The sequence below is a fragment of the Triticum urartu genome, chromosome 4A (assembly GCF_056163025.1).
Source record: "Triticum urartu cultivar PI428250 chromosome 4A, HENAU_Tu73, whole genome shotgun sequence".
In the NCBI taxonomy this organism is placed as follows: domain Eukaryota; kingdom Viridiplantae; phylum Streptophyta; class Magnoliopsida; order Poales; family Poaceae; genus Triticum; species Triticum urartu.
Genome location: NC_141876.1, coordinates 585265928 through 585338016, shown reverse-complemented (window position 1 = coordinate 585338016; position 72089 = coordinate 585265928). Strand labels below are relative to the sequence as shown.

The 72089-nt window shown below is 45.3% G+C and overlaps 2 protein-coding genes and 2 pseudogenes across 4 annotated transcripts; all 4 read right to left on the bottom strand.

The window, feature by feature from the left end:
- Positions 1-27366: 27366 nt before the first annotated feature.
- GALK (Mevalonate/galactokinase family protein) lies at positions 27367-33646 on the bottom strand. 2 transcript variants are annotated; one of them, XM_048716703.2, is made up of 13 exons: positions 33314-33646; positions 33055-33227; positions 32071-32117; positions 31899-31993; positions 31726-31808; positions 31042-31110; positions 30379-30564; positions 29936-30070; positions 28724-28873; positions 28349-28419; positions 28119-28196; positions 27864-28005; positions 27367-27688 (listed from the first exon to the last, which is right to left on the bottom strand). In XM_048716703.2, the coding sequence occupies exons 1-13, from the start codon at positions 33519-33521 to the stop codon at positions 27578-27580; spliced, it is 1548 nt and encodes a 515-aa protein (XP_048572660.2). In that variant the 5' UTR covers positions 33522-33646; the 3' UTR covers positions 27367-27577. The 2 variants fall into 2 exon arrangements, with proteins under 2 accessions (XP_048572660.2, XP_048572661.2); XM_048716704.2 differs by having other exon boundaries at positions 28724-28858; positions 33314-33645.
- Positions 33647-39492: 5846 nt separating this feature from the next.
- On the bottom strand, positions 39493-43735 carry LOC125552980 (BTB/POZ domain-containing protein At2g46260-like; annotated as a pseudogene).
- A 3485-nt stretch (positions 43736-47220) lies between these two features.
- On the bottom strand, positions 47221-52478 carry LOC125554923 (BTB/POZ domain-containing protein POB1-like; annotated as a pseudogene).
- A 1347-nt stretch (positions 52479-53825) lies between these two features.
- On the bottom strand, positions 53826-58878 carry LOC125552982 (BTB/POZ domain-containing protein At2g46260-like). 2 transcript variants are annotated; one of them, XM_048716706.2, is made up of 5 exons: positions 58568-58878; positions 55922-56007; positions 55783-55846; positions 54961-55240; positions 53826-54842 (listed from the first exon to the last, which is right to left on the bottom strand). In XM_048716706.2, the coding sequence occupies exons 1-5, from the start codon at positions 58767-58769 to the stop codon at positions 54008-54010; spliced, it is 1467 nt and encodes a 488-aa protein (XP_048572663.2). In that variant the 5' UTR covers positions 58770-58878; the 3' UTR covers positions 53826-54007. The 2 variants fall into 2 exon arrangements, with proteins under 2 accessions (XP_048572663.2, XP_048572664.2); XM_048716707.2 differs by having other exon boundaries at positions 55922-55998.
- Between the last annotated feature and the right edge of the window lie 13211 nt (positions 58879-72089).

Genomic DNA, 72089 nt, shown 5'->3' with positions numbered 1-72089 from the left:
GTGGAGCATGTGGGAGCCAACATGGGTATCCAGATCCTGCTGTTGGTTATTGACCGGAGAGTCGTCTCGGTCATGTCTGCTTGTCTCCTGAACCCGTAGGGTCTACACACTTAAGGTTCGGTGACGCTAGGATTGTGAAGATATGTATATGCAGTAACCCGAATGTTGTTCGGAGTCCCGGATGAGATCCCGGACGTCACGAGGAGTTCCGGAATGGTCCGGAGGTAAAGAATTATATATAGGAAGTGCTGTTTCGGCCATCGGGACAAGTTTCGGGGTCGCCGGTATTGTACCGGGACCACCGGAAGGGTCCCGGGGGTCCACCGGGTGGGGCCACCTATCCCGGAGGGCCCCATGGGCTGAAGTGGGAGGGAACCCAGCCCATAGTGGGCTGGGGCGCCACCCCCCCCCCTAGGGCCCATGCGGCTAGGGTTGAGGGGAAACCCTAAAGGGGGCGCCCCCTTGCTTGGGGGGCAAGCCCCCCACCCTAGGCCGCCGCCCCCCCTAGTAGATTCCATCTACTAGGACCGGCGCCCCCCCCCTAGCACCCCTATATATAGTGGGGGAGAGGAGGGACTTCAGACCCGAGCCCCTAGCGCCTCCCTCTCTCCCCGTTACGTCTCTCTCTCGTAGTATAGGCGAAGCCCTGCTACTGTGACGCCCTGCATCCACCACCACGCCGTCGTGCTGCTGGATCTTCATCGACCTCTCCTTCCCCTTGCTGGATCAAGAAGGAGGAGACGTTCCCCGTCCCGTACGTGTGTTGAACGCGGAGGTGCCGTCCGTTCGGCGCTTGGTCATCGGTGATTTGGATCACGTCGTGTTCGACTACATCATCACCGTTCTTTGAACGCTTCCGTGCGCGATCTACAAAGGTATGTAGATGCATCCGATGACCTGTTGCTAGATGAACTCCTAGATGGATCTTGGTGAGACGAGTAGGAAATTTTTGTTTTCTGCAACGTTCCCCAACAGTTCTCCCTTGGGGCTGAGGGTATGTACCAGTAGCTATGTGTTTGATCTCTCTCTCTCGTGTTCTTGATTGGGCACGATCTTGATGTATCACGAGCTTTGCTATTATAGTTGGATCTTATGTTTCTCCTCCCCCTCTTCTCTCTTGTAATGAATTGAGTTTCCCCTTTGAAGTAATCTTCTCGGATTGAGTCTTTAAAGACTTGAGAACACTTGATGTATGTCTTGCCGTGGATATCTGTGGTGACAATGGGATACCACGTGCCACTTGATGTATGTTTTGGTGACCAACTTGCGGCTTTCGTGACATTGGGAACCTATTCATAGGGGTTGGCACACGTTTTCGTCGTGATTCTTCGGTAGAACTTTGGGGCACTCTTTGGAGTGACTCTTTGTTGCATGTTGAGGGATAGTTATGTGATCCAATTATGTTAGTATTGTTGAGGGAACTTACACTAGCGAAAGTATGAACCCTAGGCCTTGTTTCCACACATTACAATACCGTTTATGCTCACTTTTATCACTTGTTACCTTGCTGTTTTTATAATTTCAGATTACAAATACTCCTATCTACTATCCATATACCACTTGTATCACCATCTCTTCGCCGAACTAGTGCACCTATACAATTTACCATTGTATTGGGTGTGTTGGGGACACAAGAGACTCTTTGTTATTTGGTTGCAGGGTTGCTTGAGAGAGACCATCTTCATCCTACGCCTCCTACGGATTGATAAACATTAGGTCATCCACTTGAGGGAAATTTGCTATTGTCCTACAAACCTCTGCACTTGGAGGCCCAACAACGTCTACAAGAAGAAGGTTGTGTAGTAGACATCAAGCACCGGCTCCTCCTCGTCTCCAGAGCTGCTGTCGGAGTGGCCACCAGTCTTGGATATGCTCGCCGGCGCTAGGGATTGGACAGATTGGAGAAATGGGAGCGTCGGGGAGCGGAGCGGAGGGAAGTAGAGGGGTTTCTTCTGGACGGGGGATTTTGTGGGGTCGGGGTGGGCTAGGGGTGGGTCGGGCTGACGTGGCGGACACGCCCGGGCTGCCTTATATCCGCCCTACATTTGGAACGGATATGAGGGGTGTCGGTCAACCTTGGGTTCCTTCACTGGAGCGGCAACTGGTTTGCCATCCATGAAGTTTCCCTTCTAGCCCTTGCCCTTCTTGAAACCAGTGGTCTTGTTAAACCATCAACACTTGATGCTCCTTCTTGATTTCTACCTTTTGCGGTCTTAAGCACCGCGAACAGCTCCGGGATCAACTCCACCCCTTGCATGTCATAGTTCATCACGAAGATCTAGTAGCTTAGTGATAGTGGCTAGAGAACTCTATCAATCACTATCTTATCTGGAAGTTTAACTCCCACTTGATATAAGTGATTGTAGCACCCAGACATTCTGAGCACATGCTCACTAGCTGAGCTATTCTCCTCCATCTTGTTGGCAAAAGAACTTGTCAGAGGTCTCACACCTCTCAACACGGGCATGAGCCTGAAATCCCAATTTTAGCTCTTGGAACATCTCATATGTTCTATGGCGTTCAAAACGTCATTGGAATCCCGATTCTAAGCCGTAAAGTATGGTGCACTAAACTATCAAGTAGTCATCAGGATGTGCCTGTCAGGTGTTCACAACATCCACAGATGACGTTGTAGGGGTTTGCACATCGAGCGGTGCATCAAAGACGTAAGCCTTCTGTGTAGCAGTGAGGACACTCCTCGGACTACGGACCTAGTCCGCATTAGTGCTTACAATATCTTTCAATTTGGTCTTTCTCTAGGAACGTATTGAAATAGGGAGCTACAACGTGAGCTATTCATCTACAACATATTTGCAAAGACAATTTAGACTATGTTCATGATAATTGAGTTCATCTAATCAAATTATTTAATGAACTCCCACTCAGATAGACATCCCTCTAGTCATCTAAGTGAAACATGATCCGAGTCAACTAGGCCGTGTCTGATCATCACGTGAGACGGACTAGTCAACATCAGTGAACATCTTCATGTTGATCGTATCTTCTATACGACTCATGCTCGACCTTTCGGTCTTCCGTGTTCCGAGGCCATGTCTGTACATGCAAGGCTCGTCAAGTCAACCTAAGTGTATTGCGTGTGTAAATCTGGCTTACACCCATTGTATTTGAACGTTAGAATCTATCACACCCGATCATCACGTGGTGCTTCGAAACGACGAACCTTCGCAACGGTGCACAGTTAGGGGGAACACTTTTCTTGAAATTTTAGTGAGGGATCATCTTATTTAAGCTACCGTCGTTCTAAGCAAATAAGATTTAAAACATGATAAACATCACATGCAATCAAATAGTGACATGATATGGCCAATATCATTTTGCTCCTTTTGATCTCCATCTTCGGGGCTCCATGATCATCGTTGTCACCGGCATGACACCACGATCTCCATCATCATGATCTCCATCATCGTGTCTTCTTGAAGTTGTCTTGTCATCTATTACTTCTACTACTATGGCTAACGCTTTAGCAATAAAGTAAAGTAATTACATGACGTTTATGTTGACACACAGGTCATAAATAAATTAAGACAACTCCTATGGCTCCTGCCGGTTGTCATACTCATCGACATGCAAGTCGTGATTCCTATTACAAGAACATGATCAATCTCATACATCACATCCTTTTGGCCATATCACATCACAAGGCATATGCTGCAAAAACAAGTTAGACGTCCTCTAATTGTTGTTGCAAGTTTTTACGTGGCTGCTATAGGTTTCTAGCAAGAACGTTTCTTACCTACGCGAAAACCACAACGTGATATGCCAATTTCCATTTACCCTTCATAAGGACCCTTTTCATCGAATCCGATCCGACTAAAGTGGGAGAGACAGACACCCGCTAGCCACCTTATGCAACTAGTGCATGTCAGTCGGTGGAACCAGTCTCACGTAAGCATACGTGTAAGGTCGGTCCGGGCCGCTTCATCCCACGATGCCGCCGAATCAAGATAAGACTAGTAACGGCAAGTAAATTGACAAAATCGACGCCCACAACTGCTTTGTGTTCTACTCGTGCATAGAAACTACGCATAGACCTAGCTCATGATGCCACTGCTGGGGAACGTAGCAGAAATTTAAAATTTTCTACGCATCACCAAGATTAATCTATGGAGTAATCTAGCAATGAGGGGAAGGAGAGTGCATCTACATACCCTTGTAGATCGCTAAGCGGAAGCGTTCAAGTGAACGGGGTTGATGGAGTCGTACTCGTCGTGATCCAAATCACCGATGATCCTACTGCCGAACGGACGGCACCTCCGCGTTCAACACACGTACAGCCCAGTGACGTCTCCTACGCCTTGATCCAGCAAGGGGAGAAGGAGAGGTTGGGGAAGACTCCATCCAGCAGCAGCACGACGGCGTGGTGGTGGTGGAGGAGCGCGGGACTCCAGCAGGGCTTCGCCAAGCACTACGAGAGACAAGGAGGGAGAGGGGTAGGGCTGCGCCAACAGGGGACGAACTTCATCTGTTGGGCTGCCCTTTTGCCTCCACTATATATAGGGGGAGAGGGAGGGCTGTGCCCCCACCTAGGGTTTCCTCCCTAGGGGTGGCGGCAGCCCTAGATCCCATCTAGGGTGGCGGCCACAAGGGGGAGAGGGGGAGGCGCACCTGAGGTGGGCCTTAGGGCCCATCTGCCCTAGGGTTTGCCCCCCTCCCCTCTTGGAGGCGCCTTGGGCCTTGGTGGGAGGCGCCCCAGCCCACCTAGGGGCTGGTCCCTTCCCACTATTGGCCCATGTAGGCCTCCGGGGCTGGTGGACCCGCGGACCCCTCCGATGGTCCCGGTACACTACCGGTGATGCCCGGAACACTTCCGATGGCCAAAACCATACTTCCTATATATTAATCTTTACTTACGGACCATTCCGGAACTTCTCGTGACGTCCGGGATCTCATCTGGGATTCCAAACAACATTCGGTAACCGCGTACATACTTTCCCTATAACCCGAGCGTCATCGAACCTTAAGTGTGTAGACCCTACGGGTTCGGGAGTAATGCAGACATGGCCGAGACAACTCTCCGGTCAATAACCAACAGCGGGATCTGGATACCCATGTTGGCTCCCACATGCTCCACGATGATCTCATCAGATGAACCATGATGTCAAGGATTTAATCAATCCCGTATACAATTCCCTTTGTCTAGTGGTACGATACTTGCCCGATATTCGATCGTCGGTATCCCGATACCTTGTTCAATCTCGTTACCGACAAGTCTCTTTACTCGTTCCGTAACACATCATCCCGTGATCAACTCCTTGGTCACATTGTGCACATTATGATGATGTCCTACCGAGTGGGCCCAGAGATACCTCTCCGTTTACACGGAGTGACAAATCCCAGTCTCGATTCGTGCCAACCCAACAGACACTTTCGGAGATACCTGTAGTGTACCTTTATAGCCACCCAGTTACGTTGTGACGTTTGGCACACCCAAAGCACTCCTACGGTATCCGAGAGTTGCACAATCTCATGGTCTAAGGAAATGATACTTGACATTAGAAAAGCTTTAGCAAACGAACTACACGATCTTGTGCTAGGCTTAGGATTGGGTCTTGTCCATCACATCATTCTCCTAATGATGTGATCCCGTTATCAACGACATCCAATGTCCATGGTCAGGAAACTGTAACCATCTATTGATCAACGAGCTAGTCAACTAGAGGCTTACTAGGGACATGGTGTTGTCTATGTATCCACACATGTATCTGAGTTTCCTATCAATACAATTCTAGCATGGGTAATAAACGATTATCATGAACGATGAAATATAATAATAATAATAATAATAATAATAATAATATCTAATTTATTATTGCCTCTAGGGCATATTTCCAACGGTCTCCCACTTGCACTAGAGTCAATAATCTAGTTCACATCGCCATGTGATTAACACTCACAGGTCACATCGCCATGTGACCAACATCCAAGAGTCTACTAGACTCAATGATCTAGTTCACATCACTATGTGATAAACACTCAAAGAGTTCTGGGTTTGATCATGTTATGCTTGTGAGAGAGGTTGTAGTCAACGGGTCTTGCCATATTCAGATCCCTATGTATTTCGCAAAACTTTATGTCATATCATAGATGCTGCTACCACGTTCCACTTGGAGCTATTCCAAATTATTGCTCCATTATACGTATCCTGTATCTCTACTCAGAGCTATCCGAATAGGTGTTAAGCTTGCATCGACGTAACTCTTTACGTCGAACTCTTTATCACCTCCATAACCGAGAAACATTTCCTTATTCCTCTAAGGACAATTTTGACCGCTATCTGGTGATCCAATCCAAGATCACCTTTGTACCCTCTTGCCAGACATGTGGCAAGGCACACATCAGGTGCGGTACTCAGCATGGCATACCGTATAGAGCCTATGACAAGAGCATAGGGGACGACCTTCGTCCTTCCTCTTTCTTCAGCCGTGGTCAAGCTTTGAGTCTTACTCAACTTCACACCTTACAACTCAGGTAAGAACCCCTTCTTTCACTGATCTATTTTGAACTCCTTCAAAAACATGTCAAGGTGTGCATTCTTTGAAAGTATCATCAGGCGTCTTGATCTATCTATATAGATCTTGATGCCCAATTTGTAAGCAGCTTTATCCAGGTCTTCCTTTGAAAAACACTTTTCAAACAACCGTTTATGCTTTCCAGAAATTCTACATTATTTCGAATCAGCAATATGTCATCCACATATACTTATCAAAAATGTTGTAGTGCTCCAACTCACTTACTTGTAAATACAAGTTTCTAGCAAACATTGTATAAACCTAAAAGCTTTGATCACTCCATCAAAACATATATTCTGATTCTGAGATGCTTGCTCTAGTCCATAGAAGGATTGCTGGAGCCAGCATACCTTTTAGCATCCTTAGGATCGACAAAACTTTGATTGTATCACATACAACTCTTTCTTACGAAAACTGGTAAGAAAACTTGCTTTGACATCCATCTGTTAGATTTCATAATCGAAAAATACAGCTAATGCTAACATGATTCTGACGGACTTAAGCATCGCTACGGGTGAGAAATTCTCATCGTAGTCAACTCCTTGAACTTGTGAAAAGACTCTTTCCCACAAGTCGAGCTTCATAGACGGTAACATTACCGCCCACGTCCGTCTTCTTCTTAAAGATCCATTTATCTCAATGGCTTGCCGATCATCGGGCAAGTCCACCAAAGTCCATACTTTGTTCTGATATATGGATCCTATCTCGGATTTCATGGCTTCTAACCATTTGTCGGAATACGGGCCCACCATCGCTTCTCCATAGCTCGTAGGTTCATTGTTGTCAAACAACATGATATCTAAGACAGGATTACCGTACCACTTAGGAGTAGTACATATCCTTGTCGACCTACGAGGTTCGATAGCAACTTGATCTGAAGCTTCATGATCACTATCATTAACTTCCTATTCAATAGACGTAGGTGCCACAGAAAACATCTTTCTGTGTTGCATCATTCTCTGGTTGAAATAAAGGTTCGACAACCTCATCAAGTTCTATCTTCCTCCCACTCAATTCTTTCGAGAGAAACTCCTTCTCGAGAAAGGACCCATTCTTAGCGACAAACAATTTGCCCTCGGATCTGAGATAGAAGGTATACCCACCTTTGGGTATCCTATGAAGATGTGTTTGTCCGTTTGGGTTCGAGCTTCTCTGGCTGAAGCCTTAAGCATCGCAGCCCCAAACATTAAGAAACGACAACTTTGGTTTCTTGCCAAACCAATGTGCATACGATGTCGTCTCAACGGACTTAGATGGTGTCCTATCTAAAGTGAATGCAGCTGTCTCTAACGCATAACCTCAAAATGAAAACGGTAGATCGGTAAGAGACATCATAGATCGCGCCATATCTCATAAGGTTCGATTACGACGTCCGGACACACCATTACTCTGTGGTGTTCCAGGTGGCTTCAACTGTGAAACAATTCCACAATGTCTTAAGTGATTGCCAAACTCATAACTCAAAAAATCCCCTTTTGATCAGATCGTAGGAACATGATCTTTTTGTTATGATGATTCTTAACTTCACTCTGAAATCGCTTGAACTTTTCAAACGTTTCAGACTTGTGCTTCATTAAGTAAATATACCTATATCTACCCAAATCGTCAGTGAAGATGAGAAAATAGCGATATCCACCGCACGCTTCAATTCTCATTGGATCACACGCATCAGCATGCATGATTTCCAACAAGTCACTTGTCCATTTCATTGTACCTGAAAATGGAGTCTTAGTCATCCTGCCCATGAGGCATGGCTCGCATGTGTCAAGTGATTCAAAATCAAGTGACTCCAAACATCCATCGACATGGAGTTTCTTCATGCATCTTACGCCAATATGACCTAAGCGGCAGTGCCACAAGAAAGTGGTACTATCATTATTAACTCTACATCTTTTGGCGTGAACATGTGTATTACCACGACCGAGATTCAATGAACCATTCACATAGGGTGCATGACCATGAAAGGTATTATTCATGTAATCAGAATAACCATTATTCCCTAACTTAAATGAATAACCGTATTGCAATGACCATGATCTAATCATATTCATGCTCAACGTAGACACCTGATAACATTTATCTAGGTTCAATACTAATCCCGAAGGCAGATGGAGCATGCGATGGTGATCTCATCAACTTTGGAAACACTTCCAACACACATCGTCACCTCGCCCTCAGCCAGTCTCCGTTTAGTCCATAGCTTTTGCTTCAAGTCACCAATAATAGTAACTGAACCGGTATCCAATACCCAGGTGCTACCAGGAGTACTAGTGAGGTACACATTAATGACACGTATAAATTTTGTTGAAGTTGCCAGCCTTCTTATCTACCATGCATTTGGGGTAATCCCGCTACCAGTGACCGTTCCCTTTACAATAGAAGCACTTAGTCTCGGGTTTGGGTTCGACCTTGGGTTCCTTCACTCGAGCGGCAACTGGTTTGCCATCCATGAAGTTTCCCTTCTAGCCCTTGCCCTTCTTGAAACCAGTGGTCTTGTTAAACCATCAACACTTGATGCTCCTTCTTGATTTCTACCTTTTGCGGTCTTAAGCTCCGCGAACAGCTCCAGGATCAACTCCATCCCTTGCATGTCATAGTTCATCACGAAGATCTAGTAGCTTAGTGATAGTGGCTAGAGAACTCTATCAATCACTATCTTATCTGGAAGTTTAACTCCCACTTGATTTAAGTGATTGTAGCACCCAGACATTCTGAGCACATGCTCACTAGCTGAGCTATTCTCCTCCATCTTGTTGGCAAAAGAACTTGTCAGAGGTCTCACACCTCTCAACACGAGCATGAGCCTGAAATCCCAATTTCAGCTCTTGGAACATCTCATATGTTCTATGGCGTTCAAAACATCATTGGAATCCCGATTCTAAGCCGTAAAGTATGGTGCACTAAACTATCAAGTAGTCATCAGGATGTGTCTGTCAGGTGTTCACAACATCCATAGATGACGTTGTAGGGGTTTGCACATCGAGCGGTGCATCAAAGATGTAAGCCTTCTGTGTAGCAGTGAGGACACTCCTCAGACTATGGACCTAGTCCGCATTAGTGCTTACAATATCTTTCAATTTGGTCTTTCTCTAGGAATGTATTGAAATAGGGAGCTACAACGTGAGCTATTCATCTACAACATATTTGCAAAGACAATTTAGACTATGTTCATGATAATTGAGTTCATCTAATCAAATTATTTAATGAACTCCCACTCAGATAGACATCCCTCTAGTCATCTAAGTGAAACATGATCCGAGTCAACTAGGCCGTGTCCGATCATCACGTGAGACGGACTAGTCAACATCGGTGAACATCTTCATGTTGATCGTATCTTCTATACGACTCATGCTCGACCTTTCGGTCTTCCGTGTTCTGAGGCCATGTCTGTACATGCTAGGCTCATCAAGTTAACCTAAGTGTATTGCGTGTGTAAATCTGGCTTACACCCGTTGTATTCGAACGTTAGAATCTATCACACCCGATCATCACGTGGTGCTTCGAAACGACGAACCTTCGCAACGGTGCATAGTTAGGGGGAACACTTTTCTTGAAATTTTAGTGAGGGATCATCTTATTTAAGCTACCATCGTTCTAAGAAAATAAGATGTAAAACATGATAAACATCATATGCAATCAAATAGTGACATGATATGGCCAATATCATTTTGCTCCTTTTGATCTCCATCTTCGGGGCTCCATGATCATCGTTGTCATCGGCATGGCACCATGATCTCCATCATCATGATGTCCATCATCGTGTCTTCTTGAAGTTGTCTCATCATCTATTACTTCTACTACTATGGCTAACGCTTTAGCAATAAAGTAAAGTAATTACATGACGTTTATGTTGACACGCAGGTCATAAATAAATTAAGACAACTCCTATGGCTCCTGCCGGTTGTCATACTCATCGACATGCAAGTCGTGATTCCTATTACAAGAACATGATCAATCTCATACATCACATATATCATTCATCACATCCTTTTGGCCATATCACATCACAAGGCATATGCTGCAAAAACAAGTTAGACGTCCTCTAATTGTTGTTGCAAGTTTTTACGTGGCTGCTATAGGTTTCTAGCAAGAACGTTTCTTACCTACGCGAAAACCACAACGTGATATGCCAATTTCCATTTACCCTTCATAAGGACCCTTTTCATCGAATCCGATCCGACTAAAGTGGGAGAGACAGACACCCGCTAGCCACCTTATGCAACTAGTGCATGTCAGTCGGTGGAACCAGTCTCACGTAAGCATACGTGTAAGGTCGGTCCGGGCCGCTTCATCCCACGATGCCGCCGAATCAAGATAAGACTAGTAACGGCAAGTAAATTGACAAAATCGATGCCCACAACTGCTTTGTGTTCTACTCATGCATAGAAACTACGCATAGACCTAGCTCATGATGCCACTGTTGGGGAACGTAGCAGAAATTTAAAATTTTCTACGCATCACCAAGATCAATCTATGGAGTAATCTAGCAACGAGGGGAAGGAGAGTGCATCTACATACCCTTGTAGATCGCTAAGCGGAAGCGTTCAAGTGAACGGGGTTGATGGAGTCGTACTCGTCGTGATCCAAATCACCGATGATCCTAGTGCCGAACTGACGGCACCTCCGCGTTCAACACACGTACAGCCCGATGACGTCTCCTACGCCTTGATCCAGCAAGGGGAGAAGGAGAGGTTGGGGAAGACTCCATCCAGCAGCAGCACGACGGCGTGGTGGTGGTGGAGGAGCGCGGGACTCCAGCAGGGCTTCGCCAAGCACTACGAGAGACGAGGAGGGAGAGGGGTAGGGCTGCGCCAACAGGGGAGGAACTTCATCTGTTGGGCTTCCCCTTTGCCTCCACTATATATAGGGGGAGAGGGAGGGCTGCGCCCCCACCTAGGGTTTCCTCGCTAGGGGTGGCGCCAGCCCTAGATCCCATCTAGGGTGGCGGCCACAAGGGGGAGAGGGGGAGGCGCACCTGAGGTGGGCCTTAGGGCCCATCTGCCCTAGGGTTTGCCCCCCTCCCCTCTTGGAGGTGCCTTGGGCCTTGGTGGGAGGCGCCCCAGCCCACCTAGGGGCTGGTCCCTTCCCACTATTGGCCCATGTAGGCCTCCGGGGCTGGTGGCCCCACCTGGTGGACCCCCGGACCCCTCCGGTGGTCCCGGTACACTACCGGTGATGCCCGTATCACTTCCGGTGGCCAAAACCATACTTCCTATATATTAATCTTTACTTCCGGACCATTCCGGAACTTCTCGTGACGTCCAGCATCTCATCCGGGACTCCGAAAAACATTCAGTAACCGCGTACATACTTTCCCTATAACCCTAGCGTCATTGAACCTTAAGTATGTAGACCCTACGGGTTCGGGAGTCATGCAGACATGGCCGAGACAACTCTCCGATCAATAACCAACAGTGGGATCTGGATACCCATGTTGGCTCCCACATGCTCCACGATGATCTCATCGGATGAACCACGATGTCAAGGATTTAATCAATCCCGTATACAATTCCCTTTGTCTAGCGGTACGATACTTGCCCGAGATTCGATCGTCGGTATCCCGATACCTTGTTCAATCTCGTTACCGGCAAGTCTCTTTACTTGTTCCGTAACACATCATCCCGTGATCAACTCCTTGGTCACATTGTGCACATTATGATGATGTCCTACCGAGTGGGCCCAGAGATACCTCTCCGTTTACACGGAGTGACAAATCCCAGTCTCGATTCGTGCCAACCCAACAGACACTTTCGGAGATACCTGTAGTGTACCTTTATAACCACCCAGTTACGTTGTGACGTTTGGCACACCCAAAGCACTCCTACGGTATCCGGGAGTTGCACAATCTCATGGTCTAAGGAAATGATACTTGACATTAGAAAAGCTTTAGCAAACGAACTACATGATCTTGTGCTAGGCTTAGGATTGGGTCTTGTCCATCACATCATTCTCCTAATGATGTGATCCCGTTATCAACGACATCCAATGTCCATGGTCAGGAAACTGTAACCATCTATTGATCAACGAGCTAGTCAACTAGAGGCTTACTAGGGACATGGTGTTGTCTATGTATCCACACATGTATCTGAGTTTCCTATCAATACAATTCTAGCATGGATAATAAACGATTATCATGAACAATGAAATATAATAATAATAACTAATTTATTATTGCCTCTAGGGCATATTTCCAACACTAAGCGAGTGGGCGATGCCGCTTCAATGTAGACACGGTGACCAAGAAACCTACTCTAGTCTCTGCACCACATTGAAGCCAACTTCCCATCCTTTTGGGTAGTCGTCGCACCTATTTAACTTGTGCTTTGGCACCGTCCACATTGCACCCCTCTAAACTCCTATTCGCTCCCAGCCACCTCTCTACTTCCGACCCATGATCCACCATGCCCAAGTCGTGGTTCTCCGAGCCCGTAGGTGGTGCCAGCTCCAGATCTTGACGCCGCTACCGTTGATCCTCGGGGCTCTTGAGATCCACACTCACCGACTCCTCCGACAAGGAGATCGTCATCCCCTCTGGCATTGAGGAGAACCAGGCGCCGCTGCAGAAACCGCGCCTCCTCTAGGAGGGCACGGTCAGGATGACGAGTTCTTGCGGCAGACTCAACTGCTGACGGAGGGTCGCCCCGGACCATGGTCCGACGTCGCCACCAACACACGTGAAGAAGGAGCCGGTGGCACCTCCTCTCCAATGTGTGAAGGCAGAGCTGCAATCCTATTGCCCCGCAACCACATCGTCCAAATCGGACACCGCGAAGGACAAGTCGTCATCGCCATGACATAGCTTCATCAGCCAGCAATCACGAAGGTGCGCGACCACCTCCTCGACTACCTCGGTGGTCATGGCGGCGGCTCCTCGTCATCATGGGCCATCGTGTTGGCCGATGATAGGGCGACAAGACATGAGTTGTGCTCTGCTCCACATTTGCCAAATCAGAGGCCCTGGACTGGGTCTGCGAGGGCCCCGACCTTGCGGAGGCCTGGGCCCATGACCGTTCGCTCACAATCGGAGAGATGGCCACACAGTGGCGCCGGCAGGGGCAAGGACGCAGCCAGGGAACCACGGCCAAGGTCGACATTGGCTGCAGCGGCCCTTCGCACGGTGCAGGAGGAAACGGAGAAGCTCCTTCGTGAGGGCCACACAGCAGCCGGGCAGGGCTGCTACTCCCCCGTGCCTCTCCGCCACTGGAAGGACTACTCTAACAACGACGGTGGCGACACGGATAGCGATGGCAATGCAGTCGGCCAGGACGGGCAAATAGCTCCCATGCGACGTCGTTGGTGTGAACTGTCTCTCATGCGACGTCGTTGGCTGTAATAGCTCTCATGCGACATCTGCGTTGGAAAAAATAGCTCCCATGCGACACTGCTGCCTAATCCAAAGACACATGTTTAAAACTCGAATCAGGTGAGCGGGACCCACAGCGTGGGACCCACTAACTTATCCAACTCAGCATTGGTCAGGTGAGCAGGACCCACTGCGTGGGACCCACTAACTTATCCAGGTCAGCATTGCTACAAGAGGACACCGAGTCGTGGCCCGAGCCGTGCAGCACCCGAGCCCATCCTCCCCCCCCCCTCCCCCCTCCCCGACCGATGTTGTTCTTCTTCTCTGGCGACGACACGCAGCAACGCCGTTCCGGGCCGCGGCCTAGCAATGTCGAGCTCCGCTTCAGCCTCCCGCCGCTCATGGCTGCGCTATGGCGCAGTGCCCATGACAAGGTGCCCTACATGCCCATGTATCGCACCCCTGAAGCGGCTAGTCACAACGACCGACAAGAATGGCAACCTTGGGCGGGAATTCATGAAATGCGAGAGCAAACCAGAGCAGGGAAAGGTGAGATTTTACTTCTCAATATGCCAATTTTGGTTTTTGTCTCCTAATTTCATATTTGCCCAATTTTTCCCCATTTTTCATCGGATTTGGGATTTAGGGTTCATCTTTCCAATTTCAGAAATTGAAGCAATGCACCCATTTTGAGTGGCTAGATGAGTGCATAGAGCGGATTCAACTGGAGGGTGCATCAGGGGAGCTCGATTTACCGTTGGAGGCAGAGAAGTTGGCAAGTTTGGACCGGGCGCGTCTGGATCTGGGACCCCTGGATCTGCCCATTCCATTGGGGCTACTGTGGGGGATGCAGTAGTGACGGCAGAGCTGAAGAAGCTGAACAAGCAGATGAAGAAACTCATCGAATTGCAGAAGCAGGGCAATTTGATGGGGCTGATGGCCGGACTTTTTTATGTTTGTTTAATTGCTCTCGCATTTGTTTATGTGATGATAATTAGTCGTAAGTGAATAGATTGGGCATCATTTGTAATCGTAATGATATGTATATTTGAATAAAAAGTGTTGTGATGTACGAATTCAGCATGTCCTCTCCACTCTGTTTCGGCCCCGTATTTTTAGTTCTTCAGTTCGTCATCAGTTTCAGTTTCAGTGGTAGAGGGAGAAAAGGAAAAAAAAGGTTCGTCCACAGCCCGTTGCCCAAAAAGGCCAGGCCCATATAGAAGTTAGGCAGGGCCGAATAGAACATATCTAGGCCCATTGATAAAAGAAGTGTAGCTAGTGCAAAAAAAGTGCACATGGTCATTGACATCGATATATCTTTTCGACTTTAGGTTATTTCACAAATTTTAAGTTTCCTGCAGTCACCTTTTTTGAGATAACTCATCTGATAATTATTTGAGCTATTTTTATGCATAAGCTATCGTGTCTGATGGTAGGGTCCCGTGTTGTTTCGGCTAAAACAAAAGGTTGGTTCTAGTTAGCAGTCCAACTTGCAGTCTTTGTGAACCAAAAAAGTTGCAATTGTTTGGTTCTAGTTTATTTCAACCAAGCACCATTTTTTAATATTTTTTCTGACTTGTGCTATGGTGTTTTCAAAGTTTTTACTCGTGTGTTTCAACCGAAAAAGGTTGTGCCCCTCTCAAAAAAAGAAGACATCTAGTGTGCCCCTAGTAGCATCTCCTTACAACATAGAGGGGCATCCCCTTACAACATATAGTGCATAAAACATAAAAGGAAGATAATTAACTAGACACGTGCTAACAACAACTTATATGATTGGATCATGTATTAGTGCATTTTTTAGTACACATGGCCACATAAATAAAATGCAATGGAGAAACTTTAGGACCGAAAAAACATATAGATAGATAGAGGGGCATCGGGTACCCTAGTAGCATAGATAGATAGAACATATAGAGGGGCATCCCCCCACTACATATAGTTTATAAAACATGAAAGTAAAATAATTAAAACTAGATATATAGAAGACACGGGCACACACGCCCGAACCAACACAAACACAAAGTAGATAGATAGAAGACTCGAACTTGAACAGCCCCTTGAACAACTCCTTGGCCCCTCCTCCTTGCCACTCCTTGGCCCCTCCTCCTTGGGCCCATCACTCGTCGTTCTCCGGCATCTGGTAGGGGAGGGTGTGCATGCCGTTGGGGTGAGGGAAGATGTGGTGGAAGTTGGTGAAGATTTTGTAGGTCGTGAACGCGATAAACTCGCATCCACACCAGAACACCTCCCCGAGGAGGTGGTGAGCGTCGTAGGGGTTGGTGAAGGTGACGTAGAGGCCGATGATGAGTCCGTTGGCGTTGCCATCATACTGCTCGTGGAGGTGGAACATGGGCGGAGTGCCCGGAGGGAGGTGGCGGTAGCCGGCTTGGAGGAAGAAGCGAGCCAACTCTCTAGGGCCCCTCCACCTAGAGATGGCCCACACCCTCAGGCTATTCTCGATGACGACTCCGGCCGGGTACTGCCTCTCCGGCACGGTGCGAGGGCGATGGTAGGTAGGGCCGTTGACTGCATGGTGGCTCGAGTGGTGGATTTGGCTCGAAAAGAAGAAGGGGAGGAGGCTTGAGAGATGAGTGTGAGAGGATGAGGAAATGGTGCCCTTTTATAGTCGCGCTGCAGCCGTGGTCAATGTGTACACGGTGCCTTCTCGATCGTTTTCTCTTCTCCGTTCGCACTGGCATAAGTAATTGCGGGCATTAATTCAAAAAACGGCGGGCAGAGCATCCAAAGAGGCCGCGTGGAAATAGGCCCGTTCATCCGCGCGTGACACTGGAAAAGGAGCTGCACCACCGACGCGTCCGTCTCGTTCAAACATGCATTTGTTAAAATAGCTTAGATGCGACGTACCTATACGCTGCGCCCCTGTCGTGCTTTACTGCGTCGATGCATGCATGCAAGCCCGCATGCAAATGGCTAGGCGTTCACGAGGAAAGAATAGCTAGGCTGCGACGTTGCATGGCATGCATGGGACAGGGATGGCCCACATGTCATTGACCCTCTCGCATGCAGCCCATCCCCCCCTCTCGACGGCCGTGCGCACGCATGCCAGGCTCTGTCGGGCCCGATCCGCTCAGCCCAACGGTCACTTAGATGCTCCCCCGCTCAACGTTATCTGTTCGTCGGAGAGAAAAAACGGTGGCCAATCAGATTGGAGCCCACGGATCGCCCCCGCGGAATCCTTCTAGAAGGCCTATCCGACGGCCGCAGTTTGGCGTTAGGGTTAGATCGACGGTGGACGTTTGGCGCTAGGGTTACAGGGTTTTGAGGCAGTCAACGGGGTTTTGAAAGGTTTGACCGAACATTCAAATGTGTATAACTAATTCAAAAAAATCTAAAAAATGAAAAACCTGCGCATATAGCCTTTTTATGTTACATAGTTATGATATAAAATGATAAACTTGATCTAATGATCTTTCCATGAAAAAACCTTCACAAACTGGACTATCTCGACTGAGGTTGCATAGAGTTCAAAGGAGTGAGAAGAGGGTTTGAGGTTTTGAAAATACAAAAAAATCAAAAACATCACCTTAGCTTCATTTTAGAGTGACTAAGGAGGATCTGAAGTTATTTTTGCATTTAAAATTTTTAAACTTGTTTTATTGCTGACTTTGTATTAAAGGGTGTTTTTTCAAAAATAAATTAAATAATATGAATACTTATTCAAAAAAAGGTGAGACTTCGTATTGATCCTATATAGGTATAATATAAGCTAAGAAAATCTTTTTTGGGTGATTTTGAGAAGGTCGAAAAAAACTTGCTTAGAAATGGGGCCGTTTTCCCTTACTTTGGAGCCTGTTTGGACAACATTTTCAGTGACTATGAGTTGGACTTCACAAAAAGGGTTGGATTTATGAACTAAAGTGCATAGTAGTACATAAAACGATGCAACATCACATAACAAACAAATGAACTCAAAAAATATTGGAGATAGGTTCAAATTTGAATGTCGGTTCAAATTTGTTTATTTCAAGTCAAATCAACATCATAGCACATAAGTTTTCACATGAAAGAACATAAGTTTTCACATGAAATGACAACAAACTTAAGTTTTCACATCAAATTTGAATGATTTCGACTCGATTTCTTCTGCTTTTTTCCACCGTTTGGTTCCACGGCGCATAGTTTCTTGATGTTGATGCTCTTGCTTTTTGGCCCCTTGCAAACTCCACTAGCCCCCCTCAACTTTTGCACCTGATCATGTCCCACTTCTTCAGTTTGCACTTCTGCAGATTGAGTAGATGGCACACATTGTTCAACTACTTCAGTTTGCAACTCAACACTTGGCAGCACAACCTCCAAACATGGCAACACAGTTGTCAAAGCAGATTCACATGGCAGCACAACAGTTGCTTCATCTGCAACAGTTTCAGATTGCCCTAGAGTCTGCAAAACAGATTCAGTATGCATCACATCGTCCAAAACAGAAACACTTAGCTCATGTTCAGCAGTAACAGTTTCAGTTAGCTCCATGTCTTTGTCACCAAACATTATCTGCTTAGTGCTCTTCCGTCTATAGCCATTGAGTCTTGCTTTTTTCACTGGCCAGCATTGTTCAACAACAAGAGGTGGGGCTTTTTCTGCATGCTTCCTCCTAAAAAATAAAGCATTTGACTTGGTTAGATACTAGAACAAGTAGCAAAATCAAAAACTTGCAAAAACAGTAACATAAACATACTTTGGTCTCTGAGGAGTGTAGATGCACTTGGATGAACCAACTCTGTGCCCAAGTACCTCACACAACTTGCACCTATTTTTGTTACCTTTTTGAGCCCTTTTGGGCTTATCATTCTTTTCCTTTTCCTTTTTCCCCTTCTTACTACAACCACCTTTCTCAAACCAAGCTTTGAATCTGCTCTGTTTAGGCCTCCCAGCCTTTCTTCTAGTGACAGGGGGACACAATGTAAATTCTATTTCCACCTCAGGCCACTGAGATTGGTCAGTCAGTGCAGGAATAGGACTTGCATATGCAGCTTTGAATTTTTGTACTGAATAACACTCATGCAAATATGGGTGCATATTTAACCTGGGTTTAGATGCCAAAAAAAGTATGGAATGCTCACATGGTTTTCCAGTGTGTTGCCACTCTTGGCAAGTGCACTCATGCAACTCAGTATTTACCACATGCCTCTTGCCACTCTTTGTATCTCTAACTTCAGCACCCCACAAGGAAGATTTCTCAACAGATAGATGTGAAAGATTTCTACTCCTGTTGACCACCTGTTGTACCACTGCTGGAAGCTTGTTCCCTTCCAAAATATTAGCAATTTTTCCTCTCAACTCCCACAAACGCATGATCATGATCCTTATTTGGTCCACCATGTCATGCACAGGCAAGTCTTTCAAATCCTTCACTTTGTTGTTAAAACTTGCTGCCAAGTTGTTATTGATATGATCACATTTTATGGCAGTATTAAAACCTGATCTATACCACAACAGAGAATGGTGGGTGTTCAACCATGAAGCAAATTCATTATCACTACATGATACCAATATCTTACCAAGGTGATAGGAATGTGTCTGTCTAGTGTAGGATCTTGCTGCTGGCCACATGCGCCCAAATTCATCTCCTCTGAATTTTTTTATCAGATTCATCCACATATGTCCAAAGCACTCCCTCTGCTCAGCATGGGGGAAAACATTTTTTACTACATTTTCCAACCCTTTACATGCATCTGTGTGGATGGCCAAAGGAGAAACTGGCCCTATGCATCTTTTCAGTTGCATCATGAACCATATCCATGATGCCTCTGTCTCTGATTGAAACATTCCTATTGCAATTGGGAACATGCAGTTGTGTCCATCTAGAGCATTGCATGCAGCCAACTGACCATTCCACTTTCCAGTCAAAAATGATGAGTCTATGCTCAAATATGGACGACAACCTGCTTTGAATCCATCTATGCAAGGCTTCAAACACATAAAAAAATTGTTGAATAAAACCTTTCCATCCTCTATTACCTCTGTATCTATTTCCACCACACTCCCAGGTGACCTCTTCTCCACCTCTGCTTTAAAACTATACAATATCCTAAATGTATTTGCCCAGTCACCATACAATGATTTCATGGCCCTTTGTTTTGCTTTCCACACTGTGGTATATTGCAGCTGGATGGGGTACAGCTTCTCCAAGTCAACTTTAAGCCTCTTTGCAGTAGTGTTTGGAGTCTTGGCTAAAATAGGAGTAATCTTCTCTGTAACCCAAAGCTGTGATGTCATCTTTGGAACTCTCTGTGAAGTGGTCATACATGTATGCTGGTGTGGTATTTGATTTACCCTTACTGTACTTCCATCAGGTTGTAGTCTAGCAGACAAGTACCATTTGCAAGGATTGCCACCACCATCATAACCTTTGCACCGAGCATAAAATTTCTTTCGATCAGTCCACATAGTCTTGGCATCAAACTCTTTTTTCACTGCATAGGTCCTGAAAGACATCCTAAACTCCTTCATGCTTGGCCACAACTTTCCCACCTCAATAACTGGGTTCTCTTTGTCATACAAACAAACCAGCTCATTATCATCTGCATCATCCACATCATCTGCAGCCTCTCTCATCAGCTGTTCTTCATCCTCATTTGCATTTCTAGGGCCTGTGTTACCTTCAGCAGGCAAAGAACTGTCATCCTTCTCCTTATCTTTGTCATCAACTTGAATGCCAAAAATTTCGGCCATATCAATGTCAGATATTGGTGTAATGACCAAATCTGTTTTTTCATTAAACTCTACTACATTCCAGTCAACAACAATCTTCCTAGCACCATGGGTTCCCTCCTCTCCATCTGCATCCATCCCTGTATCTTCAGCTACTACAGTCGGTTCAGTCAACAATGCCAACATCTTCTTTTGTGAAACCCACTCATCATCTTCCATCTGTGCAGCCCTCTTTGATTGCACATAACCAACTCTGGAATGAGTTTGCAGATCAATTAGCTCTGCATAAAATGTTACTTGTTTGCTTGCCCACCCTTCTTGCTGATCAATTTCAGCAACCATGGATTCTCCATCTTCAATTCTCACATATTCACCATTATAGTTATCGAAATGTTGCAGAGATACCTCTTGTTCTGGACCCCAAACAATACTCTCCCCAATTCTCTCCACCAAATTGCCCACGGCCTTCTCCTTCATGCTCTCCAATTCCTGGGGATCAACATCTGCAAATTCGACATCCAACCTCACGGTGGTATCTCTATCAATGTCTTGGACACTGCCATCACTGAGCTTGGCTTTACAGGGAAAAAATTCCACTATAATTGCGAATGTGGTGGTAGAACCTGAACCTCCCCTGTTTTGTCAATGGCAGGCAGCGGCGGCAGTCACTACTAAATCGAGTTCGATTCTAAATCGCCAAGAAAAGAGGGTGGCGTTACCGATTTGAAGCACTGTCTCCTCGCTCCATCTCATCCAGCCCTCGCTCCATCTCCTATCCAATCGAGATTCTAAAACGCCAAGAAACAGGGGCAGCATGAGGCCACAGATTTATCCAAAATTCAGTGGAATGGGAGTAGTGTTTGGAAAATACTCACTCGCAATAGCCGCTGCAGAGATAGGCGCTCCACCACCGGGCTGCGGAGAAGAAACAACCCCCGGATCCAATGGAGCCCGATTCTAAATCGCCAAGAAACAGAGGGCAGCATGAGGCCACAGATCCCCCAAAATTCTGGGGAGTGGGACTAGGGTTTCGGGCTCACCTCGCAATAGCTCTGCCGCTGCCGAAAAATGCGCTCCACCATCGTGGAGAAGAAACCGCTGCCGGAGAAGATGCTTACGGCGGCGCCGCTCGCCCAGTCCAGCACGGGCGAGTCGAGCAGGTCACCCAGTCCCAGGTCGAGTCGTGGACGGTTGACTCTTGTCTATGTGGCCATAGGTGGACCCCACCAGTCAGAGCACATAACCCCCAGTGTCCTAACCAAACCTCAGCCTAACTAACAGCCAACTAGCCGCGTAAATGGTGTGTCGCATGGGAGCTATTTTTTCCAACGCAGATGTCGCATGAGAGCTATTACAGCCAACGACGTCGCATGAGAGACAGTTCACACCAACGACGTCGCATGGGAGCTATTTGCCCGGCCAGGACAGCCACGCGTACGAGCTCACTATTCGCTAAAAGTTAGTCTAGGTTTTTTAGTTTTTAGTTAAACATATGAAATATCATCTGTGTTTTGTAAATTATGTCTGAACTACAATGAATTTGGTCATGTTTGATGACATTCGCTCGGTATGTTCAATTTTTTTTGGAATGGATGCAGGCACGGTTGGATGGTCAGCTCTCACGTCACTATCCACGGACAAATAGTGTCTCCATTTTGGGAGGGCAGCGTTGGAGATGCCATTATGTGCATGCCATGTCGATCCGTGCGCTCGCTGGAAGAAACAACACAAGGATTTTCTTTAGGGGAACAAGTCCAATATACAAGTTCGAAAGATGTTTCCGATCTTCTTGCCGTGGTGAATCAATAATATTTTGTCACTCCCTCCACTCTCTTTTAAAAGGCCACAAACTCAGATTACAGGTACTAAGATAAAATTTAATAACTATTTTGCAAGCTAACTTTTCTTTTAGTTAACTGCGATCATTAATACGCCCATATGCATGCAAGGAAGGAATGGGAAGAAAGTAGCTAATTAAGTGTCATTACGACTACATGCATGCAAGTATTAAACAAGTTGCTAGTATAGAAAACATCATTAATCTTTGCCTCGATTACTGTTGGTGGCCTTATATAGATGCAAAATGTATTTTTGATAGTGGTCTTGTGTAAGAAAACGGAGGGAGTATAACATTGGAGTTAATTGCACCATTTGCCTAGACTGAGCAATGGGGACAAATTCATGTATAAATGGTGCAATTAACTCAATTTCTGAGTCCAAATTCTGTTGCTGAGTTTGCAAAATGGGTTTTAAATGTTATTTCATCACAAACGGCTCACTTCGTTTGGGGTAACTTGGGTGACATGCACAAATATCACTTGGCTCATTGGGGCCTTGTGGCCGTGAAGAAGGTTTTTGGAGGTTTAGATGTCCCTAATATGAAGGATTTTAGTTTTGCTTTGTTGGCTTCTACTTGCTTTCTTGTAAGAGTGGTTGGATAATCCTCAAGTATAAGGGTGAACTTATCTAGTAATATGCATTTCCCATGATTTGAGAACCAAGGTTTATCAAACCAGAAGAATTTTTTCCAGCAAACAAAGTCACTGGTACCTGCACACAAAACACAAAAAGTTTGTCCCCAACACATCAAGAAGGTTGTATAGCTTCTTGTCTTGCTACTTACAAGAATAAATTGCATGGTATGGTAAGAATTGATAGATAGATAAATTAAAGAAATGGTACAGAGAAGTATAATTTTTTTGATAGAGTTTTCAAAAATGGAGAATAGACCCAACGGGGCATAGGTTCACTAGTGGCATCTCTCATTAGCATACCTTGTAGTGTGGTGAACAAATTACAGTTGGGCAACGATTAAACTGCAATCTTTACATTTATGACTATGGTCATTCATTGTAATCTCATATAGGCATTACGTTCGTGATATATAGACCGTTATCCAACTACATATACAACTAATACTCCACCTCAAGACCGCTATATAGCATACATCTCGAAGTATTAAGTTCATGATACACAGAGCATTGGAATAAGTAAGATGACATAATTTAGACAATAAAGTATCAAGCAATATGACAAGAAACCATTGTTTATCCTTGGTGGCAACAATATAATTCAATATAATATGTGTCTTGTCCCTTTCTGTCACTGGGATATACCCATCGAAGATTAGAACCCACTACTATGCATCACTCCCTCGAAGAAATACCCATCAAACTTGGCCAAAGAAGATAGATAGGTCGGAGAGCATACAAAGCTATTCAATTATACAGCAAAAAAACTTCAAAAGATTCAACTAATTTCAATGAACAATCTGATCATAAAGTGCCCAGTTAGGTGTCTTGTGGGGTGTCGTCTTCTGGCGTGTTATATGTAGTGTGGTGCTTTAGTCTAGCTATAGCCGATGTTTACGTTTCAACCAGCATTCCTGGATAAATCAAGCAACCTTTTTTTTCTTTTTTCCTTTTTTGGCACTCGCCTTATATAGTGCATTCCTCCTCCAGAGTGTTACTTATAATACCCCTTTCTAGTCTAAGGATTTGGCAGCTCTCCTACCAACACTAGTTCAATGCTCGTGCATTGCCACGGGCCATAAATGGATCTATCACGAGCCCCTTGACTTTAGCTCCTCGGTCATTGCATTATTGCTTCGCTATGTTGTCACCCTGATCCAAATCTACCTCGTGCTTTCTCCTAGTCTTCCAAACCGCCATAGTCCGTCCCATCATCCCTAACTTATGGACTGACAAATGAATATATCACAAGTTTCTTGGCTTTAACTCTACATTGCCACCCAACTCCAAATTTGCATATGTTTTCTCAAGTAAACCAAATTGCCATAGGCATTCCAATTAATCACTAACTTCGAATGTCTTCCAACATTCGCCATCTACTCCATTCTCAAAGTTCTGACAAATTCACCAATTTCCCCAAACAATTTTGCAATGATATACATAAAAAATCACAAAGTTCCCTCATTTGATTAGCAGTGCATGAGTGATAGTTCCTATCACACGAACCCTCCTAAGCCAGGATTAAAATCACATATACAAATAAAAATTGCCCAATAGTTTCTATTAACCTAATAACTTTTTCTTCTATCACTAATCCTCTAACATAGCCAAATATCACTAATCTTCCTGAGGTTGCATCAGCTCACGGCCTCAGACAAGGTTTTCTCATGAAGCGTTGTCACCTCATTGTTGGCCACCACCTCCGAGGGCAGGTTCTGCTAGTCGAAGCTCGTACAATGTTTGACTCCTCCTTTGATTTCTTGGAAAATGAAATATAGATTAATAATTTGATAGACTAATACCTTCAAGAATATAAGGTGAATCCAGATTACTTGGCCAAACAATAGAGAAGCAATATACTCTGGTAGAGAAAACCGTGAATATGTACCCAATACATAATCTAATGTGCATTTCATGCTTTTCAATATCTACAAGAGGGTTGAACGCAAGAACCCCAAAGTACCATCATGGATCTTCTTCCTGCCACCATATCAATGTGTCAATACAACATTGCTGCAGATGCACACACTGAAAACAGTATGAAATTAGTTATACATCCAATAGTTTGACAAAATGATGCATTCCTTCTGTCGACAGCATGCTTCCAAGCCCATACCAACTGAAAACACAAAAAATATAAGCAAGCAACAACTATTTTAAAACATGCATTGCCATTGCTAACTTTGTGTTTACTGGGTATTCGTCCGATTCTAGCATCTACCAATGACAAGGAGTTATAGCCTTAACACTTTCTTGCTTGAAGTAAGATCATCTATAGCTTGGACTGGAAACAAGCATATTGTGCAAATGAACCCCTCATGTAATTGCCACAGCAACATTCAAGATATAATGATTCTCTCAAAAACATTTGCCTTGGATCTGCACTTTGGTGGAGCAAATTTGGTTCACCACATGCACTATATGTTGTTCTGGAAACCAGCTAATAAAATACAAGCAGGTCTGGACAAAATAACATCTTCCTATAAAGCAGGGTTTTACACATATACTCTACCATATAATCAATGAAACTGAGAGAACAATTACACAATAATCGAAAACCTAAATCACTTATCTCGTCATATGCAGTTGAATTTCCAAAACCATAAATAAAACCAACTCCGCATTGAGCATCAGCTCCAAATCCCATTTGTAAACCTGGGAATTAAGCTCCAATCCATGCACCTATTCAACAATATAAGATTTACAGAGTTGCAGAATTTATAAAGGAGGGGAAAATGTACATGATGCAGAAAAATACAGTCCAATATAGTGCAGATGACATCAGACGTCCAGGTGAATTTCTAAAGGCCTTATCTTACTGCTTGAATTTGAAAAACATTGTCATTAGAGGAATGCAGATTAGCAATGCCTGGATTAGAGCAATCTGGTAGCACACAGGAGAAGTAAAGGAGGCCAAAAAAAGATTTAGGTACGTAGCAAGATTGCGCCCAAATCAATTCCTGAAATATTATAGGTTTTACTTCAAAGACCATGCAAATGTCTTCAACCACCGCCCCTTTGATGGAAAAACAACCAAAAGAATAGACCCAAACATCACATAGAAACAAACACTTACCAAATCTAAAAAATCTAAAGAGCAGGCTTAAACAAGAGGATGGACTATTGTTTGAACGGTACCTCATCCCAAAGCTACTTACCAAATCTAAAAGATCAAAATGTAATATCTTTTATCATCTGCGGTACTATTGTTTGAACGGTACCTCATCCCAAAGCCAACCTCCAGTCCAAAGAATAGCATGTGAAAGTCTAGAAAGCAATATTATATCACGACCGCAAACAATAGCTTCTTCAGCTGAGGGTCAGCATTGGCCGCCGTGTGGTTTAGAGCATCTCCACCTGTTCGGCCCCCCAAGGATGTTTTTCGGGCAAAAATAGCGCCTCTTGTGGCGTCGCCGGCAAAAATTTCGGCTTTGGGGGGGGGGGGGGGGGGGGGGGGGGGGGGGTCCTAGCGGCGACCACAACGGCATCGGCCAAAAACTAATTTAACAAACTCCTCGGCATGAACAACTAGATTAGGTTTTTTAATCTATGTAAATTCGCCTAAAATATGAATGAAATCACCTATATTTCATCCAAATCAACCAAATTTCGTCGACTTTGGGTTTTAAAAATATTTTTTGGCCGATGTCGTTGTGGTCGTCGCTGGGAACCCCCCCCCCCCCCCCCCCCCCCCCTCCCCCCAAGCCGAAATTTTCGCCGGCGATGCCCAAGAGGCACTATTTTCACCCAAAAAAACGCCCCAAATCACCCTGCGATGGTCCCATCGACAACGGCGAACCAGGCGACGGCACCCTCGGGAATCGCGACGCGCCGATGTCGGTGGCCAGCTCGGAGCCCGCGTCATGGTAGAGCAGCGCCTCCGGTTACCTAGGCACGATGTCTTTGCGGATGTGACAGAACGCAGAGGCCGGCGGCTGTTGTGGCGTTAGTAAGCTATTCTTGGCGATGTCGAACGCATTCAGCGCTGGCCCGAGACTATGCCCCGTCGTCGTGACGCTCACCTCCTAGTCTTGTATATGTCCACCAAGCACCTTAGCCCGCGCCTGACATCCATGGTTGCACGAGCATGCAGCTGCAAGTGAGCTGAACATTGAACCGTGTACCATGTACCTGACAGTGCCATCATATTCACAAGATTTCCTGGACTCTGGCGTTGTCCGGGTCAAGAAAAGTGTCTCAGTGGTGCTTGGGGTTTCCGTTGTGGTCCTTTCTGCAAAGTTCCCAGGACAGCACACCTCTCCCGTTGTTCATAGCTAGTCGACGTGAGTGTCAGGTAATGTAACCACACCTTAAAAAAGAGAAGAAAAAGATTAGCGATGCATCAACCATCGGGACTCCGTGCCTCTTGGAGAGGGCCAACAGCAGCATATGTAGATAACCTGGCAGTCAGATCGCCCATAATAAACAACGATAAATACGACACATTGTAGCATTGTACATTCAGACACGCATGGGCGGGGGCTAAATTAGCTAACGGCAGCGTGCTCGCCTCCAGGCGAGCACGCGTTTATTCGAGCAATAGGTTGTGGGCGAGTATGTGTGCATGTACAAGTGACCGGCCACGGACGGCGGTGGTCGATCTACAGCCTCAGTATGGCCGCGCCGCTCGACGGCTTCGACGCGAACACATACAGGCCAAGGTCGCTCTGCTTGATCACTCCCCTGTCGATCCTTGATTTGTAGTACTTCCCCTGCAAAGAGAGGGAAAACAATCCGTTTTTAGTTGCCAACGACTGATACTCTTATTTTTTACCGCCGTCCCCTTGTTACAGGTTGAGGGTCGGTTAAAAGGGAAAGCATTGTGCATTCGCTGCTAGTTTGGATGATGTCGCTGGTTCTAGGTGAGCTGAGGGTTCCAGCGTATACCTTCAAATTGAGGATGAACTGTGGGACGATGCCCTCCTTGACTAGGGCGACTGCGCAGCCGCCCCACCCGGCTCCTGTGAGCCGCGCTCCGAGTGCCCCATTGTCCCGGCACACTTTTACAAGCTCTTCCAACTCGGGACAGCTAATGCAGAGGAATACATCAGTATGCTCATTAATTAATTGTTAAAAAAAAGTTGTTTCATAACACATGAGTGTTTGGATTTTAATAAATGACAGAGTACACCAAACACATACCTGCATTCATATAGCACACTGCAGCTATGATGGCTATCGTTCATTAGATCACCGAGCTTCTTAAGCATACCTTCATCGCTGCAAGCAAGTAATGGTCAGCGCCGTATCACGGAGTTTAGAAGGAAAATGCTGAGTATAACAGGTCAAACAAACTTTATCCAGGTCATCTATGATGAGAGTATATGCAGAGAATAATACATGGTGACTGAAGTTGAGGTTAATCAACTCACCTGAGTTTGGATAATACAGTATCCCTAAACGCATACACCCGCCTTGCTTCAGAGTACACATGAGAGGCACGCTGAAATTACGCACATGTTCGGAAAGTAGACTCAATACTTAGCATCATACAATGAAGAAAAAATCTCAATCTTAAGTTAAGGCTCAAGTTAAAGTAAACTAAAGTGTGCTAGACTCGTGAAGTGTGTGCATTATAGGTGGAAGTCAAAGACCAGTTGTGCTGACATGGAATGGCGCCAAAATAGAGTGTCAGGGGAGAGGGAAGTTTCTGAGTCTTCAAATTAGTTTGTTATAAACTAAGTAGAGTGCGATATGCATCTTCATGGATGCACGTAAGAAAAACAGAACAATGAAGTTGAATTCACCTGAAATAACTTGAAATGCTTTGCAGCTCTCAAAACATCCAAGGAAGTTTGAGAGCTCTGGAAGACAGTTGCTAGGCTTTGACCTGTAATTTTCTCTATTTCCTCCAACGTATATGGCTCCTCATGCAATAGCTTCTGCAGAGTTGCACGCTGATCAGAGAAGTGCAAAGTAAAAACAAAACATGAGAAATATTTACTGTTGCAAAAGCAGCACTTCTTTTCCCGGATAATATGTATAGCTAGGCATAATGAAATTCTTATCCTTAGTACCAAATACCAATGTTTATTTCTAAACAAGAAAAAGTATATGGCAGAGAGGCTCTGTTGCAACAAAAGCAGTTCTCGAAGCATACTTCAAAGATCCAAATTTCACCATTAGGCAGCACTAATGGCAACCCAGGCAAGTGCTGACATCTCTAACTAGGAACGATTAAGATAACTTCAAGATCAGAGATGGTTTGCTCAGGCTTCCAGAAGGAACTTTTTAACAGCAAATCTCCAGCATTTGCCTCAGCCAATTTTGACAGAAATTAGATTCTGCTCGTATGTTAGAATTTAGAATTTTTTGCTTATATGTTAGCTGACATATAACTCAAAAAGGAAAATAGTTGCGACCACAAGGACATCAAGAACTTCACTGAAATTTTAATTAGCTGAACCACATATAGGTTGCTGTAAATTGGCAGGATAAGGTAAACACCCAAGGACACCAGGAATATGGGAATCATATCCAGTTTTTAGTTCGAGTATCACGCTATCATCACTTCATATGTTTGTCTGTATTCTTTTTGTGTTTCAAGTTCACGCAGCTAGGTGCGGCTAAAACAAAAGAAACTATGCAAAAATAATAATTTACTCCACTAGGTTTAGGGGATCGGCTAGGTGCGGCCACCTATATAGGAGGATAATTTTCCTCCACTACGTTTACTCGGCCGGATACTCCACTAACTTTTAGGGGATCGGTTAGAGTTGCCCTTAGCTGGTTACACTACTGATGCATGCTATCACCTTAACATATTGTAGCTATACTAGCATTTTATGAAAATTGTGAGTCACAGTTATCTATATTATGTCCCGACGTATACAAATGTATCTATCTGCCGCAAGCCTGCAACATAAGGATGAACAGAGAAAATTAAAGAAGCACACATTCTTTGTATGCAAAAGCACATCCTCCTTGGCCATATCCTAAATTTTAGTAAGGTTATGTACCTTCACAGCAACTCCAGGATCAGAAGAACCTTCTTTGCCAGCAAAGGAGACGCATAGTCCCTCAACATCAGAGAGGGTCGTAACAGATGTGACGGCTTTTTTTGTATCCATCCCTAGTTTGATGGCGAGAACAATCTGTAAAAATGCAAACAGAAAAATATTACCTTGATAGATAACAAATGAAGATGTATATCTCCAGTTTCTTTTCCACAGTTCACAACGAAAACTGAAAACAGCGAAACACATTCTCTAGATAAAACTACATATGTTGTTTCAGAATTGCTTGCGGGGATACAGTGGCAACGCATTTGGGACCTTCCATATTTTTAAGACATTCAATTCAAAACAAGAAATGAAATATAGCTGTCTAGCAATAAGGTGCAATAGAATAAGTTGTGCAATCTTTTTTTTATATGTTAATTTTGAAAAGAAGAATCTCTTACCGCTGCCAAGCGACACTCTACAACGCGGTTGTTGTAGTTTGTAGCAGCTGTCTCTGCTTTCTTGGACTCTGCCAGACAGTGGGCAATCACAAATGTACCACCAGAAGGTAGTTGCACATCTGTTGCTTTAATTGGATTGAAATCTATCAACTCAGCAAATCCAGGTTTGGCCATGATAGATATAGCCTGGAAAAATATAGTGACATAAATTAACTCAAAAAAACAATATAACGTGGTCTAAAAGCATCTTAAACAGTGTGAGTAGTGCATGAAGTGACATATCAAGTTTTGCATCCTTTATTGAACACATATCTTCCTCCAATGAATAATATCGAGGGTGGGTCATATTGTTTTTAGCATGTAAGAATGATACACAAAAAGGATCTTGGAACACAAAGCTAAAATTTCTGATTCTGCAAAGAATAAGGCATAGCAAACATGGTAACCTGCTGCCAGGATTCCTCTATGGTGTCCCAGGTACAACATATTTACTGAATGTAAAAAATATTTACTGGAGGAAATCAGCTATACATACTATCCTGCCCGCAAGTTAGTTTCAAACAAGTCTTTTTATCTTACCACTACTTTGACTTCACTTAAATGACATGAATTAAGCAGAAAAATAAAATATGATTTGTCCATAAGCAGTATGGTGTCAATTACCTGATCCATGCCCCCTGACTGTGTCCCAATATGGCGCTCAGATTTACAAGTAAATTGGGCAACTTCTTTCTGCATGATTTGAATAGAACAATCAGAAATACGAAACAATCATAGGAAGCTTGTTTGTGAACACAAAAAAAATTGGATACATGTTTTTGGAAACACCTAGTTACTGTTCCATATGAAATCATATCAATAACAGCAATACTGCAACAATTCAGCACCACCAAAATCATTTTTATCTCCACACTTTGTACTAGTCAAATACAAAAGTTATTATATTATTGTGAAAAGGGCATCACCACTACCTCAGCACATGTATATGTTCTTTCATAAGATAAACATAACATATCCAGTTGACACAAAAAAAAGATGCACTAGCTCAGGGTCAAATTTTGCAATTAGCACATCAAGTTTCCAGAACCTGACAAGTTGATCACTTATGCATCCTTATATTATACTCCCTCTATAAACTAACATAAGATCATTTAGATCACTATTTAGTGATCTAAATGCTCTTATATTAGTTTACAGAGGGATATGGTGATTTGGTTTATTGTGGCAATTATTCGAGAACAGTTCCTCCTTGAAGCCTCCAATCAAAAGCTTCATCCATGAAAGGTTCACCTTTGATTAATGGGTGCACAGCAATTACAGTAATGTTTGATTTGTGGTAAGGAATACCTTTGGGAAGTTTTTACCAAGAATTCCCATGATAGCAATTGTTGCCGAACAGACAAATGCTGCTGAGCTTGAAAGTCCAGATCCTAAATAAGAGCAACACAGAGACATTACAAACTTTGGTACACATGATATCATTCAAGGTGACCATAAAAAATTAAATTCCTCCATAATACCTTGAGGGACTGTGCCATCAACTACGACATCAAGAGCAACAGGTTCACCCATATCTATCCCTTTAGACCTAGCATATTCATACACTCCCTTGTATCTGCAGACAGAGGATTAAGCAATCAAGCGAAAGAAATAAACAGAGCAATGACTTTACCAGTAAGTAGCTAAACATACCCACACATAAAGTAGTGGCCCCATTTGTGGTTCTTGATGTCAATTTCCTGCACAACAATTTTTTTAGCAATCAATGACCGAAACAAAGGTGACATGCAGAAAGAATCATGTAAGTGAGGCTGATGACAGATAGCAACATGGACAAAAGCAAATCCTGTGCCACCGCAAGGCAAGTGATGGTGCTATGAGTATCTATCCCAAATGATTCCGAAAAGAACAGAAAAAGGGCACGCTTGTTTTGTTTTGATTCCCGAGCACGACAGACTTATTTTATTTATCGGCAATTGTTCTGAATCAACAAACTCCGGTTGCATTCGCTGCATCGGGCATCTATTTACTGCACACTTAGGATTGTTCTGCATTCCAATTTGAATGACCCATCCAAATTTGACCATGCCTCCAGTGTTGTGACCAAAATTGGTAGGGCAAAGTAATCGTTTCCAGCATCCCCTTGCCAGTGCTCGAGGTTTCTGGAGCTCCCACGGCCCTCCATTGCACATCCGAGAGAGGGCAACGGCATATGTTGCACAAGCAGGAGGCCCAACACGCACTTTCAAAAAAAAAAGAAAAAAAAAAGAAAAAGGAGGCTCCACACGCTAGTGAGCCAACAGGGGTTAGGAATCACAAACACAAATTAGTGACTTCACGGGCAGGGCACGGAACTGGTCCATGCCACGCATCACGGGCTTTCTGTTATCCAAAATATCATGATAATGCAACCGCCCGCCGCACCACAAGTTAGGAACGAGATTCGCGTGCCCTACCTCCCCAGCAGAACAAAGTAATTTTATTACGATAATAAAAAATTCGGCGCACGGCTGGAATCCTGAACCGAAAACTCCGCTTTATCTGTTTTCGGCGGATTGGATAGCAACCCACCCCCTTCAATCACGGCGTTGCGTGAAGGGGAATATTCCGGAATCCGATCTCAGAGCAGAGCAGAGCATGGCGGAGCGGAGCAGAGGATTGACTTGTTATTAGTACCTTGTCGGGGTCGGCGGGGTAGACGCAGGTGGCGTACTTGTCGTCGACATTGGCGACGCGGACGAGGCCGCCGTCGGCCCTGCGGATGGCGACGATCATGTCCTGGCGGATGGCCATGGGCAGCACCGAGTAGCCCTCGTAGTCGATGTGCTCCCCGATGAGATTCACCCTCCCTGCACGCACGCATCAGTCAGCCAATCAACCACTCCCAAATCGCCGGCGCCGCCACGCTAACCAGCCAAACAACCGACGGACGCACCTGGGGAGCGGGCGAAGAGGGCGGGGCCGGCGGCGTAGAGGGCGCGGAAGCGGTCGGCGAGGCGGGCGAAGCGGAGGCGCGCCTCGTCGAGCGCCGACCCCGCGCCGTACACCGGCTCCAGCGAAGCCAGCGCCGGGACCAGCTCCTCGCCGTCTACAGCGGCGTCGACGTCGCCGGCGGGAACCACCTTGGCCTCCTTGGTCGCCATCGCCGCTATCTCTCTCTGTCTCTCTCGGGTGGTTCGAGAAGGAAGAAGTTTGGACTCTCCCCTGCTCTGTCTGCGGTTTGACCCCCGAAGCAAGTTGCAACCGTGACAGGCGGCGATCTGTTCCGGGATAGCGGTTCGGGCCGCGTATATAGCGGCGTGGCGCCACGTGGGCGTAACGGACTTGTGGATGTGGATGGGTTTTATCCCATCCTTTTTCTTTTCTTTTCTCTCCAGAGGTATCCATCCAAGGGGGGAGGAAAAGGAGAGGGGATGCTTATCCCGTTCCACGGGATTTTGTTTGCTGACTTGTCGCAGTTGGGTTGACACTAGACAACGACCGCGCAATCAGGTAGTAGCAGTATACGTGGAAGGTGCTTTCAAAAAAAAAAGTATACGTTGAAGGTGATTGTGATTGACCCAAAAAAGGGTTTTAATCCACATTTTTTTTCAACAAAGAGAATATATTAATATCAAGGAGGTACATCCACATGTGCTCTTTGGCAGCAATGACTAGTTTGATTGTGGTGGCTAAATTGTGTGTTCACAGGTTTTATTTACTCCCTTCGCTCACCAAAGTCACGGATTCTTCTTTAGCGTGGAGGCCTGTGTATGTATTGTGGGCGCTTGTTGTGTCATTAGTGGCGAAGCTAGATAGAAACCAAAGTCACAGAATCACCATTTTATTTACTCTCTTCGCTCACCAAAGTCACAAAAATCGGTGCGCGGCTGGAATCCTGCCGAATTGTGTGATCACTGATTTTATTTACTCATTTCGCTTACCAAAGTCATAAAATCACCTTCTCTTAGAGGTGCCACACAGTGGCGAAGCTAGATAGAGATCACTTGGGCGGAGGGGGGGGGGGGGGGGGTTGGTAAACGCAAAGAATGAAGAGTTGGGAGGCCAAAGGCTATTTTTTCCTAATCTAAGCCCTTCAGAAAAAATCTTCAGGGATCTCCCCAAGCCTTGGGAAGGAGGGAGAGAGAATTTGTGGCCGGCAGATGCAAGGCCACTTGCGCGTGCTTTTTCTGTTGGCTTCTGATTTTTAATCTTTCGTATATTTTAAACCAAAAAAATTTAAATCAAACTATATTTCCATTTATGTGTTTCTCGTGACGAGGGCTTACATATGAGATCCATTATGACGAGTTTTTGAAATTTTGTCAAGTTTCAACTTTTGAAACTTAGTACGAGGGACCGACAAAAGCACAAAGTTTTAGTACTAGTGGCCAACAAAACGTAATCTTAAAATTTCAATTTTGAAACTTGATACGAGCGACTGACAAAATCCTAAGTTTCAGATGCAATGTCATAAGTTTCAAAAATTAAAACATAAAACTATCTATTGTGCCCTTGTCCGGGATTGAGCTACTTTGTGGATCGCGTGGCAATCGAGGTGGCCGCGCAGGCCGCACCTGCGTGCCCCTATGAATTTTGAGGGAAAAGTATAATGTCATTCCTAAAAGAGGAAGTTATGATCCGACGAGAAGAGTTTTCCCTAGTTTTAACGCATAAAGGTCACGTTTTATGAAAGTTAGGCAGGGTTGTTCGACTCGTCACGTAGGGCAGATAGTGAGAACAAATGCATTATCTTGGATTTATTTCAGGATTTTCGATGATGTACGTAGGGTCCATATGTAACACATATGGATGAGTCACTCGCGCGTGTATATATGAGCGCCTACATTAGTACCGTGTTTAAAAAATTGTTAATCAGTTTTGCTAAGTCTCAGTCGACTGCGACTTTGTTATGTCTCAGTTTTTTTTGAAACAAGGCAAAAAACTTGCCATATCATTGATTAAGAAGAAGGTTTCGACACAAGTCGTAAAACGGCAGGAACAAAGGAGAGACTACTCTCGCGACATAAGCTTACTCAAGTGGCTCGCTCCAGCCAACGACCAAAGGCGGGCCTCCTCTTTGATCTTCGCGACAATGACAGTGGTCGGGGTGGCCGTGTTGCGGAAGACTCTCGCATTTCGCTCCTTCCAAATTTCCCACGAGACAAGCATCATAACGGAGGCAATGGCTTTCTTGATGTGGCCTCCGGAGTTGATCGTCTTGAGCCACCAATCCTGGACAGAGATCTCCTGACGCCAAGCCGTCGTTGATTGGCCATGAATGCCAAGCCAAGCGATGATTTCGTTCCAAACTCGGGCACTATATCTGCACTGGAAGAGGATGTGAGGAGCTGACTCCTGAACCTGCTTGCAAAGGGGGCAGAAGCCGCAATTCGGCCATCCCCACCGTTGCAACCGATCGACCGTCCACACACGATTTTGGATGATCAACCAAGAAAAAAATTTGTATTTCGGCGGAGCCCAAGTCTTCCATATCGTGGTAGAGGTCGGGCTGAGAACTTGTCCTGCAAACTGCGCCATGTAAGCAGTGGCCGCCGAATATTCATTGGTGGAGGTGAATTTCCAATGTATGGTGTCCTCTCTATCCAGGTTGAGGGTAACATCCTGAAGCATTCCCCAAAGGTTGGCGAACTCCTGGATATGGGCCAAAGAGAGGCCCTGAGAAGCGTCGATCTGACTGACCCAGAAGTGGTAATCCAGCGCTTTGCTGACCGAACACGCCTTCCTCTTAGATATCTCAAAGATCTTGGGCGCGACGTCTTTTGGTCTGAGGCCATTAAGCCATGACGATTCCTAGAATTTTGCCTTTTTACCATCACCAATGGTCACACTCGTGAATGTCGCAAAGAGATCTCTGTCAGCATTGCTACAGGGTGTCTCCATTCCAGCCCAAGTTTTGGGGGGGTCAGCCCACTCGAACCAAAGCTAGCAGAGTCGAAGGGCGGTGGCAAAATTTTGGAGGTTTAGCACACCCAGGCCGCCGAAAATCTTGGGTTTGCAGACAAGGTTCCAGTTAACCTTACATTTGCCTCTAGACACCTTGTCGCAGCCTGCCCAAAGATAGGCACGTCTTAGGCTATCGATTTTCTTCCGCACCTCAATCGGGATATCAAGGGGGGTTAGATGATAGATTGCTATGGCCGTGAGAACCGCTTTTACCAAAATGATGCGCCCAGGGGCCGCCACGTGCATGGCCGACCAAGGTGGGAGCTTGCCCGCAATCTTGTCCTCGAGGTATTAGAAATGGATGCGTTTTAGCCTCGTGACCGACAGAGGAAGACCAAGGTACCGCATAGGGAAAGAGGTCCGGACGGCAGGGAAAGCCTGGAGGATGCCAGCGAGGTCGAGATTGGCACACCGAATGGGCGCAACCAAACTTTTGTTGCAATTGGTAACAAGTCCGGTGACCTCACAAAATGAGTTCAGCGTCGAGGCTAGAAACTGGATGTCCTCTTTGATAGGTGCAACGAAGATGGCAGCATCATCGGCATACAGGGATGCCTGAATCTGATTTCCACGCAGTGGGTGGAGGTTGCCTTGCTCGGTGGCCTTTGCGAGAATGCGGTGGAGAGGGTCGATGGCGAGGACAAAGAGCAAGGGGCATAAAGGATCTCCCTGCCGAAGCCCACGACCATGCTTGATAGGATCACCCGCAATACCATTAAGGAGCACCCTGGAAGAGGCCGTGGAAAGAAGCGCTGAAATCCAGTCACAGAAATGACTTGGGAAATGATGGTGCCGCAATAAGTCCATGAGGTAGTCCCATCGGACCGAGTCGAAGGCTTTTTTGATGTCAAGCTTGAATAACAGGGTTGGAGATTTGGTACGGTGAAATCGACGGGCCAAGCTGCGGACATACATGAAGTTATCATGAATACTTCTTTTCTTAATAAAAGCACTCTGCATGTTGGAAACCAGCTCGGGCATGTGAGGGGCCAGTCGAGTGGCCATCATTTTCGCGATAATCTTAGCAACTGCATGAATCAAACTTATTGGTCGGAAGTCAGAGATGTCCTCCGCTCCATCCTTTTTAGGGATGAGAGCAATGTTGGCTGAGTTGATCCAGTGAAGATTGTTGACATGGAGATTGGAGAAACTGTTGACAACAAGCATGATGTCAGGTTTAATGATGTCCCAACACTCCTTGAACAAGACTCCCGTGAAACCGTCAGGGCTCGGAGCTTTGTCCCCTGGAAGTTCGTTGATCGCAGCCCGGACCTCCTCCTCGGTGAAAAGGGCACCCAGGTCGGAGAGGTCACAAGTCGACGACGGGATGCAGCCCCAATTGAAGTCCTTGGAGCGCGGGAGGCCCTTCCCAATGGCTTTTGAAAAGTGGCTCTGGATGATGTCCTTTTTGTGATCATGACTGGTGACCCAACCGTTGTTGTGCTTAAGGCGGTGGATGAAGTTTTTCCTTCGTCGGTGGTTGATGCGGATGTGAAAGAAACGGGTATTCGCATCCCCCTCTTTGAACAGCTTAACTCTCGAACATTGTCTTTTCCTGGCTCGCTCAAGAACCGCCAAGGCCACCACCTTCTTTTTGAGGTCCTTCCTCAGATTCCATTCAGCCAAGCTGAGTGTCCTGGTCTCTTGAGCCACGTCGAGGCAGAGGATGATCTCGAGGGCCATGTGGAGCTGCACTTTGTGATTCGAGAAGATGGATTTGCTCCAACACCTGAGGCACTGACCTGTTCTTTTCAGCTTGTGAAAGAGCACTTGATGGGGCTCGGAGTGACTTGTTCCCTTGCTCCAAGCATCTTGGACAATTCTCTTGAAGTTGGGCAACTTCGTCCAGAAATTTTCAAATCGGAAAGTCTTGGGTCGTCTTGGTCCCTTGTCGCTAGCCAAAAGCAGTGGGCAGTGATCGGAGAGCGAGGATGAGAGAGCATGAAGGATGTGAGAGCCAAACTCGACGTCCCAGTCATCATTGCAGAAGAAAGAATCTAACTTGCTCATGGTCGGGTTAGCTTGCTCATTGCTCCAAGTGAACTTTCTGTTCTGGAGGTGGATCTCTTTTAGCTCACATGAGTTGAGGGCATTTCGGAAGCGCACAAGACGAGAGCGGTCTACGTTTGCGCGGTTTTTGTCTCTTGCACGGTAGATTTGATTGAAATCGCCTGTAACCAGCCATCGTATACCCTGTGACGGTTTGAGGCTAACAAGCTCTTGGAAAAAAGCATCTTTAAGGTTGCTTCTAGTAGGACCATAAACCGAAATGAGTTTGAAAGAAACAAGAGTGGTGACAATAGTGATGCTAGCAGAGATGCTGAAGGTGCCCAAGGAAATATTATCCACCTTAATGAAGTCTTCGTTCCAGAGAAGGAGGATGCCTCCTCTGGTTCCATCCGCTGGCCGCTCAGCATAGCTTTTGAGTCGTTGGCCACCCAAAAAAGCAGCCAAGAAAGGATCAACCGCTGCCAGTTTCGTTTCCTGAAGGCAAACAAGGTTGCAAGAAGTAGCAGTGATTGTCTCATGAACGGTAGTGTGTCGATTCGGACAGTTAAGACCACGAACATTCCAATTTAGGATGGAAAGGCTTTCACTCATTGGAAGACCAGGATACATCAGCGGTACTATAGAGCAGAAACAAGAGCCTTGCCAGGGCTACAGCAGGTGGTAGCTGAAGTACATAGCTACAAACAGGCCACTATATTCCTTTGATCTTGCATGATGATTCGTACAAAATTTCTTTTCGGTTTTTTCTTTTTCTTCTTATATACTACCATGTCACTTGACTGAGAGTCGATTGAGACCTAGACACACTCATTGTTTATTGCTAGGTGGCTTGCCAGTTGCCACGGACGGACGCATCGCAGCTGGGCCTGGCACTTGTTCTCAACTCTTGTGGACGAGTCACCACCCATACGATACGATGCGATAGTCAACTTGGCGCTCTTGACCCGCCGACAGAGACGCAGCAGCTGTGGTGGTTAGCCAGTGGATTACTTACAGCTCGTCCATCCAGCAAGGTCGTCGATTTTACTAGCAGCAGTAGCAACTTGCATGAGCATGAGTATCAAATCAACCGATCGATCCAAGACATGGCCGGATCCTACTAGGCCAAACCAAAGGTCACCGTACAGTACACGTGTCAGCTGTCCTGCGGCTAGCCTTGGTTTCTTCAGAGTTTGTGTCATCAGTCATCACCACACCTGCGGCTAGCTTCAGGATCCAGCTACCCTCCACAATGCCACCGTCAGCAGCAGCAGCAGCAGCAACAGTTCCTATCTCCTCTTCCCTTCTTCTTGCAATAATAAAAGTTACTCGGATACAACTGGAATCCCATGGAAGCCACTGATTCATTCTTGACACACCATCAGGCTTCTTGGTCTTTCCTTCGTCTGAAGAAGAACCCACCACGAGCCAACAGAGCCAACACCTACGCCTTCAGGATCCAGCAGCTTCTGTACTACGACGCCGTCCGTCAGCAACAGCAGCTCCTCCGCCTGTTGAGGCTGCTCTCCAGGTGCTCCGGCGGCGCATTCTCCAACGGGCAACACGCCTTCTGGACTGTCGGCCGACCAACTTATCCAGACAGTTGTTTGTCAGTCACCATTTGAGTTTGAATCAGGTTTCAAGTTCATGCTTATTTGCTCTTGCTCCGTCGCAGCAGGCATCTTACAGTCCAAAGTCACCATTCATCGGTACATATATATTTGTGCACAATCCCAGCAAGCTCCTCGGCCTTAAAATCCCAGCTACATTGACAGAGCTGACAATGCCAAATCCATACAGAGCAAAAAGAACATAGACAAAAAATGTTAACTCAGACCAGAAGTGCACAGATTTTTCAACATTGTAAGAGCTTCCTTATATCATTAGGCACCGAAGCCTCCTTTTCCAGCACAGACAAGGAAATATCGGAACGAAACCGCACAGCCAACTAACTAAACTCTCAGATTACAGCCATGCATTCAGGTCTGTACTGTAGTGGAGGCTCACGCTTCGACAAGAAAAACTGTCAAGTCAGACCAAAAGTGCCTAGCGCACAGATTTTCTACTTTCTCATTGTAAAAGTATCACTAAGGCACCCAAATGATAAAACAAGACCTCGGAAGCATCAATCACATTGAAGCGACCTAGCACTGCCGAGTGAGATATATCATCAAGCCTGTACTCCAGGCTGCTTCACCACCGTCAAAGCAGCCCTCAAATGCAGCAACCCGTCGATGAAGAGGCTGTCGTCGGCCATGAATGTCGACCATGGAACGCCAAAAAGATCACCACATTCCTCCATGCAACCACCTGTGAAGATAGCCTTATCCTTCAACTTGCGCACAAATTCTCCTGACGATTTTGTCCGTGCAGCAAACTCAAACTTGAATGTCAAACATGCCGAGGCCTCCGGCTTGTCATGGATCCCTAACCAGAGGCCAAAGCTGTATTGCCTACTCTGCTCGTCCATTTCACAGGTTGGCATGATATACAAGTTCTGCCCTGCAAGATGGAACAATTGCAAGAATAGTTCTCCTTCAGGGAAGAGTCGGGAGCACTCCTCGCGCGTTAGATCCAGGTACACAATAACCTGTGGGCGGGGTCGATCGAACTCAACTACTTTCAGGGGTTTTCTCATGTAAGCCCGTTGTGGAACTTGACAACAGGTTGCTGTGTCTGCTGCAAGTGCACCTTGCTCGTGTGCGGGGTAAGCTTTTTGTGCAAGAGTGCATCGGTAATACGCTTCTTTGTTTGCTCATTGTCTACATCATCATCATCATCATTGTTAGATGTGTATAGTCTCTTTTCGGTATATCCCCATTATATAAAGAGCTTCCTGTACTTTACCACACATGTATATGTAATGGCCTTTGGCCCTCAGTAAAGATCAGTTGTTGATTATCCAACATGGTATCAGATGCTAGGCTAACCTCTTTCTCCCGCACGACGCAACTCCGTGCATCTCGTTCCTAGCCTGCTCACCTCCGGTCGTCTGGCCGCTGCATCTCCGGCATGGCTCTGCTTCTCCTCCTACAGGCCGCCGCCCCCGTCCGGCTCCTTCTGCCTCTGTCTCGTCTGGACGCTGCTCCGTCTAAAAGCAGCCGAAGCAGCCCCGTCCGGTCGCCCTCCACTGGATGCTGCCCAGTCTGGCTGCCGCCTTGCAAGGGCCGCTCCGCCCGGCTGCTGCTGCTTCGCCCGCCCGGCTGCCGCCGCGCCTGTTGGCCCGCCGTGCCCGTCCGGCCTCCGCCCCGTGCGGCCTCCGCCTTGCCCGTGTAGCCGTGGCCTCCCAATCCACTCGGCTCCGCCTTGCCCGCAGGATCTGGTGGGCTAGCTCTCGATCCCATCTGGATCGGACGTCCACCCCTCCCTCTCGACTCTGCCTCGTTCGTGCGTGAGCCCCCGCTGCTTCTCCTGATCCAGATCGGGTCTTGTGCAGTTGATTTCCAAAAAAACAAAAAAAACCAGAGAGTTCGACATGTCCTCTTCAGGCTATGTTGCTGTTCCTCGCTGTTCGGTGATCTTTGATGGCACCAACTGTGCTGAGTTTGTGGGCTTTATGCGGATCCATATGCGTGGACTTCTTCTGTGGGGTGTTCTCTCTGGCGAGGTCCCTTGTCCGCCATGTCCTGTTGCGCCAGTGGCCCAATCCCACCAATGCCGCCGGTCCTTGCTGCTGATGCTTCTCGGGCTGACCGGGATGCCGCCAAGGCTCTAGATGATGCTGCAGTTGATGCTTATGATCAGCAGGTATCCGCTTATTCTGATGCTCTTTTTGTGTACTGACTACATTGCCTTTGTTAAGGCTCGCCTTCACGACCAGTTCGTCATGACTGATCTTGGTCCGCTGCCCTATTTTCTTGGTATTGAGATCTCCTCGACCTCTGATGGCTTCTACATCTCCCAAGAAAAATACATTCAGGATCTTCTTGCTCGCGCTACTCTCGGTGATGAGCGCACTGTTGTGACTCCCATGGAGCTCAACGTTCAGCTTCGTGCCTCTGATGGTGACCCTCTTCCTAATCCCACTCGCCATCGTCACCTTGTTGGCAGCCTTGTCTATCTTGCCGTTACGCGTCCTGACATCTCCTATCCTGTCCACATCCCGTGTCAGTTTGTCTCAGCTCCCACCTCTGTCCACTATAGTCACCTCCTCCGTGTTCTATGATATCTCCGTGGCACGATCTCTCAGCGCCTTTTCTTTCCCCGCTCCAGCTCTCTTGAGCTCCAGGCCTACTCTGATGCTACCTGGGCTAGTGATCCCTCTGATCGATGCTCGCTGTCTGCTTACTGTGTTTTTCTCGGTGGCTCTCTTATTGCCTGGAAGACAAAGAAACAGACTGCAGTTTCTCGCTCGAGTACAGAGGCTGAGTTGCGAGCCATGGCTATGTTGACGGCTGAGGTGATCTGGTTACGGTGGTTACTTGAGGATTTTGGTGTATCTGTTACTACCTCGACTCCCTTACTGTCAGACAGTACCGGTGCTATCAGTATTGCGCGTGACCCGGTGAAGCATGAGCTCACCAAGCACATCGGTGTGGATGCCCACTTTGTGCGTGCTGCTGTGCAGGATCAGACTCTCGCTCTTCACTATGTGCCCTCTGAGTTACAGTTGGTTGACTTCTTCACGAAGGCACAGACTCGAGCGCAACATGGCTTTTTCCTCTCCAAACTCAGTGTTATATCCCCATTGTATAAAGAGTTTCCTGCACTTTACCACACATGTATATATAATGGCCTTTGGCCCTCAGTAAAGATCAGTTGCTGATTATCCAACAATCATCACTGCATGTCAGGACCTCTTGGAGTTTCTTCCAGCTCATATGATTGAAGCGCAACAGCGGAAGTAGACGAGAACTCCATATCTTGTGCCTGTCCTCTGTTTCTACGAATTGCTCGCACACCCACTCGAGCAAGAAGGTATATACGGCATCTTCAGATGATATCTGTAGGTCAGTGATAGAAAAGATGGCTTCAATCCCAATAAGAGGCATGTCCATCAATTCATGAGGGAATCTGGAATGAGACAAATCATGCCTTGAGTAAACATTTTCATGCAAGATTTTGTGGCATAAGTGTCTACGCCTTTTCTTTTTTGAGAGAAGATGTCTATAGTTTTCACGAAAAAGGAAAAGAAAGTGGCTCCATCAGATGGTGGTCACTCACTTATCTAAAACCTTGTATTTGTTGGCGAGGAATTCCTTGGCTGCATCTGTCAGATGTTGAATTTCAGCAGCCACTGAAGTGGAGCATGGGTAATCTAGGTAGAGCAGTGCAATCTCTCTGGTCATAGGCAAGTTTGTGAGCAATTGGCTGCAACGCCTCATGCAAGCAAGAACCTCAAATTTATCGGCGGCATCAAGATGTCGAGCAGAAGATTGGGTTCAGTCGCTGTCAACTTTCCAGTGTACATAAATCTCAAAAGCTCAACTTTCCAGTGTACATAAATCTCAAAAGCTCCATCATGACAGTTTCCTCTGTTCCTAATAGAATAAAACAAGGAGGCATAAGGATTTATGATAACAGTTCGATAAAAAACTAAATGGCAGATTCTTTGTGCGTAAAGTACTACAGTACACCTTCGGTACTAGGAAAGCTATCCATACAGCAGACAAAGAGTAAACAAAATAACTATTTGGTACTTAAAGGCGACGATGAAAAGAGACTAAACCATTTGATTAAAAAAAACTAAGGGGTGACAGAGACTCGGGGACATAATCCCTAGAATACCACAAATAATCATGTTTTATATTAAAAAGTGTAGTGCGTGCAGATTACATAATAATAACAAAATCACAACAGAAAAGAGAAAACCAGGATAAGTTATAAAGGAAGAATGTTATCTCTGATCAGACTCTTTCATACCATTTGAGAAAAGCTACGGTGAATGAAGCATATTAGCAAATATGAACTGACCATAGAAGAAAATGAATCTCAGAACATTATGTGAATCACCTTGAGAAAGAATGGACTATTTGCAGCGAGAACCACCGAACTGATGTAAATGGTCTTTACTCGTAAGACTGGCACGGCCACCATGCATGGTCCAGGAAGAGTCAATACTCTGTCCATCTATCCATCACATATATTATAAAGATCAGAGAGAAATAAAGGACAAACGGGAAAACGAAGTAAAAGGCATAAAACACAACCACCAGACAGATTCTGCTTTTAAGATACTTGGAACACTCTGTGCTTCTATGTGCACATATTTGTTTATTCAACATTCAGAAATATGGTAAAATGATTAAGAAAATATCATGAACCTTCAAATTCATTCAGCTGCACCAAGCAATCTAAGCATGCTTGCTGCTTAGTAAGTAAAGTGATAGTAAATGTTATCCCAAGGATCCTGTTTGAATCTCGTATAATTGTGTCCAAGTATGAAAGAACAGACAGTATTTTATACCGTGCAAGCATCTAGTGGCAGAACCAAGTTCAAGTAACAAAACGGGGACATGGGGTTAACAAAAGTCATAGTTCGAAGGCAGGTTGTCTGCAATGCGAGCGGAGTGACGTGCCTCGACAGCGCACATCCTCATCTAGATCTTCGCCCGACGCTCCGGGTCAGCATCTTGTAGTAGGTCACCTTGGTGCGGACCATGGCGGTCAGCAGACGACAAGGTCGGAGCAGAGTGGTGCTCGGACGGGGTCGTGGTAGCGGCACAAATGGGAGGGAGAGGAGGGGAATGGGGATGGGCTAAGGTTAGAATCATCATCTGACTTAAATAATCGGTTTTGGCCCTTCGGGCTGAGGGCTGGAGCGGTGCCATGAATGCATTCTCACTGAACCAGAGGAGCCGTCTGGTGGACCGATGGGTTTTGGTGAGGCCTCCTGTCAGTCCGACGTGGCGGACGTGCCCGATCCTCCCAATATTCGCCCCATGTATTGGTTGTTTTTTTTTCTTTCGAAAAGGGGTATCCCCAGCATGTATTGGTTGGGTTTGGGGGCTGCCAGACAATCCGGTTGTTTGGGCTGGGTATGGGGTGCCTAGCTGGGCAGCAATTTTGTGACCGAGACATCCACCCGGACGTATAGGGATTTTTGACGGGTCTGATTGTAGATGCCACTGCTACAGGTGTGGATAGCGTTGTCGGCCAAAAGTGTATATTACTGACGCGCAAGTCGCCCGTCTGTGCCTCCGAGTCAGTGATGACATTGTCCGTCTGTGGTATGCTTCTTCACTGATGGGTCGGCCGGCAATGCAACTTATCAGACAGCGTGAACCAAAGACTTATCACTGACTGGTCGGTAAGTCTAGTTGCAAGCTATAAGCTGCACTGCTAGCAGTCTAGGATTACTACTAGCAGCACAGCAATGCAAAACACAAACATCTATTGAATACTCCATTTCATATAAACATATACAAATATTTTACATTGAGTTTCATGGGATACACATCCATTATAGTTGGATAGTCTCACATAAAAAAGTGGGACCTAGTACCTTGTGTTGCTTTAGTAGCTTATATGGGTTGTCTTCATGGACGTGGATTTTATGCCGAAATCTCACACGTCCCCATGCACATCGTGATTCCTACTTAATATAGCCCACTGCACAATAGGGGGCGTCTAATTCGCAGCCAGCGTAAATACGCAACGTTACCTCGCACTCGTGGGCAGGTCTCATTTAATTTCGTATGAATATTGGCTCGTGTGGTAGCGACATCCCTACCACGACTATTGAAGGAATCAAAGCATGTTGTGTTTCACAGTCAGATATCTATTGAATGCAAGACTTGATATTTTTGTAGAGTGCGGTAGAAATCGAAAAACATCACTGGCGTGAAATTTCTGTCACACTATACAAAACACTCTTCTAAAAGAAAAGTGATTTGTACGGTACACAGAAAAATCACAACAGTGACGAGGTGAATAATGTCTCTGTATGCAAAAAGGAGCAAATGACATTATGACATAGCAATTGACAAACCAATGAAAACATTTTTCTTCTTTTTAACTCACACCACAATGACATTATGGCATAGCAATTGACAAACCAATGGAAACATCCTTTTTTTTACTCACGCCACAATGACATTATGACATAGCAATTGAAGACCCAATGAAAACATTCTTGTTCTTTATGCAAGTATTGTTATTTGTATGCAAAGTTGAAAACAGATTTTTATTTCTAAATTGCTTGAATGATGACATAGGTAGGAATAAATTTTAGCTTTGTCATCTCATATTTCTCACAAAGCAAGTAGTCATTGCAGCGGTTTGGTAAGAAGTGTGTTCTTGGGCCACATAAGGACGTATGATCCATATCACCAGGAGTATATTCTACTCTAGATTAATTGGAATCTCTCTACAAAGTAGGAAAATCTCACTCTACAGTCACGAAAAGATCAAGAAAACATGATGACATAAGACACTACTCCCACCTGATTCTAAAATAAGGTGTAGTTTAACTGTCCAATGTCATGTTGACTATTTAGTCAATGGTTACAAAATCATAATCATGTGAAAGTACTTTTGAGTACTATAATCTAACAGTGTTTATTCTGTGACTGTGTAACATAAATGACATTACTTGACTAATCGGCAATCAACATACGTGTTCTTTTTAGAGTTGGAGTGAGTACATATTGATTTTGTGATAAAATTCAATTGCAAATCCGAACACAGCTATAGAAAAGAAAATTCTAGTTGTGAATTAAAATTATGATGTGAATCCGGCCCATTACTACAATAAGCATTGGATTTCTCAAACTTCGCTTTTAAATAAGAAGTTATAAGAGCCTCCACCAACTCCTTACATTGTTCTGGCGCCAAAGAGTTTCACAGAAAATGATGAAATTAGACCGCATGAAGAAGCATGTTCAGCCAAACAACAAAGCCACATTTGAACTGAAATCACAATGAAGCGACCGACATTGCACACACAACCTAAATTTGCCGAGTGGGTTACTGTGATATCATATACATATGTAATTCCTGCCAGCCCGTCACCGTCAAATAAACTCTCAGATGCAACACGCCATCGATGAAGAGGTTGTTGTCAGCAATGAACATCGACCATGGAGTGTCAAAAAGATCAGAGCATCCCGTCACCCCATTACTGGTGAACGTATTCTCATCCCTGAAAGTGCTCTCAAATTCTCCTGATGATCTAGTCCTTGCAGCAAAACTATAATCTACTGTCAGATATTTTGAGCCCTTCAGATTCTTAGTGACTACTATCCAGAGGCCAAAGCTGTACAACTTGCTCTGCTCATCCATTGTACATGTTGCCATGAGATATAAGTCCCACCCTTCGAGCTGGAATGGATGTGAGAATATATCTCCGTAGGGGAAGAGTCGGGAGCACTCCTTGAACGTTAGATCCAAATAAACCAGAATCGTCTCTGGGCAGCTTGGATGAACAACAGACAATTTCACAGGTTTGAAACCGTAACCTCGCTCCACGAATTGCCAGCAGGCGCTTACTTCTGCTGCAAGATCACCCTCCATCTGTGTTGGGTAGGCTTTGCGCAGAAGTGCCTCGGTAATACGCTCAGTTACTTGCTCATGGTCTATATCATCATCGGTGCGTGCTAGCTAGGATATCCTGAAGTGCCACACGTGTCATATGATTGAAGCGTACCAGCGGAAGTAAACGACAAGTCAAGATCTCGCGTCTTTCATCCAATGCTGGGTATCGCGCACGGGCCCACGTGAGCATAAAGGTATATATGTTACCTTCAGTTAGTACTTGTAGGCCTGTGCTAGAAAATATGGCTTCAATCGCAACAAGAGGGAAATCCATCAGTTCAAGCTCGAACCTGAAAAGAGACAAACCATGCCATGAGTGCACACTAAACACATGATTTGGGGAGGGACATCAATGCTGGACCTCAGTCTTCTTAGAAAAGGAAATAAAACATGGCTCCATCAGATGGAGATGACTAACTTCTCAAAATCCTTGTATTTGTTGGCAAGGAATTTCTTGGCTATACGCATCACACGCTGGACCTCACCGGCTAATGAAGCCGAGCAAGGATGATCCATGTAGAGCAATGCAGATTCTGTGGTCGTCATAGGCAAGCTTGTGAGCAACCGACTACAATGCCTCATGCATGAAAGAACCCCAAACTTATCCGCAACCATCAAGATGTCGAGCAGGAGAGTGGGCTCAGTTGTCGTCAACTTCCCGCCGTACATATATCTTAAAAGCTCCATAAGGGCATTTTCCTCTTTTCCAAGTAGAATGAAAACAAAAATGCATAAAGACGCGGAAAGAACGAATAATAGAGAAATAAAAGAAAACAACCTTGTGACTTGTGTACCCTAAATGATTATTTAAGTTGAATGTTGACTTCCAATATTTAGAAAAGATCCATGGGAGACTAACCTTCTCTTTATCACTGAAAATGCAAAAGTGGCAATAACCATGAAACATAAACATTCGTTTACCCTAAATATTCATTTTATCATTGAAAATACAAAATTGGCAGAAACTATGAAACATAATCTTCAGTTCACTATAAATATCCATGTTATTCTGATTCTAGATAGAAAATAGTACTAACACAGTAACAAATTAGAATAAATTATATAGGAGGAAGAATGTTGCACTTTGGCAATCGCATTACCTGAATCAGTGATCCTAATTGTCGAATGCGTCTACGCAGATTCCTTCATGCCATTTGAGAAAAGCTAAGAAGCATGAAGCTTATTAGAAACTTCAACTGGCTAGAACAAATCAACAAATGCAGTTCACAAAGGTCATCAGAGTTACCTTCAGAAAGAAATAACTTCTTGAAGCAAGAATCACTGAATTGATATAAAAGGTTTTTTCTTGTAAAACTGGTTGATCCACCATCATGGAGGAAGAGTCAATGATCTGTCCTTTATAACCTGCAAAATAACAAAGATAAAAGAGATTAATAAAGAACAAACTGGGAGAAAATTTTTTTTAGAAAAGGAGGATGTACCCCCGGCCTCTGCATCTGGACGATGCATGCAGTCATAGTATTAATTATTCCCAAAGACCTTACAAGGTAATACATCAAAGAACTGGGAGAAGTAAAACTCTATGTGTGAACAACATAATAACATGGTCTTCCTATATAGGAGTATATATTATCGGACATGTGCCTCAATGCAAACTCTCTCAAAACAAGCTTAGTTCGACGTCTCTAAATTCTTCCACAAATAAACAATTGTGAAAAATCTAACTAAGCAATGCCTTTTTCCAAAGGCTTTGTGACAAACTTGACCAAGAATTTTAACAAGAAGATTAAATGTCTGAAACTTCCAAAGGACAATAAGTAGTAGAACCGTCATATGTTGGTTAATCTCAATTACCATGCGTTAGTTTTTGGTGGTGGGCAATCCCCTGAACACCACGTACAGTCTGCTACTCTGTTAGTAGCAGCTACATCAGGCACTGCGCGCACCTTTCTCCTCGTGGTGGTGCTCCTGGTCGGCAATGGATCCTCCGCCGGACTCCGAAGCGTCGTCGTCGTTGGCGACGATCTCTAACCGCAGCTCCCTGTCGGAGAAGTGTGCCGAATTGAACGCGAACTCGAAACTGGGCACCACGCCGCCGCGCGAGAAGTCCAGCCCCAACTCTGCTAGTCTGCTGCCACTGCCGCCGCCATCGCTGACTCTTCGTCGGCGTCCATTCCCTCCGCCACGTACGGCTGGGAGAGGGAGGTGGAGCCGTGGAGGAAGCACCGAGCGCGGGACGGTAGCCGGTCGTAACCTAGCTGCCGATGCTTCTTTCTTCGAGAAGACGAGGTCGGCGGTATCTAATTAGAGTAGTTTTACTTTTGGAAGCCTCTCTCAATTTGATTCAAAGCCTGACTGTAACAATGCTACTGTACTATATATTGTTATTAATGAATATATATATACTAGCAAGAGGGCCTGTGCGTTGCAACGGGAGGAAAAATGTCACACGTTTTTATAGTCTATAAATGATGGTTTAGAGTTTGAGAATATGTAGTTGCGGCTGAAACAAAGTTGTTCTTAGATTTGTTCATGACATGCGTCTAATGGGGTGTTGTTATGGGTAAAAGAAAACGATAAAAACAAACATTATACATTTGCACACTATGGAGACATAAATGCATCGTGGGCGGTTAAGCGTAACCAACTTAGGGCATATTGAACATCATTCCTTTCAGCTGTTGGCTTCGCTCCATGACCTCAAGCTTATCCTCCCGCCGCCGTGCCGAGCTCGTTCTTGTTTCCCTCTGACGTGAAACATCGCTATGAAATTCTTCATGCATCCTCTATCACGTTAATTTTTTATGTGCAAATATTTTTCTTGCAACTCTTGAAAAAAATCAACATGCATATTAATTAAAGACGTGAAGATTTAAAAAAAATACATAAACAACATTTTTTTAGTGTCAAACTACATATACATCCCTCTTTATTGGGTCTCTCTTCATATTTCTTCTATAGCGCACATCCGACATTTCTTGCCATTCTTTTATAGCGTACCAACATCCCATCTTTAGGCCTCTTTTTTATTTCTTGCCCTGCATGTCCTTATTTATTTACATCCCATATTTGTCGGATCTCCTTCCTTGCCCCGCTTCCTCTCTTTTATTTCTTTTATATAGCACAACACATTCCATCTTTTATTCGGGCAACACAATCAACCATTATTCCCGCATTAATTGGATATCCTTGCCACAAGGTCCCCCTCTTTATTCCTATTATAGCTCAACACATTCCATCCTTATTCAGACATCTCTTTTATTTCTTGCCAAGCTTGTTCCTTGTGTACTTGCGGACATATATAAATTGATGTAATTTCATGTAAAGCAGCGATGTGGTACTATTGATTAATACGAGCTAAATACTTTCTTTTCATAGAACTGAATCATAGGCGAGCTGGTACCTTACTTACCTGCGAAAACTGGGGGCGCGGGTTCGATACTCCTGCACCACATTATTTTTTGGCTGATTTGAGCGATGCATCATCAATGGGCCGGCCCACGTGCGAGATGTACGGACCGTCGATCAGATTTGGTTTTGACCACGAATTAGTACCACCTCGAATAAGTTTTAAAATTCAAAGTGAAAGCGTAAAATCACAGGAAGAAAGCGCATTGTGACGGTGAACCCACGAAGTTTATATATATATATATATATATATATATATATATATATATATATATATATAAGGTTGTTTTTTCTCTTCAATCAAAGACAAAAAGTGCCAAGCATATCTAGTGTTTTATGGCTTGTGGAGAAGATATATTTTCTAAGCATGTCTATATATTTAGCAGGGAGCGCACAGCGGCGGTTCAGAATTTTCTTTTTTTTTGAAAAAGTGAACATTATTTGGAAAACATGAACATTTTTCAGTTTAGTGAACATGTTTTTAAAACAGCTACATCTTTTGAAAACACGAACAGTTTTTATTTTTTTGAAAAATGCGAATAAATGTTGAAATTCCGAACATATTTTTAATTTTTAAAAAAATTCTTGAAAATCATGAACGATTTCCAAATTTTGAAAAAAGAACGAAATATTTTTTTAACTCTGAACAATTTTTTAACATTTTTCGAAATTTGGGAAATTATGAAAGAAAAAAGGGCAAGAAAAAGAAAAAATGGAAATAAAAAGTTAAGAAAATGATTAAAAAATAAAAAAACAGAAAATAGAAGGAAGAAAAATCCCAGTTCAGGATTCCCAAAACTAGAACCAGCCTACAAATCTTCAAAACATCATATGGGCCGGCCCAGCTCGGTCGCTCCGTGCATTTGAACAGCATTGTGACGCATCGAGCGTCATATAGGGCCTATTTAGCACCTACCACTCGTAAGGCCCCATCTTGTGTGAGAAAATATGCTAATTTGTGTTTTAAAAAGGGACAAAATATTAATGAGTAGAATACCAATATTTTATTCATTGAATTTGTAATTTTTCTACAAACTTAAGGTCTATATGTTTGAAAAACAATTTTTTGAGCGGGTGCATGTGTGCTCTAGAGTCTAGACTAGCATTTACCGCTTCCGCTAGCAAGCACGACAAGAATTATCGGACAGAGGGAGTACTTTGTACAACAGAACGATAACAGCGAGACCGGGTCCAGCAGCCAGCGAGGAGAGCGCCGCCAGGTGCTCCAGCGCAGGTTCAGGCTCCAGCAACGGGTGGAGCCGGGACCAATCAAAACTTTCTACTTTCCACGTGCAGAAGCCGATGAAAATGAAGTCGGCCATTGTTCAGATTACTGTGTGCTTAATGAATGAATGGTAAGAGCATCTCTAGTAGACCCCGCATAAGTGGTCAAACCCGCAAAATTTGCGTTTTACAGTTTTGAGCGAAAAAAAGTGTCTAGAACAGAAACCGTAAAAGTAGTCCAACCCGTAAATTTTTAAGGGTCACCGCAAATGCACACCCGAAACCTTTATCTTTGGAGGTTGGAATGTCGAATATAGGGGGCCCCGTATACCGGTCAAACCTTGTTGGAGCAAACACGCCGCCGCGGAGTTTGCCGGAATCCGCCCTAAACTCGCCGGAATTCATCACCGCACATCGGAAAAGGCCGCTAGACGCCGCAATCGATCGCCACCGGTTCAAATTGGACGAGCTTGACATCGTCGTGGCCTCCCATGACCTCAGCCTGGCCGCCGGAATCCTTCCAACACGGCAGGCAAAGGGGCACGGCTCGCCTGGCAATAGAGCAAGGCGCGGACAACGGAGGCGACGGGGCGTGGCCGGCAAGGTTGGGCGTGGACGACGGGGCGTGGCCGGCGAGGCTGGGCGCGACCGGCAGGGACAGGGCACGACCGATGGGCGATGGGGCGCGGCCGACGGGCGACGGGGCGCGGCCGGCTGGAGGAAGGGGCGGCAACGGCCGGACCAGAGGAAGGGGCTCTTTATTTCAGTTTTACAGTTTGTTTTATAGTATCTATTCGGCTGCGCTAGTTTTCAACCCGCAAACGTGATCTTCGTGAAACTGCAAACGCATTTTGCAGGTCAAGTTTTTGCGGGGTCTGCTAGAGTTGCTCTAATCGACCACTTCCAAATAGTTGCTTCTCTCAGCCACAACTTCATTCACCAGGACATACTGCAACATCAGTGCACAATCCCAGGAAGTTTCTCTGGCCTATACATTGATGCGTCGCATGCTGGGCTTCCATGGACAATCGGCTTCATCGTCAAAACCGAGCTGGCGATGGCGAATCTAATGCAGAACAAACAAACAAAAAAGGGTGAACAATCACGCATGTAGAGAAGAAGCTTATGGTGAATCTAAAACAAAAAAAAAGGGTCAGATCAGGAAAAAAATAGCATGCTACAGAAAATATTAGCATGCTATATCGTGCTATAGCGTGCTATTAGTGAGACATTGTACATAAATTTATTTAGCGAGACAATTTTCAGGATGCTATAGCATGTTATTAGCGGTGATATAGCATGCTACTCCTTCCGTCCCAAAATTCTTGTCTTACATTTGTCGAGATACGGATGTATTAGACACATTCGTATCTCGACAAATCTAAGACAAGAAATTTGAGACAGAGGGAGTATTTTTTTTTCAGTGGATCAAATATGCCTACGTATCGCCACAATTTTCAACTTTCTCATTGCAAGCGAGAGCCTCCTTACATCATTCAGGCAAGCCTAGTTTTCAGCACAGACACAAAAATAACAAAATGTGACCGCATTGAACCACGCTGCCAACATGCCACCCCAGCTGGAATCACATGAACCGATCAACCTAACTTTGCTTAGTGAGATGTCGTCAAGATTGTAAACCCATCTGCCCAACGGCCAACCTCAAATCAGCTCTCAGATGCAGCACCCCGTTGATGAAGAGGTTGTCGTCAGATATGAACGTCGACCATGGAACGCCAAAAAGATCCACGGATCCATGTACCCAATCTGACAAACTGAAGATAACCTTAACCTCCAAGTTGCTTACGAATTTTCCTGACAATCTAGTCCTTGCAGCAAACTCAATATCGATGGTCAAATCTGATGAACCCTTCATATTCTTCCATTCTACTAAGCAGAGGCCAAAAGTGCACAAATTACTCTGCTCATCCATTTCACAGAATGCGACAAGATAAAAGTCCCGCCCTCCAAGCTGGAACGGGTGCGAGCATATATGTTCAGACCCGAAGAGTCGAGAGCACTCCTCGCGCGTTAGATCCAAGTAAACTGTAACCTGTGGGCAGGGTCGATCAAAAGCAACCAATTTCACAGGTTTGTACTTGTAAGCACGCTCAGCAAATTGCCAACCGGTTTGTGTACTAAGAGCACTTTCCATCTGTCTTGGGTAAGCTTTGTGTAGAAGTACCTCGGTAATACGCTTAGTTACTTGCTCATGGTCTATATCATTATCAGTGCATGCTAGGATCTTCTCAAGTGTCGTACATGTCATATGACTGAAGCGAACTAGCGGCAGCAAACGAGAACTCAAGATCCCACGTCTTTCCTCTGAATCTAGGTATCTTGCACGGACCCACTCAAGCATGAAGTAATATAAGTCATCTTCACAGCTCACATGCATGTCAGTACTTGAAAAGATAGCTTCCATCCCAGCAAGAGAAATATTCATCAGTTCACGTCTGAACCTGAAATGAGACAAACCATATCATAAGTACACTAAATACATGATTTTGTGACATCAATTTCTACAGTTTTCTCAAAAAAGGAAACGAAACATGGCTCCATTAAATGGGGATCACTAACTTATCAAAATCCTTGTACTTGTCGGCAAGGAATTCCTTTGCAACGCTTATAACATGTTGGACCTCAGCGGCCAATGAAGTCGAGCAAGGATGGTCTATGCAGAGCAGTGCAGATTCTGTTGTCATAGGCAAGTTTGTGAGCAGCTGACTACAACGCCTCAAGCAAGAAATAACCTCAAACTTGTCCGCAACCATCAAGATATCGAGCAGAAGAGTGGGCTCAGCTGTTGTCAATTTTCCACTGTACATATAGCTTAAAACCTCCATAAGGGCAATTTGCTCTGTTCCCAAGTAGAATGAAAACAGAAAAATCATAAGACAACAGTTTGATAAAGAAGTAACCAAAAAAAAAGAACAACCCTTTTGTACCTTAAATAATTGTTTAAGTTGACTATTGACTTACAATATTCAAAAGGCTCCATGGGAGGTTAACCTTTTTCCAATCATGGAAAATTTATATCTATACTAGTACTATATAGAATTTACGAGTTGGCAGAATCCAAACGATCTCAACCACTCAATACAACTATATCGGATGGCTCATAATTTACTTTTAACCTTGCAAATTACCTCATAATTGCATATCAAAAAGAGACTTAAAGCGAGCGTTAATCCCCTACTTAAGAGAATTAGCTAATCCATAAATTGCCCACATCGATGACTACAAGAGATGACATTCATCAGGAATATTTAGACAGTGCATGGTACATGCAATATATACCATAAATAATCATGTTTTAATTTTAAAAAATAGTAACACAACCACAATAGCAAACTAGAATAAAACATGAGAAAGAATGTTACACTTAAGCTATCACATTACCTGAATTGGCAATCCTAATTCTTGGACGCATCTGATCAGATTCTTTCATGCCATTTGAGAAGAGCTAAGAAATATGAAGCTTATTAGGAACTTGAAATGACTGTACAACAAATGCATTTCCCATGGGTATAAGAAATACCTTTAGAAAGAAAGGACTTCTTGCAGCAAGAATCGCTGAATTGATATGAAGGGCCTTTACTGTTAAAATTTGTGTACCTGACATGGCTGAGGAAGAGTAAATACTCTGTCCATTATCAGGTGCAAAATACCAAGACAAGTGGTATACAAGACAACTAGGAAAAGTAAAAGGTACATGATTAAAGCCATTAAACATATTATCTTCTGTTAAAATACTTAGAACAATTTGTTCAATGGTACATATTCATTTAATCAATCTACAGATCTATGTAAATGGTTAAAATAAGGTCACCAAAACTGAATGGTCATTTAGCTGCAGCCAGTAATCTAACCATGCTTGTAGCTCAGTGAGCAAAGTGATCATAGATGTTATCTCAAGGATCCTACCAGAATTTGTCAATGGCTTTTAAAAAGGTTCACGACAAACTTGACCAAGAATTGTAAAATGAAGACTAGTGCTGGACTAACCGTGGTTTACTAATCATGATCATAGATTTATTGAAACCTACAATCAAGGTTTACGAATCGACGAGTCGTTCCAGGGTTGAGGCTTATAGACTAATCGTGACTAGTCTAGACTAGTGCTGGACTAGTCGACGTGGTACTGTAGCACTCAACTTACAGTGCTCAACTACTAATACCTAGTAGTAGTCATTGTTTTAAGGCCTAACCCCGCCTTATCCTTGAGGCAGACATAGAAGGAACAGAGCAGTCAAACAGTTTAGCACGTAGAGTATATTTCAAGGAAAAATAAGGAAGACTTAGAGATTGGGCAACTACGTACCTATGCACTTCCTTGTAGCCCAAAAGCCCATCTACTAGCTATATACTCCCCCCGTGACCTTATTCCACTATCGTCACTCCCTTCTCCCTCACCACAGCTGCCACATGCCTTCTGCTGATCTGCTCTCTTTCCTCGTAACGGCACACAACCCTAAAACTCCTCCCTGCTCATCATGACCCTAGCCTTCTCTGATTCTCCCTCACTGCAACATCCCTCCTTCAACGGCAGAGTAGATCCGGCAAAGGAAGGAACAGAACCAGCAGACGCAGAGCGGAGCAATGCTCCTTGCCACCGCTGCCGGCAGCAACGGGTCAGCAGGTGCTGGCAGCAGCCTCGTCTTAGGTGCGGCTCGTTCTAGAGCAAGCCTGAAAACCTAGCTCTCCAATTTTACCCTCCCATGGCTGCGAGCTGGCTCACTTATCCCCTTCCAAATTTGAGTCGAGCGACTCATAGAGCACGACTAGTCGCTCGACAACTCGACTCGGCTTACATGAGAATCCTAGTCGGCATTCACATTGCGACTCATAGACTAGTCCCTCCACTAGTCAAGACTAGCCCTTCGACTCGTAATCAGTGCCTACAATTTCATAAAGGACAACAAGTAGTAGAACTTTAGGTGTCAACTGTAATAGCATGCTTCCAAATTTTCTGACTCACAGGGTTGTGTGTCTCCATTGTCCAGTGGGTAGTCTCAGTTGCAATGGATCGATTTTATTCTACTTTTGCAGGGTCAAGGGGATTGCTATTTGTTGCCTCATAGTCTGATGTATGAATACATGGTATGCCACTTGTTAAATTTGATAATGATTTAGCCCAGCACAGATTTCATTTGGTCTTACGTTTCCACGATAAGATCTCCGGTGCAAAACTTATAATAGCATTCTATTGTTTTGACCGTTGCCACAATCACTAATCCAGTAATCCCTAATAAAAAGATCAGCCATGTGACTGCCAAATTTATCTCTATGCAACAGGTTGTACTACATAAACAAAAGTGGTTCTCAAGCAGGCTAATAATGACCTTAAATGTTTTAACACACACAAAACAGACCTGTAGAGGCGAAAAATGCAGACTAATTAATATTGCCCTTGCATGCTTATATGTTGAATAGGGAACATGGTTGTGGGGAATCAGAGAGTTCTTAAGTTTTATGGAGCTCTTCCTAAATATAATACAACAACAACAAAGCCTTTAGTCCCAAACAAGTTGGGGTAGGCTAGAGGTGAAACCCATAAGATCTTTGGGTTTCATCTCCATAAGAGCGCTGAGTTTTTATGTTTGCTCGACAAGCCTATCACAATCCTCCTTCTTTACCCAGGCTTGGGACCGGCTATGTTGAGACAACATAGGCGGAGTTCTTCCTAAATATAATCACCTTTCTAAATATAAAGGATCATATTTTCTCATATACATATTCAACAACACATTTGATAATAATATGTTGTTCCTTTTTTTTCCGCTACATTCAGAAACATAATAATTGGCAGATTTGGCATGCGGACAATGTATAATCTCCGGTTCAAAAAACAACGTTGATCTGGTAACCACATTTCTCTACAAAATTGAGTTCGAATTAAGCGAGCACAGCTTTCAGTGTCAGATAACTCTTACATCTGCACAACATCAGCTCACGCACAATCCTTCAATTGAGTTTGACCTTGTGGATTCCTTCAATTGCTTCCACGTTACACTAAACGATTTAGCTCAAACATTGCATATGAAGCACAGCACTGAATCAAATTAATAATGTCTGAATCGCGTCAGAAATGCATAAACATAAATCCCCCCAGAGGCGGGGGCTGGGTGGGGTGGGGGGGGGGGGGGGGGGGGTGGGGGGGGGGGCAAGGGGGCATATTACGCACCTTGCCCCTTAATGTGGCGCACTGAGTCGGGGAGGGGTCCTCCTCCTCCGTCGTCGCCGGCGACGACCTCTACCTGCAGCACCTTGTCGGAGAACTTCTCCGAATTGAAGGCGAACTCGAAGCTGGGCACATCCGCGCCGCGCGAGAACTCCAGATCCATCTCCGCCTCCGCCGCGGCCGCCGTCTCTTCGCCGCCGGCCATGAGCTCCGCCGCGTCAAGAAGAGGAAGGTCGCGTGGGACCGGGGCAGTAAACCCTAGCTCGCGGGGGCTTCTTCGAGAAGGCGAGAGTGAGGTCGAATACAAAACCCGCGAAGCTTTTCCAAAATAAGATAAGAATTGTCAAGAGGACCTTATGATGTGGGTAAATTACAAGCACATATTTCCCAAAATTTAATTTTAATCAATCTTGTGTGAATTGTACAAAATTCATCACATCGTTTTTCATACAGTACAAAACAATAATATTATGTCTATACCATGTAAATCATATATCGAAATATGTATGTGGCAACCGTGTGGCACATTGCAAAACTACCACACGGTTCCCAAGCCCTTCGATCGGCATCCCAGGCACGATCCTCTTTTTCCGTTTTCTGATTTTGCATATCCCGATCATGTTCCTCCTGTCTTCCTCCCCCACGCCTGGCCGACGGCGCCTTCCTCCGCTTCCTCCTCCCAGGCTTCAAGCCTGAGCCCGCGGCCGCGTCTAGACCCAATGCCTCATCGTGCCCCAACCAGATCCGCTCCCTGGCGCCCGCCCCGGCGAGCACCTCTTCATCCTGCCTCCCGCGTGACTCCTACCGCTGCACGCCCGCACCTTTTCTCAATCCCTCCAACGCGGCCCGCTCCATCGGCCAGCGCCCAGCCATGGGGGCGCCCAACGTAGGTGGCTTCACCGGCCGGAGTCCCCCGGTGAGGTGAAGGGTCGGGGGTTTTTGTCGGGAGCATGGCTCATGCATGTATGCGAGAGACAGGTATGGACCTCGCCAAACCGAACAGAGGCGAGGACAATGCCGGGGCCAGGTGAGCTGTTGCGGCGGTGAGGAGCGAGATGACGGTGTGGGTTGTCATGGAGAGGAAGGGCGGGAGTGGTAGCATCGACACCAATGACCAGGCGGCCATGACCAGGGGACGTTCCAATCTTTGGCGACTTGGTCTTTTTGACCTCTCCTACTTCGCCGTTCCACAAGTTAGACTCCATTCTTCTGCAAATGCATATACTGCTCTTGCCCGAGGTTGCTCTGCTCTACTCAGGTCCTGTGATGGATTTCTCTGAAGTTTAGGTTTCTCCGTCTTTCAAATAGGTGTTTGTTTTTAGAGCATTTGAAAGGGCATGTAGCCCCTAAAAGTGGTTTTGGCAATTAAATGACAATCTCTATGGACTAATGTTTTCAGTGAGATATATTTGAAGGTTTTGTCCATAGATGGTGCCACAAGGATATTGGATGGAATCAAGGATGAAGTCCATATATATGAAGATATATTTTCCCTATGCTTTGGTATTAAATGACAATTCCTATGGAGAATCAAGTGCATTGAATCTTATATGAATATATGTTACATGGTGATGCTTGAAGTGCATTGGGTTGTTTTGTGAAGTCTGCCATCAAAGCATCCGAAGAAGTCCTCATGGTATCCTTCTCTGGATACCCCGTGCACACGGGCTTGTACCGTGTGCACGGGGTCGAGTGTCAACTCTCTGGATACCCCGTGCTCACGGGGCCTAGGTGTTGGCTCTCGAGATCCCATATCCGGTAAGGTTTCAAGTTGGTCTTCGGGTACTTCTATTGAAGCCATCAAGATTGGTTTCAATGCCTAATCTAATTATGTTTATGATGGAGTTCATTGGAGGATCTCAAAGATTGATATATTTGGGCTTCTGAGGATCAAGGCTTGAGAGAGTAATCAAAGAGAAGAATTCAAGTTATGGTTTCAAGACAAGATAATGGTGAGCTCATGTGTTGGTTTTAGGTTGATCAAGTCTTGAAGCAAACAACTAGAGTGAAGAATTCATTGTGCCTCTCAAGATATTATGATGGAGGGCTTTTAAGGATCAAGGGCTTGAGAGAATAATCAAAGAGAAGAATTCAAGTTATGGTTTCAAGACAAGATCATGGTGAGCTCATGTGTTGGGTTTAGGTTGATCAAGTCTTGAAGCAAACAACTAGAGTGAAGAATTCATTGTGCCTCTCAAGATATTATGATGGAGGGCTTTTAAGGATCAAGGGCTTGAGAGAATAATCAAAGAGAAGAATTCACGTTATGGTCTCAAGACAAGATCATGGTGAGCTCATGTGTTGGGTTTTGGTTGATCAAGTCTTGAAGCAAGCAACTAGAGTGACGAATTCATTATGCCTCTCAAGAGATTGTGATGGAGTTTTTAGAAGGGCAAATGGTGGCCAAGATGATATTCATAGTGGGACTTGATATGGCCATGAAAGAGTCTTTGGTGATATCGTCTTGAAGCAATTAAGGGAAATGAAGAGTTCATTGTGGCTTTCAAGAAACCAAGATGGAGCTTAGAGTAAAGATGGAGCTTGGAGTAAATGTTGGAAATATGCCCTAGAGGCAATAATAAAAGCATTATTATTATATTTCCTTGTTCATGATAATTGTCTTTATTCATGCTATAATTGTGTTATCCGGAAATCGTAATACATGTGTGAATAACAGACATCAACATGTCCCTAGTAAGCCTCTAGTTGACTAGCTCGTTGATCAACAGATAGTCATGGTTTCCTGACTATGGACATTGGATGTCATTGATAACGAGATCACATCATTAGGAGAATGATGTGATGGACAAGACCCAATCCTAAACATAGCACAAGATCGTATAGTTCGTTTGCTAGAGTTTTCCAATGTCAAAGTATCTTTTCCTTAGACCATGAGATCGTGTAACTCCCGGATACCGTAGGAGTGCTTTGGGTCTACCAAACGTCACAACGTAACTGGGTGACTATAAAGGTAGACTACGGGTATCTCTGAAAGTGTCTGTTGGGTTGACATGGATCAAGACTGGGATTTGTCACTCCGTATGACGGAGAGGTATCACTGGGCCCACTCGGTAATGCATCATCATAATGAGCTCAAAGTGACCAAGTGTCTGGTCACAGGATCATGCATTACGGTACGAGTAAAGTGACTTGCCGGTAACGAGATTGAACGAGGTATTGGGATACCGACGATCGAATCTCGGGCAAGTAACATATCGATTGACAAAGGGAATTGCTTGCGGGGTTGATTGAATCCTTGACATCGTGGTTCATCCGATGAGATCATCGTGGAGCATGTGGGAGCCAACATGGGTATCCAGATCCCGCTGTTGGCTATTGACCGGAGAGTCGTCTCGGTCATGTCTGCTTGTCTCCCGAACCCGTAGGGTCTACACACTTAAGGTTCGGTGACGCTAGGGTTGTGAAGATATGAATATGCAGTAACCCGAATATTGTTCGGAGTCCCGGATGAGATCCCGGACGTCACGAGGAGTTCCGGAATGGTCCGGAGGTAAAGAATTATATATAGGAAGTGCTGTTTCGGCCATCGGGACAAGTTTCGGGGTCACCGGTATTGTACCGGGACCACCGGAAGGGTCCCGGGGGTCCACCGGGTGGGTCCACCTATCCCGGGGGGCCCCATGGGCTGAAGTGGGAGGGAACCCAGCCCATAGTGGGCTGGGGCGCCACCCCCCAAGGGCCCATGCGGCTAGGATTGGGGGAAACCCTAAAGGGGGCGCCCCCCTTGCTTGGGGGGCAAGCCCCCCACCCTTGGCCGCCGCCCCCCCTAGTAGATCCATCTACTAGGGCCGGCGCCCCCCCCTTGGCACCCCTATATATAGTTGAGGAGAGGAGGGACTTCATACCTGAGCCTTGGCGCCTCCCTCTCTCCACGTCACGTCTCTCTCTCGTAGTATAGGCGAAGCCCTGCTACTGTGACGCCCTGCATCCACCACCACGCCGTCGTGCTGCTGGATCTTCATCAACCTCTCCTTCCCCCCTTGCTGGATCAAGAAGGAGGAGATGTCTCCCGTCCCGTACGTGTGTTGAACGCGGAGGTGCCGTCCGTTCGGCGCTTGGTCATCGGTGATTTGGATCACGTCGTGTACGACTACATCATCACCGTTCTTTGAACGCTTCCGCACGCGATCTACAAAGGTATGTAGATGCATCCGATGGCTCGTTGCTAGATGAACTCCTAGATGGATCTTGGTGAAACGAGTAGGAAATTTTTTGTTTTCTGCAACGTTCCCCAACAGTGGCATCATGAGCTAGGTCTATACGTAGTTCTTCTTGCGCGAGTAGAACACAATTTGTTGTGGGCGTAGATTTGTCAAATTTCTTGCCGCTACTAGTCTTATCTTGATTCAGCGGTATTGTGGGATGAAGCGGCCCGGACCAACCTTACACGTACGCTTACGTGAGACCGGTTCCACCGACTAACATGCACTAGTTGCATAAGGTGGCTGGCGGGTGTCTGTCTCTCCCACTTTAGTTGGAGCGGATTCGGTGAATAGGGTCCTTATGAAGGGTAAATAGAAGTTGACAAATCACATTGTGGCTTTAACGTAGGTAAGAAGACGTTCTTGCTAGAACCCTAATTCAGCCACGTAAAACTTGCAACAACAATTAGAGGACGTCTAACTTGTTTTTTTGCAGCAAGTGGTATGTGATATGATATGGCCAAAGTTGTGATGAATGATGAATGATCTATATGTGATGTATGAGATGTTCATGCTATTGTAATAGGATTCACGACTTGCATGTCGATGAGTATGACAACCGGCAGGAGCCATAGGAGTTGTCTTTATTCTTTTATATGACCTGCGTGTCATTGAGAAATGCCATGTAAATTACTTTACTTTATTGCTAAATGCGTTAGCCATAGTAGTAGAAGTAATAGTTGGCGAGCAACTTCATGGAGACACAATGATGGAGATCATGATGATGGAGATCATGGTGTCATGCCGGTGACAAGATGATCATGGAGCCCCAAGATGGAGATCAAAGGAGCTATGTGATATTGGCCATATCATGTCACGTTTATTATTTGATTGCATGTGATGTTTATCATGTTTTTGCATCTTGTTTACTTAGAACGACGGTAGTAAATAAGATGATCCCTCATAACAATTTCAAGAAGTGTTCTCCCCTAACTGTGCACCGTTGCTAAAGTTCATCGTTTCTAAGCACGCCGTGATGATCGGGTGTGATGGATCCTTACGTTCACATACAACGGGTGTTGACGAGCCTAGCATGTACAGACATGGCCTCGGAACACAGAAGACCGAAAGGTCGAGCATGAGTCGTATAGAAGATACGATCAACATGAAGATGTTCACCGACGTTGACTAGTCCGTCTCACGTGATGATCGGACACGGTCTAGTTAACTCGGATCATGTAATACTTAGATGACTAGAGGGATGTCTAATCTAAGTGGGAGTTCATTAATAATTTGATTAGATGAACTTAATTATCATGAACTTAGTCTAAAATCTTTGCAATATGTCTTGTAGATCAAATGGCCCACGTAGTCCTCAACTTCAACGCGTTCCTAGAGAAAACCAAGCTGAAAGACGATGGCAGCAACTATACGGACTGGGTCCGGAACCTGAGGATCATCCTCATAGCTGCCAAGAAAGATTATGTCCTGCAAGCACCGCTAGGTGAAGCTCCCGTCCCACAGAACCAAGACGTTATGAACGCTTGGCAGACACGTGTTGACGACTACTCCCTCGTTCAGTGCGGCATGCTTTACAGCTTAGAGACGGGGCTCCAAAAACGTTTTGAGAGACATGGAGCATACGAGATGTTCGAAGAGCTGAAAATGGTTTTTCAAGCTCATGCCCGGATCAAGAGATATGAAGTCTCCGATAAGTTCTTCAGCTGTAAGATGGAGGAAAATAGTTCTATCAGTGAGCACATACTCACTATGTCTGGGTTACATAACCGCTTGTCTCAGCTGGGAGTTAATCTCCCGGATGATGCGGTCATTGACAGAATCCTCCAGTCGCTTCCACCAAGCTACAAGAGCTTTGTGATGAACTTCAACATGCAGGGGATGCAAAAGACCATTCCTGAGTTGTTCTCAATGCTGAAATCAGCGGAGGTAGAAGTCAAGAAGGAACATCAAGTGTTGATGGTCAATAAAACCACTAAGTTCAAGAAAGGCAAGGGTAAAAAGAACTTCAAGAAGGACGGCAAGGAGGTTGCCGCGCCCGGCAAGCAAGCTGCCGGGAAGAAGCCAAAGAATGGACCCAAGCCCGAGACTGAGTGCTTTTATTGCAAGGGAAGCGGTCACTGGAAGCGGAACTGCCCTAAATACTTAGCAGACAAGAAGGCCGGCAAAACAAAAGGTATATTTGATATACATGTAATTGATGTGTACCTTACCAGTACTCGTAGTGACTCCTGGGTATTTGATACCGGTGCCGTTGCTCATATTTGTAACTCACAGCAGGAGCTGCGGAATAAATGGAGACTGGCAAAGGACGAGGTGACGATGCGCGTCGGGAATGGTTCCAAGGTCGATGTGATCGCCGTCGGCACGCTACCTCTGCATTTGCCTACGGGATTAGTTATAAACCTCAATAATTGTTATTTGGTGCCAAGTTTGAGCATGAACATTGTATCAGGATCTCGTTTAATTCGAGATGGCTACTCATTTAAATATGAGAATAATGGTTGTTCTATTTATATGAGAGATATGTTTTATGGTCATGCTCCGATGGTGAATGGTTTATTCTTTATGAATCTCGAACGTAATGCTACACATGTTCATAATGTGAGTACCAAAAGATGTAAAGTTGATAATGATAGTACCACATACTTGTGGCACTGCCGCCTTGGTCACATAGGTGTCAAACGCATGAAGAAGCTCCATGCAGATGGACTTTTGGAGTCTCTTGATTATGAATCATTTGACACGTGCGAACCATGCCTCATGGGTAAAATGACCAAGACTCCGTTCTCAGGAACAATGGAGCGAGCAACCAACTTATTGGAAATCATACATACTGATGTGTGCGGTCCAATGAGTGTTGAGGCTCGCGGTGGCTATCGTTATGTTCTCACCCTCACTGATGACTTGAGTAGATATGGGTATGTCTACTTAATGAAACACAAGTCGGAAACCTTTGAAAAGTTCAAGGAATTTCAGAGTGAGGTTGAAAATCAACGTGACAGGAAAATCAAGTTTCTACGATCAGATCGTGGAGGAGAATACTTGAGTCACGAGTTTGGCACACACTTAAGAAAATGTGGAATAGTTTCACAACTCACGCCGCCTGGAACACCTGAGCGTAACGGTGTGTCCGAACGTCGTAATCGCACTCTATTGGATATGGTGCGGTCTATGATGTCTCTTACTGATTTACCTCTATCTTTTTGGGGCTATGCTTTAGAGACTGCTACATTCACTTTAAATAGGGCTCCGTCGAAATTCGTTGAGACGACACCGTATGAATTATGGTTTGGGAAGAAACCTAAGCTGTCGTTTCTAAAAGTTTGGGGATGCGATGCTTATGTCAAGAAACTTCAACCTGAGAAGCTCGAACCCAAGTCGAAAAAATGCGTCTTCATAGGATACCCTAAAGAAACTATTGGGTATACCTTCTACCTCAGATCCGAAGGCAAGATCTTTGTTGCCAAGAACGGACTCTTTCTAGAGAAAGAGTTTCTCTCGAAAGAAGTAAGTGGGAGGAAAGTAGAACTTGATGAAGTATTACCTCTTGAACCGGAAAATGGCGCAACTCAAGAAAATGTTCCTGAGGTGCCTGCACCGACTAGAGAGGAAGTTAATGATAATGATCAAGATACTTCTGATCAAGCTCCTACTGAAATTCGAAGGTCCACAAGGACACGTTCCGCACCAGAGTGGTACGGCAACCCTGTCTTGGAAATCATGTTGTTAGACAACGGTGAACCTTCGAACTATGAGGAAGCGATGGCGGGCCCGGATTCCGACAAATGGCTAGAAGCCATGAAATCCGAGATAGGATCCATGTATGAAAACGAAGTATGGACTTTGACTGACTTGCCCGTTGAACGGCGAGCCATAGAAAATAAATGGATCTTTAAGAAGAAGACAGACGCGGATGGTAATGTGACCATCTATAAAGCTAGGCTTGTCGCTAAGGGTTATCGACAAGTTCAAGGGGTTGACTACGATGAGACTTTCTCACTGGTAGCGAAGCTGAAGTCCGTCCGAATCATGTTAGCAATTGCCGCATTCTACGATTATGAAATATGGCAAATGGACGTCAAAACGGCATTCCTTAATGGTTTCCTTAAGGAAGAATTGTATATGATGCAGCCGAAAGGTTTTGTCGATCCTAAGAATGCTGACAAGGTGTGCAAGCTCCAACGCTCGATTTATGGGCTGGTGCAAGCATCTCGGAGTTGGAACATTCGCTTTGATGAGATGATCAAAGCGTTTGGGTTTACGCAGACTTATGGAGAAGCCTGCGTTTACAAGAAAGTGAGTGGGAGCTCTGTAGCATTTCTCATATTATATGTAGATGACATACTATTGATGGGAAATGATATAGAACTCTTGGACAGCATCAAGGCCTACTTGAATAAGAGTTTTTCAATGAAGGACCTTGGAGAAGCTGCTTATATATTAGGCATCAAGATCTATAGAGATAGATCGAGACGCCTCATAGGTCTTTCACAAAGCACATACCTTGATAAGATATTGAATAAGTTCAATATGGATCAGTCTAAGAAGGGGTTCTTGCCTGTGTTACAAGGTATGAAATTGAGCTCAGCTCAATGTCCGACCACGGCAGAAGATATAGAAGAGATGAGCGTCATCCCCTATGCATCAGCCATAGGTTCTATTATGTATGCCATGCTGTGTACCAGACCTGATGTAAACCTTGCCGTAAGTTTGGTAGGAAGGTACCAAAGTAATCCCGGCAAGGAACACTGACAGCGGTCAAGGATATCCTGAAGTACCTGAAAAGGACTAAGGAAATGTTTCTCGTTTATGGAGGTGACGAAGAGCTCGTCGTAAAGGGTTACGTCGACGCTAGCTTCGACACAGATCTGGATGACTCAAAGTCACAAACCGGATACGTGTATATTTTGAATGGTGGGGCAGTAAGCTGGTGCAGTTGCAAGCAAAGCGTCGTGGCGGGATCTACATGTGAAGCGGAGTACATGGCAGCCTCGGAGGCAGCACATGAAGCAATATGGGTGAAGGAGTTCATCACCGACCTAGGAGTCATACCCAATGCGTCGGGGCCAATCAAACTCTTTTGTGACAACACTGGAGCAATTGCACTTGCCAAGGAGCCCAGGTTTCACAAGAAGACAAGGCACATCAAGCGTCGCTTCAACTCCATTGGTGAAAATGTTCAAGATGGAGACATAGAGATTTGTAAAGTACACACGGACCTGAATGTAGCAGATCCGTTGACTAAACCTCTCCCTAGAGCAAAACATGATCAACACCAGAATTCCATGGGTGTTCGATTCATCACAATGTAACTAGATTATTGACTCTAGTGCAAGTGGGAGACTGTTGGAAATATGCCCTAGAGGCAATAATAAAAGCATTATTATTATATTTCCTTGTTCATGATAATTGTCTTTATTCATGCTATAATTGTGTTATCCGGAAATCGTAATACATGTGTGAATAACAGACATCAAAATGTCCCTAGTAAGCCTCTAGTTGACTAGCTCGTTGATCAACAGATAGTCATGGTTTCCTGACTATGGACATTGGATGTCATTGATAACGAGATCACATCATTAGGAGAATGATGTGATGGACAAGACCCAATCCTAAACATAGCACAAGATCGTATAGTTCGTTTGCTAGAGTTTTCCAATGTCAAAGTGTCTTTTCCTTAGACCATGAGATCGTGTAACTACCGGATACTGTAGGAGTGCTTTGGGTCTACCAAACGTCACAACGTAACTGGGTGACTATAAAGGTAGACTACGGGTATCTCTGAAAGTGTCTGTTGGGTTGACATGGATCAAGACTGGGATTTGTCACTCCGTATGACGGAGAGGTATCACTGGGCCCACTCGGTAATGCATCATCATAATGAGCTCAAAGTGACCAAGTGTCTGGTCACAGGATCATGCATTACGGTACGAGTAAAGTGACTTGCCGGTAACGAGATTGAACGAGGTATTGGGATACCGACGATCGAATCTCGGGCAAGTAACATATCGATTGACAAAGGGAATTGCTTGCGGGGTTGATTGAATCCTTGACATCGTGGTTCATCCGATGAGATCATCGTGGAGCATGTGGGAGCCAACATGGGTATCCAGATCCCGCTGTTGGCTATTGACCGGAGAGTCGTCTCGGTCATGTCTGCTTGTCTCCCGAACCCGTAGGGTCTACACACTTAAGGTTCGGTGACGCTAGGGTTGTGAAGATATGAATATGCAGTAACCCGAATATTGTTTGGTGTCCCGGATGAGATCCCGGACGTCACGAGGAGTTCCGGAATGGTCCGGAGGTAAAGAATTATATATAGGAAGTGCTGTTTCGGCCATCGGGACAAGTTTCGGGGTCACCGGTATTGTACCGGGACCACCGGAAGGGTCCCGGGGGTCCACCGGGTGGGGCCACCTATCCCGGGGGGCCCCATGGGCTGAAGTGGGAGGGAACCCAGCCCATAGTGGGCTGGGGCACCACCCCCCAAGGGCCCATGCGGCTAGGATTGGGGGAAACCCTAAAGGGGGCGCCCCCCTTGCTTGGGGGGCAAGCCCCCCACCCTTGGCCGCCGCCCCCCCTAGTAGATCCATCTACTAGGGCCGGCGCCCCCCCCCTTGGCACCCCTATATATAGTTGAGGAGAGGAGGGACTTCATACCTGAGCCTTGGCGCCTCCCTCTCTCCACGTTACGTCTCTCTCTCGTAGTATAGGCGAAGCCCTGCTACTGTGACGCCCTGCATCCACCACCACGCCGTCGTGCTGCTGGATCTTCATCAACCTCTCCTTCCCCCTTGCTGGATCAAGAAGGAGGAGACGTCTCCCGTCCCGTACGTGTGTTGAACGCGGAGGTGCCGTCCGTTCGGCGCTTGGTCATCGGTGATTTGGATCACGTCGTGTACGACTACATCATCACCGTTCTTTGAACGCTTCCGCACGCGATCTACAAAGGTATGTAGATGCATCTGATGGCTCGTTGCTAGATGAACTCCTAGATGGATCTTGGTGAAACGAGTAGGAAATTTTTTGTTTTCTGCAACGTTCCCCAACAGTAAAGATGTTGGTTGACCAAGATGAAGCTCAAAGATTATATCTAGATGGTCAACTCTCAAAGCGCAAACATTGTACCACGTGGGATCAAGTGATATAGTGGTATGGTAAGTAATTGTGAATTGTGCTTTGTTACCTAACCCATGCTATGTGTTTGTTATGTCTATGTGGGTTAGGTGTTTCTCATGGGCTTGCATCAAAAGGAAAGATCTCAAGTAGCCTATGTGTGGATGACATCAAGTGGTGATGGTCATCGGGTTTGAGGAGTCCAAGTGCAAGATGAGAAGCCGGAGGTTATATGCTTTGAATCTTGCGGTCCACATCATGATAATGCTCATGTGAAGATGGGCTTAAGTTAAGGCTTCCCTCATTGCAATATGAGGAAGCAATTCAAGCATCTTCACCAAGTGGTTGTGGACAAGAAAGGGATTCCAACTTGGGACAAGCATTGGAGTCATCACCAAGCTCAAGTTGAATATGCAAGGCAAAGGTATACCTTAGCTAGGTTTTCCTAGTTTTTTCGGTCTCATGGTGCTTGGAGAGAGACCGGATTATAGGTTTGATAGCCGTACTATCAAGAGGGACTCTCGGGCGAGTAGCTTGATCACGTCGCATGTAGAGAGCTCAAACCTTTGCATCACTTGCATCATCCTTTCTTGTTGATCTTGGGTGGTTCTCTATCTGAGGACCTTGGGCTTTTCCCTAGCTTCAAAACGAGCCCAAGATCATCAAATTCGGAGTTCGTATGCCAAAGTTATGCATGTTTTAGTGGGCTGCTGCAGGCTGTCCTGGGTACCCCGTGGGCACGGGGGTTTTGACCCCCATGGGCATGGGCTCGTACCGTGCGCACGGGACCCCGTGGGCACAGGGTCTAAACCCCCGTGGGCACGGGGTGTCCAGGAACTACCCGTTGAGCCCCAACGGCTAGTTTTGGGTTTTGGCTATTTAAGGGCTCCTTCCTCCCACCGGTTGTGGGGTTGTTCATTCACATTCTAAACATCATTTTGAGCCTCTTACCACCTCTCCCAAACCCCTATCTCCCCTCTAAGTGAAGGGGGATTTGTGGATGGATCTTGGAGTCATTTGTTGATTTCCTCCATTGCATCCCCTCTCTTCAATCTCCCACTTTCTTGAGTTGCATCATGTGAGATTGAGAGAGTGAGTTGAGCATTTGTTGCTTGACCTTGCATTGCATTTGTTGCATTGGTTTGAGCTCCCCGCATTGATTTGTTCGAGTGAGAGCCCATGAGTTTATTACTCTTGGAGGCTTCGCCTCCTAGACGGTTTGGTGATATCATTGAGAAGATTGTGAAGAGGCCTATGTGGCCAAGGTTCCCCCGGAAGCTTCCTTTTGTGGTGTGCTCCGGGGAAGGGTGTTCAAGTGGCCTAGGTGGTCAAGTTCCTCCGGAAGCTTCCGTGGTTGTGGTGTGCTCCGGAGAAGTTTGTAAAGGTGTGGTGGTCGCCTTCAAGACCAACCCCGAGTGAACCGAGGCTCATCCGCTGGGGTGACTCAAAAGGGAGAATACAGTGAGTCACTTGGTGACGCCCCGGAGCTTCGGCTTCGGCACCGCTCTAACGGAGATTAGCACTCTCACGAGTGTGAACTTCGGGATAAATCTGCGTCCTCGACTCACTTGTGGTTATCTCATACCCACACCCTTTACTTTCCGCAATTCATACTTGCTCATATTGAGATATCTTGTAATAGTTGAATTGCTTAGCTGTTCCTTCATTTCCATATCTTGTGATATAGTTTGTGCTTGCTAGTTTTCTTAAGTGCCTATCTTGTTTAGCATAGGTTGTTGGTGCACTTAGTTGAGCCTAGCATATTTAGGATTTGTGCTTGAAAAGTATCCGTTAGTTTAATTCCGCATTAGGATAAAGCCAAATCCGTAAAAGTTTTAAAACTCCTATTCACCCCCCTCTAGTCGTCATCTAGATCATTTCAATTGGTATTAGAGCTTTGGTATCTCCTTGGTAGGCTTCACCGCCTAGAGAGTAAAGATGTCGACTAGGGGTATAGTGCACAATGACACTTTTTGTTTTAGTGGCACAAACTATCACTTGTGGAAAATTCGCATGCTTTGTCATTTTCAGACCATGGGTCCAAATTTTGTGCGAATTGTTCTTGTAGGGGCTTCTCCGTGTAAGGATGACCATTTTCCAACTAATGAGGAAAATGATGATATGCTTTGTGGGTATGGTGCTAAGAATTCCATAATCCGGTCTATATCCCTCGAAGTGTTTGAGTCAATCATGACCTGTGTGACGGCTCATGATATGTGGACCAA

Excerpts from the sequence above, each read along its gene's own strand:
- GALK (XM_048716703.2), bottom strand. The coding sequence starts at position 33,521 with ATGGCGACCAAGGAGGCCAAGGTGGTTCCCGCCGGCGACGTCGACGCC. Across the intron at positions 30,071-30,378 it reads TAGAGTGTCGCTTGGCAGCG|ATTGTTCTCGCCATCAAACT; the intron begins GTAAGAGATTCT and ends GCATTTTTACAG. Across the intron at positions 28,874-29,935 it reads ATCCTGGAGTTGCTGTGAAG|CGTGCAACTCTGCAGAAGCT; the intron begins GTACATAACCTT and ends TTCTCTGATCAG.
- LOC125552982 (XM_048716706.2), bottom strand. The coding sequence starts at position 58,769 with ATGGCCGGCGGCGAAGAGACGGCGGCCGCGGCGGAGGCGGAGATGGAT. Across the intron at positions 56,008-58,567 it reads GCGCCACATTAAGGGGCAAG|CCATGTCAGGTACACAAATT; the intron begins GTGCGTAATATG and ends ACTCTTCCTCAG. Across the intron at positions 55,241-55,782 it reads AATTAGGATTGCCAATTCAG|AGCAAATTGCCCTTATGGAG; the intron begins GTAATGTGATAG and ends ACTTGGGAACAG.